Genomic DNA, 72,089 nt, shown 5'->3' on the forward strand with positions numbered 1-72,089 from the left:
ATCGGAGGTTCGCGACATCTCTACAGGGGACTTGTGTGAAATCAACTGACAGGGTCATGAGCCACTCTTATTGTTCCATGCTGCAAGTAACAAACCCGAGGGGTAGGTAGGTGTTGTGTGTGTGTTATGTTATACCCGCTCACTTACATCCTTTATGACGATGTGGCCATGGGACTGTAGGCAGTACTCTCCACCCTTAAAGAGGATCTGTACTAAGAAAACATGCCCCCGGGGGGTACTCATCTTGGGAGGAGGAAGCCTCTGGATCCTATCGAGGCTTCTCCCGTCCTCCGTCCCACGGTGGTCTCGTTGCAGGCCCAGGAACCGTGGCCCTGTAAATATTTACCTTCCCGGCTCCAGCGCAGGCGCAGTAGCGGCTCTGAAATAGGCAGAAATAGCCGATCCCAGTCGGGTCAGCTCTACTGTGTAGGCGCAAGTCTCCTACACCTGCGCGGTAGAATGGACCTGGCTGAGATTGGATATTTCCGAGCGGAGAGCTGCAACATCGCCCCTGATAGATTTGCAGAGTTCTGATTTGCTGTGATCACACCTTGCTTTACCACATGATCATGACTAGCAAATCAGAGCCTTACATATCACCTGACCAAACTGATCACATGCTTCTCCATGAGCTCTCCTAGACATGACCATCACTACTCCTGTCTTTATAATCTCTTATAATACTAATTGATTTAATAAACTAGATGTTTACTCGCTGCAGATCTGTGTGTTGTGGTATCTTAAAGCAGATCTGAACTCAGATCTTCCTCTCTGCTCTACAAGATAAGCAACAGCATAATAACCTTTAAAGAAAAAAACATTTCTTTGTTATAGCTTACAGAACTCCTGCAATAACTCTGAAGTATTTCTACTTCCTGCTTTCATGGAAGCAGACAAAGCGTTAACACCCTGGGCCATATGCAAGTCTCTTTTTTCTCCTAGGAGATAATTATTCATCTTCAATTTAAAATAACTTTCCAGCACTTTTAAACTAAAAAGGTACCAAAAAGTAAGTGAAAAAGTACTATGAAAATTATTTTGAGCATTTTTTTGCTTTCTGGTGGCTTAAAAGGCATTTTATTGACAAGTTTAAAAATATCACCTAGGAGAAAACTCAGGAGAAATAGTGAATTGCATATGGGCCCCTGTGTTTACCGAGGTGCGTCAAATTTCTGTGCTGGCAGCTGAGAGATCAAATTACACTTGTGATAACTTACAGATGAAGGGGAATTAGACAGGCTCTTCTCTCTAAAACACACATGGTGCATTTCTGTGTTGTGTCCTGTGTGTTCTGTGCAAGAGTTGAAATGCAGGGGGAAAAAAACAAACACAAGATAAAAAAACAGTCCAGATAAAATGTTTTCTGGAGCGATGACTTATTGACATTCATACCACTGATGCAGCGGAGACCTTGGTGCTAACTGGTCAGGCCTATTGACCAATCAACGCTGATGATTCTTCTTGATGGCATCGCTTATACAAATGCTGGTGGGTGATGAAAGTGGTGATCAATCAGGGAGTGACCTCAGTGGGAATAGGACCCCTACGCAGAAACATGGGATGTGTTTGACCTCTAAAACTATGCACATTCAGGGCCCGTTTCCACTAGTGCAGTGTGATTCCGTTGCGGAAAACGCAAAAACGAATTTGCATGCGGCTGCAAATTCGTACATGTTTGTATGCGAATTTTAACGCAAAATGCGTTAAAATTTGTGTGTGTTTGTAAGTATGCGAATGTAACCATGTCAGTGCCTGTGTACTTTTACATTGATTTTGAGCTAAAACGTACGCAAATTCGCATAGTGGAAACACAGGCAAATTTCCTATTAAATGCACTACAGGCGAATCGCACACTAGCCTTGCGGTGTGCGAATTCTGATGGCTCTGTTGTGCAGATTTTTACTGCACAGTCCACCACACAGAATTTCTGACAAGTGGAATCAGGCCCATTGATTTATACCAGTTATGCGAATCTGCATGCAGCATCATTTTACTCTTACATATAGAGTTCTTCCATCTTTTAGCCCTGAGGGATAAACTTGTGCCCAGCTGTGTGGATCCCCCCACACGACGATCCTTAAATGGATGGCAACAACCGGGTTTCTACCCCTGTGGCAATTGCCAAGGTTGTACTTTACAGCATAGATGCGAGATAATAAGGTCTATTACCTCCAATACAAAACAATCTGTATTTGATATAAAGACGTTCCTTACGTGTGCATCCACTTATGTTGTGTACCTATTATGGTGCGGCTGTGGCACTCAATATGTGGGTAGGACCACCAGGGATCTTAAGACCCGCATTAGGGAACACATTTACAAAATAAGAAAGGGCCATGAGGATCACAGCGTGTCCGCGCATTTTAAGAAGTATCACGCATGTGACCCAAGTGGCCTAAAAGTTTGTGTGCTGAATAAACTGTCACCTAATTGGAGAGGATGCAACAGGGTTAGGGAACTATCTAAGATGGAAACAAGCTGAATTTACAGGTTGGGCACATTAAAACTCCTTGGTCTAAATATAGAAATGTTCTCTAGGTTTAATTTCAAACGGAGAGTGGAAACGTCAGATTAATGGGCAGAGAGAGATTGTGGCTATGAAATATGTTTTAAACTTTAGATCCAGGGCATCATGTACTGTATGTATTGGTTCTGACACGTATTCGTTTTTCATTAGTTTTAACCTAGGGCAGATTACCGTATTGGGTTAGAAGGCGGTCTGAGTTTAATCAATTTAACATTATCTTATATTTAAGGCTTACCATTTTATTCATAGGTTATGGCTGACTTCTAAGCAGGGCAGTATGTGTATGCGCAGGCTGATTTACGCATAAGTCATTTACCCTGATGGGGGATTTATTGTGGATGATAAAAGTAATGCCCTGCATTTAGGATATGGTTGGTAATAGGTGGGGATATCTACATGTGACAAGTACTGGGGGTAGGGGGAGGTGAGGGATATGAGTATGTTTAACTAACCGATTAGAAACTAGGAATTAACCTATTGTCTAACATATAAAAATGTTACGTGAAATTGAATTAATGGGCAATGCATATGTGCAAAATGCACAAATCTGGCAGCAGCTCCACACAAAATGCACAAATCTGGCAGCAGCTTCTCACAAAATGCACAAATCTGGCAGCAGCTCCGCACAAAATGCACAAATCTGGCAGCAGCTCCGCACAAAATGCACAAATCTGGCAGCAGCTCCACACAAAGTGCACAAATCTGGCGGCAGCTCCTCACAAAATGCACAAATCTGGCGGTAGCTCCGCACAAAATGCACAAATCTGGCGCTCCGCACAAAATGCACAAATCTGGCGGCAGCTCCGCACAAAATGCACAAATCTGGCGGCAGCTCCTCACAAAATGCACAAATCTGGCGGCAGCTCCCCACAAAATGCATAAATCTGGCAGCAGTTCCACACAAAATGCACAAATCTGGCAGCAGCTACACACAAAATGCACAAACCTGGCAGCAGCTACACACAAAATGCACAAATCTGGCAGCAGCTACACACAAAATGCACAAATCTGGCAGCAGCTCCACATAGAATGCACAAATCTGGCAGCAGCTCCACATAGAAAGCACAAATCTGGCAGCAGCTTGACACAAAATGCACAAATCTGGCAGCAGCTCCGCACAAAATGCACAAATCTGGCAGCAGCTCCTCACAAAATGCACAAATCTCAACTGCCAACAAAATACTGCACGCATTGCACATTTGCGATGTATGCACATCTCAAGCACTGCAGGGATTTACCACAGTGCTTTGCTGAATACCGGCTATCAGCAAAGAACAGAAATGCTTCCCACCAAAAGCAGCCGAAGCGTGAACTGGCCCTTGAGAGAACTTGATTGGTGATTACAAATTGCGGCAACCTGAAGAGTAGAACTCAGGGGAATATATAAAAGGATTTAAATATACCCCTAAATTCTACGTATGGCCTCCTCTTCCCCTACAGCCATACCAATCCTCACCAAAAAGGTACAAAGCATAAGAGTGCAAACAAAACAAATAAAATGCCGACCGACAATTGCCATTCAAGAAAACACCAATAGCACTAGCAAAGACCCAGAACTGCGATTTACATGTTTATCGCAGTGCTGCTACTAATGACAAAAAGGAAATGATTCGATTTTTAGATTGAAAAGTGCTTAGTGGATAGGGGCCCTAATTAGTTGTTCTGCTCTAAGATATTTTTATATCCTTTTTTGGCACAGTGCTTTAGGTAAGGCAGTGCTGTCCAACTTCATGGGCATGGAGGGCCAAATTTTTTCCAGACTACATAGTGAAGGGCCGACTCCCCCCAAGCACCCCCCCCCCCCCCAAAAAAAAAAATCCATCCCTAGGGAAAAAAATCTGGCAGCAGCTCCCCAAAAACACAATTGTATTGGCATCAGCTCCGCACAAAATGCACAAAGCTGGCAGCAGCTCCTCACAAAATGCGCGCATCTTGCAGCAGCTCCACACAAAATGCACAAGTCTTGCAGCAGTTCCCCACAAAATGCACAAATCTGGCAGCAGCTCCGCACAAAATACACAAATCTGGCAGCAGCTCCGCACAAAGTGCACAGATCTGGCAGCAGCTCCTCACAAAATGCACAAATCTGGCAGCAGCTCCACACAAAATGCACAAATCTGGCAGCAGCTCCGCACAAAATGCACAAATCTGGCGGCAGCTCCGCACAAAATGCACAAATCTGGCGGCAGCTCCGCACAAAATGCACAAATCTGGCGGCAGCTCTGCAGAAAATGCACAAATCTGGCGGCAGCTCCGCACAAAATGCACAAATCTGGCAGCAGTTCCACACAAAATGCACAAATCTGGCAGCAGCTCCTCACAAAATGCACAAATCTGGCAGCAGCTACACACAAAATGCACAAACCTGGCAGCAGCTACACACAAAATGCACAAATCTGGCAGCAGCTACACACAAAATGCACAAATCTGGCAGCAGCTCCACATAGAATGCACAAATCTGGCAGCAGCTACACACAAAATGCACAAATCTGGCAGCAGCTCCGCACAAAATGCACAAATCTGGCAGCAGCTCCTCACAAAATGCACAAATCTGGCAGCAGCTCCTCACAAAATGCACAAATCTCAACTGCCAACAAAATACTGCACGCATTGCACATTTGCGATGTATGCACATCTCAAGCACTGCAGGGATTTACCACAGTGCTTTGCTAAATACCGGCTATCAGCAAAGAACAGAAACGCTTCCCACCAAAAGCAGCCGAAGCGTGAACTGGCCCTTGAGAGAACTTGATTGGTGATTACAAATTGCGGCAACCTGAAGAGTAGAACTCAGGGGAATATATAAAAGGATTTAAATATACCCCTAAATTCTACGTATGGCCTCCTCTTCCCCTACAGCCATACCAATCTTAACCAAAAAGGTACAAAGCATAAGAGTGCAAACAAAACAAAGAAAATGCCGACCGACAATTGCCATTCAAGAAAACACCAATAGCACTAGCAAAGACCCAGAACTGCGATTTACATGTTTATCGCAGTGCTGTTACTAATGACAAAAAGGAAATGATTCGATTTTTAGATCGAAAAGTGCTTAGTGGATAGGGGCCCAAATTAGTTGTTCTGCTCTTAGGGCCGATGCACACCAAAAACCGCTAGCAGATCCGCAAAATGCTAGCAGATTTTGAAACGCTTTTTCTTATTTTTCTATGGCGTTTTGCTAGCGTTTTGCGGATTGCTGCAGCGGATTTCAGTATAGTACATTTCATATATTGTTACAGTAAAGCTGTTACTGAACAGCTTCTGTAACAAAAATGCCGGCAAAACCGCTCTGAACAGGCGTTTTTCAGAGCGGTTTGCGTTTTTCCTATACTTAACATTGAGGCAGAAATGCATCCGAAATCCAAAAAATGCCTCACCTCAGCATTTTTCGTTTCTGCAAAATGCCTCCCGCTCTGGTGTGCACCACCCCATTGAGATACATTGACCAAGCGGATCCGCAGCCGCAAGCGGCTGCAGAAACGCTGAAAAAGCCGCTCGGTGTGCAACAGCTCTAAGATATTTTTATATCCTTTTTTGGCACAGTGCTTTAGGTAAGGCAGTGCTGTCCAACTTCATGGGCATGGAGGGCTAAATTTTTTCCAGACTACATAGTGAAGGGCCGACTCCCCCCAAGCACCCCCCCCCCCCCCCAAAAAAAAATCCATCCCTAGGAAAAAAAATCTGGCAGCAGCTCCCCAAAAACACAATTATATTGGCATCAGCTCCGCACACAATGCGCACATCTTGCAGCAGCTCCACACAAAATGCACAAGTCTTGCAACAGTTCCCCACAAAATGCACAAATCTGGCAGCAGCTCCGCACAAAATACACAAATCTGGAAGCAGCTCCACACAAAGTGCACAGATCTGGCAGCAGCTCCTCACAAAATGCACAAATCTGGCAGCAGCTCCACACAAAATGCACAAATCTGGCAGCAGCTCCGCACAAAATGCACAAATCTGGCAGCAGCTCCGCACAAAATACACAAATCTGGCAGCAGCTCCACACAAAATGCACAAATCTGGCAGCAGCTCCTCACAAAATGCACAAATCTGGCGGCAGCTCCTTACAAAATGCACAAATGAAAGCCTATGGGGGATTTTACTACTTTTGCACCCCTGTAACTCTGGTTTGCAGAGATGTAGGGACCCCATCTTTGGAATCCAAGTCTAACAATATGTCTTCTACCTGCATGAGACATTTCGTGAAATTCAGACGTTGCTAACGGCCATGGCTGCGATTTATGTACGTCACCATCACTACCATTGAAATTGCCCAAATAAACAGGTTTTTGTGACCCTAGGCTATGACCTCTTCGGCCTAGGGGCCCGAAACTCACCAGTCATGTTCCCCCTAAGGGTCCCTACAATGCTAGAAAATTTGCCACTGCTGAGCAATTGCCCTTTGAAAAGATGTGAGATTTTGGAAAGTGAAATAGGGAGCCTAATGGAAGCCTTAGCAGAATTCAGCACTTTTGCACCCCTATAATTCTGGTTGGTTATCATCACCCGCCGACTTTAGCAGGTAATAGCAAAGGCCCCTTACATCCTAGCAACACCAAATTTGCAGGATATGTTAAAAAGATAGCAGGAAACAATATTTAACGGACTTCCTAGGCCACAAATGTGAAAAAAGTTTAATACCTTTTCATAATCCAAATCCATGGAGGACGCCATCCGCCCCCTCCCGTTCATTCCCCCATGGCTCCCGCAGTAATACCGGCCCCGGTCGGGTCCCGACTCCTGACCCCTCCGAACAGGTCGGGTTCTCATTCCCTCCTCAATATGGCCGCCACAGATTGCCGCGGCTGCGCAGTCCGCACAGACGCGATTGCACCTGCGCAGCTCTAGGGCCTCCTCCTGCCGCGTCATCAATATGCGTGCATACATTGGACGCATCGGGAGTAGTGTTGGGTGAACAGTGTTCGCCACTGTTCAGGTTCTGCAGAACAACACCCTATTCGGGTGATGTTCGAGTTCGGCCGAACACCTGGCCAAACCGTTCGGCCACATGGCCGAACTAAGAGCGCATGGCCGAACGTTCCCCGAACGTTCGGCTAGCGCTGTGATTGGCCGAACGGGTCACGTGGTTCGGACCCGAATGCGCTCTGATTGGCCGAACGGTCACTGTGTCGCTGCTGGGAATAGTAGTACACCGCTTGCTCAGCCACACTATATAGCATTCTGTTTACTGCCACTCTGTGTACCTCGCTCAGCCACACTATATAGCATTCTGTTTACTGTTCTGTGTCTGCTGGGAATAGTAGTACACCGCTCGCTTAGCCACACTATATAGCATTCTGTTTACTGCCACTCTGTGTACCTCGCTCAGCCACACTATATAGCATTCTGTTTACTGTTCTGTGTCTGCTGGGAATAGTAGTACACCGCTCGCTCAGCCACACTATATAGCATTCTGTTTACTGACACTCTGTGTACCTCGCTCAGCCACACTATATAGCATTCTGTTTACTGTTCTGTGTCTGCTGGGAATAGTAGTACACCACTCGCTCAGCCACACTATATAGCATTCTGTTTACTGCCACTCTGTGTACCTCGCTCAGCCACACAATATAGCATTCTGTTTACTGTTCTGTGTCTGCTGGGAATAGTAGTACACCGCTCGCTCAGCCACACTATATAGCATTCTGTTTACTGCCACTCTGTGTACCTCGCTCAGCCACACAATATAGCATTCTGTTTACTGTTCTGTGTCTGCTGGGAATAGTAGTACACCGCTCGCTCAGCCACACTATATAGCATTCTGTTTACTGCCACTCTGTGTACCTCGCTCAGCCACACTATATAGCATTCTGTTTACTGTTCTGTGTCTGCTGGGAATAGTAGTACACCGCTCGCTCAGCCACACTATATAGCATTCTGTTTACTGCCACTCTGTGTACCTCGCTCAGCCACACTATATAGCATTCTGTTTACTGTTCTGTGTCTGCTGGGAATAGTAGTACACCGCTCGCTCAGTCACACTATATAGCATTCTGTTTACTGCCACTCTGTGTACCTCGCTCAGCCACACTATATAGCATTCTGTTTACTGTTCTGTGTCTGCTGAGAATAGTAGTACACCGCTCGCTCAGCCACACTATATAGCATTCTGTTTACTGCCACTTTGTGTCTGCTGGGAATAGTAGTACACCGCTCGCTCAGCCACACTATATAGCATTGTGTTTACTGCCACTCTGTGTCTGCTGGGAATAGTAGTACACCACTCGCTCAGCCACACTATATAGCATTGTGTTTACTGCCACTCTGTGTCTGCTGGGAACAGTAGTACACCGCTCACCCGCCACTGTATAGCATTGTGCTCTGTGTCGCTGCTGGGGATAGTGGTACACCGCTCACCCACCACTGCATTTCTGTACTGCCACTGTACTGCTGCCAGTCAGCGTGTACTTTAAGGATAAGTGAAATGAGGAAGAAATCTGGTGAAAGAGGGAGGGGCAAGGGAAGAGGTGTTTCCCCTGACGGTTCACGTACAGACCACAGGGGAGCACCCAAGAAAACCCACTCAATACCGCCCATGTTGTCCAGGACAACAACCCTTACAAATCCAAAAGAACAGGACCAGATAATTACTTGGATGACCTCTCAAGCGTCCAGCAGTGGGTTAAGCAGCACCAGCACATCACGCACGAGGTCCGAGTCCTCAGCCAGTTACAAGGAGCCAGTGGGCACAAAGCTGACACAACCGGCAGCGACACCACGCACACAACTGCCAGATAACCAGTCCGATGAATTACCTCAGGACACAATGGGGTATTCGCAGGAGCTATTCCCAGCCCAACAAACTTCCACCTTTCAAAGGTCAATGGAGGAACAGCCAGAAATGTTGTGCCCGGATTCACAACCATTAACTGTGGGAAATGCACCGCGCACTGAAATACAAGGCGAGTCCGAGGAGGACTCGGAAACCCAAATCCCAGAGCAAGTTGGGCAGGAGGGGTTGCAATTGCAGGAGGTCGGCCGACAAGATCTGGAAGACGACGTTGGAGTGAGTTGCGCAGAGGTTGTTCTGGGGAGCTCTACTCCACGTCGGCGGCCCCCCACAATGACATATGACGAGTTTGAGGAGATGGAAGAGGAGGGTATGGACAATGTGGACAGAGACCCAGATTTTGTTTGTGAACGAGAACATCGCCGTCGTAGCAGCAGCACAGATGAGTCTGTTGAAGAACCCACTGCTGCACGAGTTCGCCTTGTGCCACAAGGTAGGCGGCGCGCAATTTCAGGCACCACAAGCGTGGAAGTTCAAGTGAGAGGCAAAAGAGGCGCAAACAGAAATCGCCAGCAAGGCAGGTGCTCCAAAGTCTGGGCTTTCTTTGAAGACTGCACTGAGGATGGTACTATGGCGATTTGCAAGGTGTGCAAGACCCGCCTGAGCAGGGGGAAAAGTATTAACAACCTCTCCACCACCAGCATGAGCCGCCACATGCTATCCAAACATCCCACTCTGTGGGCAAACGCGGCAGGACAGGGTACCAGCAACACTGCCTCCCTTGGGGTCACCAGACTCACCACCAGACCCGCCTCAGCAGCAGCAGTAGCCCAGCCATTGCGTGGTTCACAACATTCACAAACATCAGACGCTGACACTGTCACTTTCCGGAGTAGTGCTCTTGAGGTCTCCCAGTGTTCATCAAACACAACAACCAACAGCCCTTCAGTGTGCAGCCCTACGATTCAGTTGTCTGTCTCAGAGATGTTTGATCGCAAGAGGAAATTGCCAGCAAATGACTCCCGGCCCGTGGCAGTAACAGCCAGCATAGCCAAGCTTCTGGCCTGCGAAATGCTGCCATATCGAGTGGTGGAGACAAACAGCTTCAAGGGCATGATGTCAGTGGCCATCCCACGTTACGTGGTTCCCAGCCACTACCACTTTGCGCGCTCTGCAGTGCCTGAGTTGCATGAGCACGTGGTCAGCAAAATAACCCGAAGCTTGAAGAATGCCATTGCCTGCAAGGTTCACCTCACCACTGACACCTGGACGAGTGCGTTCGGCCAGGGTCGATACATCCGGAAACCTCATCCGGAAACGCTAACCCAGCAGCAGTAGGATCGTGGAAGCAGTGCAGCACAGCTGTTGGCATGTGTCAGCAAGCGTTGCTGAAGCTGATCTGCCTTGGGGATAAGCAGCACACGGGAGGAAATTTGGAGGGGAATAAAGGAACAGACGGATTTGTGGCTGGCACCGCTGGACCTGAAACCGGGCATGGTTGTGTGTGGTAATGGGAGTAATCTCATTCGCGCTTTAAGGTTGGCTAAGCTGACACATATCCCTTGCCTGGCGCACGTGATGAACCTAGTAGTTCAGCGGTTCCTGAGGACATACCCAGGCGTGGCGGATCTTCTGTTGAAGGTGCGACGAGTGGCCAAACATTGTAGAAATTCCAGTACTGCTTCGGGGGCACTCGCCAAGATGCAGGAGCGCTTCAATCTCCCCCACCATCGCTTGCTGTGTGATGTCCCTACGCGCTGGAATTCTACGCTGCACATGCTAGCCCGCTTTTGCGAGCAGAAGAGTGCAGTGGTCCAGTACATGACGGCGCAGTACCGAGGCGCATCCGGACAGCTGCCAAGCTTCTGTGGATCCGATTGGGCCAACATGTTGGACCTCTGCCAAGTCCCCCAAAATTTTGAGCAATCCACGTAGCTTGTGAGCAGTGACAACTCTTCAGTCAGCATTACCATACCACTGCTGTGTTTACTGAAGAAGTCAATGTTGAAAATCAAGGAAACAGCTGTCATGATGCAACTGGGGAAATCTGAAGGAGAAAACGATCAGCGTGATGGTACCAACATCAGGCCATCCGCCTCAGGAAACGCTGGCCCCAGCAGCTATGACGAAGAAGAGGAGGAGGAACAGCTGGAGTTGGAGCAGGAATTTCATGCCACCACTGACGAGGGCCAGAGCGGTGCACGTTGGACTTCCACAATTCAGCGCGAATGGTCAGCAGAAGCAGACCAGGAATAAGGTGACGACTATGATGCATCACAACAACTATCACAACGCTCACAAGAGGATGATGAGGATTCTGGCAGGACTCTGGCACACATGGCTCAATTCATGCTAGACTGCATTGAAAGTGACCCACGCATTGTGCGCATTCTGGACAACACCAATTACTGGGTTTATACCCTTCTGGATCCACGGTACAAACACAATGTTCCAAAACTGCTTGAAGAAAGAGTCAGACAGGTCAAAATGGAAGAATACCAGCAGGCCCTTGTGGAGACTTTAGAGAGGAGATTGACATCCTCCCCCTCCTCTAGCCAGTTGTACGCGGACAGACTGACTTACGCAAACCCAGGACGACCAGGAGGGCAGCAAACAACACAAGCCGCAACTAGTGCCCAAAAGGGAATGGTTTCGGCAGTGTCCTTGGAGTGGGAAAATTTTATGACACCCATGCAGCAGCAGCCCACAGAACAGCAAGCGTGCAGATCCACCTCCAACACCGATCGCCTGGAGAAGATGGTCAAGGAGTACATGTCAGATGGCGTAGCTGTGTTGAACAATCCATCTGCACCCTTCAACTATTGGGTATCGAAGCTAGACACCTGGCACAAACTGGCAATGTACGCAATAGAGGTGCTGGCTTGCCCGGCAGCCAGCGTTATGTCGGAACGCTGTTTCAGTGCTGCCGGAGGCATCGTCACAGATCGGCATATCCGCCTCTCCACAGAAAATGCAGACCGTCTGACTCAAATTAAAATGAATCAATCCTGGATTGAAAACGACTACGCAACACTCCTGGACCCCAACCAAGTAACATGAACAATGACCATCTGTGATGGGTTAGCGTTTCCGGTCCCTGTTTATTGAACCTCTCATCTTTATTACACTTATAACTGCATGGCGGAAAAAAGCATTGCTATATCCGCACGCTATTTGTCCTCATGCAAGGCCTGGGATGTTGTGTCTCAAAAAGCGTGGCCTTCTCCTCCTGCGCCTCCTCCTGTTCCATCACGTGTGCTGCTGCTGCTGGGTTAGCGTTTCCGGTCCCTGTTTATTGAACCTCTCATCTTTATTACATTTATGACTGCATGGCGGCAAAAAGCATTGCTATATCCGCACGCTATTTGTCCTCATGCAAGGCCTGGGATGTTGTGTCTCAAAAAGCGTGGCCTTCTCCTCCTGCGCCTCCTCCTGTTCCATCACGTGTTCTGCTGCTTGTGCTGGGTTAGCGTTACCGGTCCCTTTTCCTGGAACCTCTTCTCTGTATTACATTTATGACTGCATGGCGACAAAAAGCATGTTACCTGTGCAAAGAAACATGACATTTTCCACATTTAAAAGACAGTTTTTCCTTTGAAACTTTACAATCAATTTTCTCAAAAACTATAAGCTGTTTTTCAAATATTTTTTTTCCTCTTGTACCCACTCCCAAGGTGCACATACCCTGCAAATTTGGGGTATTTAGCATGTAAGGAAGCTTTACAAAGCACGAAAGTTCGGGTCCCCATTGACTTCCATTATGTTCGGAGTTCGGCGCGAACACCCGAACATCGCGGCGATGTTCGGCGAACGTTCGTGAACCCGAACATCTAGGTGTTCGCCCAACACTAATCGGGAGGAGGACCTAGAGCTGTGCAGCCGCAATAGCATCTATGCGGATTGCGCAGCAGCGGCAATCTGTGGCGGCCATATTGAGGGGGGAATGAGAACCCGACCCGTTTGGAGGGGTCGGGACCCGACCGGGGCCGGTATTACTGCGGGTGCCATGGCGGAATGAATGGGGGGCGCAGATGGCGTCCTCCATGGATCTGGATTATGAAATGGTATTTAACTTTTTCATACTTGTGGCCTCGTAAGTCCTTTAAAAAAAATACATATATATGTATATATATATATATATATATTTTATTATTTTATTTTATTATTTTTATGTGCTGAGTGTGGGAAATCTGGAAAAAAAATGACGTGGGTTCCCCCCTCCCGAGCCTCTGTAACCCCTTGTCCCCATGCAGGCTGGGATAGCCAGAATGCGGAGCCCCGGCCGACTGGGGCTTCGCACCCTGACCTATACCAGCCCGCATGGTCCATGGTATGGGGGGCTCCGGGGGGGGGCTTGGCCGCCCCTCCCCCCCCCCCCGGAGCCCTTGTCCAATCCATGGACAAGGGGCTCTTCCCCACCTCCGGTGCCCCAGGAGGAGGTGGGGGCGACGACTCCCGGGGGGGGGGGGGTTCATGGTGGCATCTGGGAGTCCCCTTTAAGAAGGGGACCCCAGATGCCCACCCCCTCCCAGGAGAAATGAGTATAGAGGTACAAAGTACCCCTTACCCATTTCCACAAAGGGTTAAATGGAATAAAAATACAACCACGAAAAAAGTCCTTTAATTTTCTTAATTAACCAGAAATACTTACCTGTACCTTTAAAAAAAAATTCCCACGCCAATATCCACGGTAATTGATCCAACGAACTGTATCCTCCTATGTTGCGATCTTCTATTAAGTTGATTGAAGATCTCCGAAGACCCCACCCACATAGCAGAGAATGCGTCCTTTCGGATGCATAGCTGCTAGCTCCCGCTGTCTCTCCCCACCTGCCTGCCTGCACCTGTCAACCCCCACCTAGGCTGGCACTCAGTGCACCCATGGGTGCGCTGGGTGCCAGCCTAGGTGGGGGTTGACAGGTGCAGGCAGGTCGGGAGAGACAGCAGCGGGAGCCAGCAGCTTCACGTCCTTCCGAGGACGCATTCTCTGCTATACTAACGGCTCATGAATGAGCCGGATCTTTTTAATGAATCGGTTCTTTTTTTATGAATCGACTTTTTTTTTACTTTAAAATCGATTTTCTCAAAAACTATAAGGTCTTTTTGAAAAAAAAAAATTTCCTCTTGTTCCCACTGTTCTTCTTAACATTCCCAGTAATTTTGGTGTTGCTAGCTTTTAAAGGGGCTTTGCAATTAACCATTAAAGTCGGCGGGGGTATATCTTCCCATTGTCAGAAGGAGAATTTACATTGAAACTTTAAAATTGATTAAAAACTATAAGGTCTTTTTGAAAAAAAAAATTCCTCTTATTTCCACTGTTCTTCATAACATTTTCTGCAAGTTTGGGGTTTCTAGCTTTTAAAGCGGCTTTGCTATTAACTGCTAAAGTCGGCGGGCGCTTAATTTCCCCACGGTCAGAGGGAGTTACTTTAAAATTGATTTTCTCAAAAACTATAAGGTATTTTTGAAAAAATTTTCCCCCTCTTGTAGTCACTGAAAGATCTCAGGTGTTAGACACCTTGAAACATCTTTTCCATCACTTTTCTGGCCAGCATAAATGTTTCTAGTTTTCAAAGTTCGCCTCCCCATTGAAGTCTATTGCGGTTCGCGAACTTTTATGCGAACCGAACCTTCCGTGAAGGTTCGCGAACCGAAAATCGGAGGTTCGCGACATCTCTACAGGGGACTTGTGTGAAATCAACTGACAGGGTCATGAGCCACTCTTATTGTTCCATGCTGCAAGTAACAAACCGAGGGGTAGGTAGGTGTTGTGTGTGTGTTATGTTATACCCGCTCACTTACATCCTTTATGACGATGTGGCCATGGGACTGTAGGCAGTACTCTCCACCCTTAAAGAGGATCTGTACTAAGAAAACATGCCCCCGGGGGGTACTCACCTTGGGAGGGGGAAGCCTCTGGATCCTATTGAGGCTTCTCCTGTCCTCCGTCCCACGGTGGTCTCGTTGCAGGCCCAGGAACCGTGGCCCTGTAAATATTTACCTTCCCGGCTCCAGCGCAGGCGCAGTAGCGGCTCTGAAATAGGCGGAAATAGACGATCCCAGTCGGGTCAGCTCTACTGTGTAGGCGCAAGTCTCCTACACCTGCGCGGTAGAATGGACCTGTCTGAGATTGGATATTTCCGAGCGGAGAGCTGCAACATCGCCCCTGATAGATTTGCAGAGTTCTGATTTGCTGTGATCACACCTTGCTTTACCACATGATCATGACTAGCAAATCAGAGACTTACATATCACCTGACCAAACTGATCACATGCTTCTCCATGAGCTCTCCTAGACATGACCATCACTACTCCTGTCTTTATAATCTCTTATAATACTAATTGATTTAATAAACTAGATGTTTACTCGCTGCAGATCTGTGTGTTGTGGTATCTTAAAGCGGACCTGAACTCAGATCTTCCTCTCTGCTCTAAAAGACATGCAACAGCATAATAACCTTTAAAGAAAAAAACATTTCTTTGTTATAGCTTACAGAACTCCTGCAATAACTCTGAAGTATTTCTACTTCCTGCTTTCATGGGAACAGACAAAGTGTTAACACCCTGGGCCATATGCAAGTCTCTTTTTTCTCCTAGGAGATAATTATTCATCTTCAATTTAAAATAACTTTCCAGCACTTTTAAACTAAAAAGGTACCAAAAAGTAAGTGAAAAAGTACTATGAAAATTATTTTGAGCATTTTCTTGCTTTCTGGTGGCTTAAAAGGCATTTTATTGACAAGTTTAAAAATATCACCTAGGAGAAAACTCAGGAGAAATAGTGAATTGCATATGGGCCCCTGTGTTTACCGAGGTGCGTCAAATTTCTGTGCTGGCAGCTGAGAGATCAAATTACACTTGTGATAACTTACAGATGAAGGGGAATTAGACAGGCTCTTCTCTCTAAAACACACATGGTGCATTTCTGTGTTGTGTCCTGTGTGTTCTGTGCAAGAGTTGAAATGCAGGGGAAAAAAACAAACACAAAATAAAAAAACAGTCCAGATAAAATGTTTCCTGAGCGATGACTTATTGACATTCATACCACTGATGCAGCGGAGACCTCGGTGCTAACTGGTCAGGCCTATTGACCAATAAACGCTGATGATTCTTCTTGATGGCATCGCTTATACAAATGCTGGTGGGTGATGAAAGTGGTGATCAATCAGGGAGTGACCTCAGTGGGAATAGGACCCCTACGCAGAAACATGGGATGTGTTTGACCTCTAAAACTATGCACATTCAGGGCCCGTTTCCACTAGTGCGGTGTGATTCTGTTGCGGAAAACGCAAAAATGAATTTGCATGCGGATGCAAATTCGTACATGTTTGTATGCGAATTTTAACGCAAAATGCGTTAAAATTTGTGTGTGTTTGTAAGTATGCAAATGTAACCATGTCAGTGCCTGTGTACTTTTACATTGATTTTGAGCTACAACGTACGCAAATTCGCATAGTGGAAACACAGGCAAATTTCCTATTAAATGCACTACAGGCGAATCGCACACTAGCCTTGCGGTGTGCGAATTCTGATGGCTCTGTTGTGCAGATTTTTACTGCACAGTCCACCACACAGAATTTCTGACAAGTGGAATCAGGCCCATTGATTTATACCAGTTATGCGAATCTGCATGCAGCATCATTTTACTCTTACATATAGAGTTCTTCCATCTTTTAGCCCTGAGGGATAAACTTGTGCCCAGCTGTGTGGATCCCCCCACACGACGATCCTTAAATGGATGGTAACAACCGGGTTTCTACCCCTGTGGCAATTGCCAAGGTTGTACTTTACAGCATAGATGCGAGATAATAAGGTCTATTACCTCCAATACAAAACAATCTGTATTTGATATAAAGACGTTCCTTACGTGTGCATCCACTTATGTTGTGTACCTATTATGGTGCGGCTGTGGCACTCAATATGTGGGTAGGACCACCAGGGATCTTAAGACCCGCATTAGGGAACACATTTACAAAATAAGAAAGGGCCATGAGGATCACAGCGTGTCCGCGCATTTTAAGAAGTATCACGCATGTGACCCAAGTGGCCTAAAAGTTTGTGTGCTAGATAAACTGTCACCTAATTGGAGAGGATGCAACAGGGTTAGGGAACTATCTAAGATGGAAACAAGCTGAATTTACAGGTTGGGCACATTAAAACTCCTTGGTCTAAATATAGAAATAGATATCAATTGCTTCATAGCAAACGACTAGGATGGATAATGTGGGGTTCCTTGTTCTCTAGGTTTAATTTCAAACGGAGAGTGGAAACGTCAGATTAATGGGCAGAGAGAGATTGTGGCTATGAAATATGTTTTAAACTTTAGATCCAGGGCATCATGTACTGTATGTATTGGTTCTGACACGTATTCGTTTTTCATTAGTTTTAACCTAGGGCAGATTACCGTATTGGGTTAGAAGGCGGTCTGAGTTTTATCAATTTAACATTATCTTATATTTAAGGCTTACCATTTTATTCATAGGGTATGGCTGACTTCTAAGCAGGGCAGTATGTGTATGCGCAGGCTGATTTACGCATTTACCCTGTCATTTACCCTGATGGGGGATTTATTGTGGATGATAAAAGGAATGCCCTGCATTTAGGATATGGTTGGTAATAGGTGGGGATATCTACATGTGACAAGTACTGGGGGTAGGGGGAGGGATATGAGTATGTTCAGGGCCGGGACAAGGTCCACCATCAACGGAGGCTGAGCTGCCAAAGTGCGCCCCCCCCCCCCCCCCACACACACACACACCCTTTCATGGTGTGACAGTAATGACAAGCAGTGTGGCTTGTTGATTGTGTATGACAGGTAGTGTGTCAGTTTTGTGGCATTGTCTGCAAAGGTGGGGAGCGAATGTTCAGACGGAAACAGCTAAGTACACAAAATAAATACAGTTTAGGTGTCCCTAGACAGCCTGCAACTTTACTGAACATTTCTCCTGGGCATTCCCATAAATACAGACAGCTCAGGACATATTTATGGGACGAAGGCACTGCACATTAATGCCAATGAGAAGCCATTATGTACGAGTTTTCACTACAGCCAACCATGTTGTTATTGGTGACTTAACCTCCCTGCCGGTTATCCCGAGCTCAGCTCGGGGTAACCTGACGCGGAGGATTCCTCAGGCCCTGCTGGGCCGATTTGCATAATTTTTTTTTGTTACACGCAGCTAGCACTTTGCTAGCTGCGTGTAACTTACGATCGCCGCCGCTCCACGCCGATTCGCCGCAACCCGCCGCATCAGAGGGTGCTCCTCCGAGACCCGTGCGCTGCCTGGCCAATCAGTGCCAGGCAGTGTCGAGGGGTGGTTCGGGACTCCCTCTGACGTCACGACGTCGATGACGTCATCGCGCCCGTCGCCATGGCGATGGGGGAAGCCCTCCTGGAAATCCCGTTCAGAACGGGATTTCCGGATGGGTATATGCGCCGGCGGCGATCGGCGCATTCGGGGGGACGCCGCAGTTAGGGGGGAAGCATGTAGCTAGCGCTAGGCTAGCTACATGCTAAAAAAAAAAAAATTGCCAAAAAACACCCTCCCTGCCGTGCGCAGCAATTTTTTATAACGGCAGGGAGGTTAAAAGCTCCTATGCTGCATGTTAATTGTGAACAGACAAGAACCCAGAGGCCTCTTGCACACAACATGTGGTTCCAATTGTTTATCTGATCTGACTATTGATTCCATTTTTTAATCGGAATAAAAAAAAATAAAAAATCGGATCTATAAAAAAAAACACAGGAATTGCATGTAGTGTGCAAGAGGCCTTAAAGAGACTCTGAAGCAAGAATAAATCTCGCTTCAGAGCTCATAGTTAGCAGGGGCATGTGTACCCCTGCTAAACAGCCGCTAAACGGGGGTCCCTTCACCCCCAAACCCACCCCCGCAAACCTTGGTCCTGGAATTGGTCGTTCCTGGAGGCAGGGCTAACGGCTGCAGCCCCTGCATCCAGTCGTGTCTATCAGCGGCGCATCACCGCCTCTCCCTCGCCCCTCTCAGTGAAGGAAGACTGAGAGGGGCGGGGGAGAGGCGGAGATACGCACTGACAGACGCACGTGGGGCAGGGCTGCGGCGGTTAGCCGTGCCTCAACCAGGAAGAGATCCCCCCGCTGCACCAAGGGGATTTGAGGGTGAAGGGACCCCCGTTAAGCCGCGGGATAGCGGCGTTTTAGCAGGGGCACGCATGCCCCTGCTATCTATGAGGTCTGAAGCAAGATTTATTCTCGTTTCAGACTCTCTTTAAAGAGACCCTGAACTGAAAAAAAAAAAAAATAAGAGACTTTTCAACATACCTGGGGCTTCCTCAATCATTCCAGGTGCTTTAAACAGATCTTATAACAGCAGCTGCCTGCAATAATACATTCAGCATTCAGCAATGAACTATTTATTTATTTATTGTATTTATAAAGCCTAATCTACACGTAGCGATCCGGCGGCTCGATTAGCCACCGGATCGCCTCTTCCGCATCCCTGCGCGTACCCGCTCGCCCGCGCGTCGGATTCGATCCACCCTCGTCCCCGCCGGCGCCGCTTATCTTCCGCTTGATTCCCTGCCATTGCCCCTTCGTGGGGAACGAGCAGGAAATCGGCGGTGGCGAGATCAGACCTGTCGGATCTTATCAATCGAGCCGCCTCAGCGCCTCGATTGATAAGCCGGATCGATACGTGTAGACGTAGCTTAAAGCGCCAACATATTACATATAACTAACCCAAAATAATCCAGTTCTGCTGCAAGTTCAAAAACAGATAATAAGCACTAGTTTTGAAGCAAAACATACACAAAATTGTTATATCACATCATAGTTGTAGAACATAAAAACTAGTTTTGCAGACTGACTATGGCTGGACTATAACACTGGCAGCAAGTGGTAAACTGAACTGTACTTGTCAGGCAGACACAGCCAGCTCTCACTGCCCTTCCCCCGCGGCAGCGTGCAATCAATCCACAGCAATGTTTTGTAGAAAGTAACCAAGCAGCTCAGGGTTTCTAATGACAGATGCAGAGGAGGACAGAGACACATGCAGGGCAGCCTTCCTCTTTAGATGGTGTGTGAGAAAAAGGGAAGAGGAGACGACCCCGAGACTTAGATAGAATGCTGTAGTGGGAAAAGAAGAGACTGACAGTGTGCAGAAAGGCAGCCCTGCACTCCAGCAATACGAACAGCACAAAAACTTCAGCATAGTACAGATAGCAGCTACTCCATCACTACCTGTTTCACCCTGCTCTCTCCTTATGCTCTTCAGGTCTCCCGCTCTGCAGTCAGCTCCTCCCCTCAGTGTCAGAGTGGAAGAAAGGAGCGTAACAAAACACATCATGCAAGAATGAAGAAGACAACCCCGCACAGATTGGTATTATGGAACTGCTGATGTTCCAATAGTTCAGCTGGGGGGGGGGGCGGGACTCGCACAGACAGGCTGATCCACACTGGCTGCCTGGCTCTCTGCAAAACAGAGAGAGGTGCTGGCGACTGCATCGCGTCAGGTTAGTGACCATGGCAACCAGCCCCGCATCCACAGTCTGCTCCCTCCGGCAGCCAGCAATGGTGGAGTGGAGTGAGTGGGGCGGGCGAGCGTGCGTGCAGCAAAACAGGCACAACACCGACATGTTCCTTTCGCCCCCCCCCCCCCCCCCCAGACTGCAGTGACCTGCGCCCAGAGGCCCCAGCCTCGTGAGCCTCTGTGTCGGCACGGCTCTGAGTATGTTTAACTAACCGATTAGAAACTAGGAATTAACCTATTGTCTAACATATAAAAATGTTACGTGAAATTGAATTCATGGGCAATGCATATGTGCAAAATGCACAAATCTAGCAGCAGCTCCACACAAAATGCACAAATCTGGCAGCAGCTTCTCACACAATGCACAAATCTGGCAGCAGCTCCGCACAAAATGCACAAATCTGGCAGCAGCTCCACACAAAATGCACAAATCTGGCAGCAGCTCCACACAAAGTGCACAAATCTGGCAGCAGCTCCTCACAAAATGCACAAATCTGGCGGCAGCTCTGCACAAAATGCACAAATCTGGCGGCAGCTCCGCACAAAATGCACAAATCTGGCAGCAGCTCCGCACAAAATGCACAAATCTGGCGGCAGCTCCGCACAAAATGCAAAAATCTGGCGACAGCTCTGCAGAAAATGCACAACTCTGACGGCAGCTCCGCACAAAATAAATAAATCTGGCAGCAGTTCCACACAAAATGCACAAATCTGGCAGCAGCTCCTCACAACATGCACAAATCTGGCAGCAGCTACACACAAAATGCACAAATCTGGCAGCAGCTACACACAAAATACACAAATCTGGCAGCAGCTACACACAAAATGCACAAACCTGGCAGCAGCTACACTCAAAATGCACAAATCTGGCAGCAGCTACACACAAAATGCACAAATCTGGCAGCAGCTACACACAAAATGCACAAATCTGGCAGCAGCTCCTCACAAAATGCACAAATCTCAACTGCCAACAAAATACTGCACGCATTGCACATTTGTGATGTATGCACATCTCAAGCACTGCAGGGATTTACCACAGTGCTTTGCTGAATACCGGCTATCAGCAAAGAACAGAAACGCTTCCCACCAAAAGCAGCCGAAGCGTGAACTGGCCCTTGAGAGAACTTGATTGGTGATTACAAATTGCGGCAACCTGAAGAGTAGAACTCAGGGGAATATATAAAAGGATTTAAATATACCCCTAAATTCTACGTATGGCCTCCTCTTCCCCTACAGCCATACCAATCCTCACCAAAAAGTAGTGTTGGGCGAACAGTGTTCGCCACTGTTCGGGTTCTGCAGAACATCACCCTGTTCGGGTGATGTTCGAGTTCGGCCGAACACCTGATGGTGTTCGGCCAAACTGTTCGGCCACATGGCCGAACTAAGAGCGCATGGCCGAACGTTACCCGAACGTTCGGCTAGCGCTGTGATTGGCCGAACGGGTCACGTGTAGTGTTGGGCGAACATCTAGATGTTCGGGTTCGGGCCGAACATGGCCGCGATGTTCGGGTGTTCGAGCCGAACTCCGAACATAATGGAAGTCAATGGGGACCCGAACTTTCGTGCTTTGTAAAGCCTCCTTACATGCTACATACCCCAAATTTACAGGGTATGTGCACATTGGGAGTGGGTACAAGAGGGAAATTTTTTTTAGCAAAAAGAGCTTATAGTTTTTGAGAAAATCGATTTTAAAGTTTCAAAGGGAAAACTGTCTTTTAAATGCGGGAAATGTCTGTTTTCTTTGCACAGGTAACATGCTTTTTGTCGGCATGCAGTCATAAATGTAATACATATAAGAGGTTCCAGGAAAAGGGACCGGTAACGCTAACCCAGCAGCAGCACACGTGATGGAACAGGAGGAGGGTGGCGCAGGAGGAGAAGGCCATGCTTTGAGACACAACAACCCAGGCCTTGCATGAGGACAAGAAGCGTGCGGATAGCAATTTGCATTTTGTCGCCATGCAGTCATAAATGTAATACAGATGAGAGGTTCAATAAACAGGGACCGGAAACGCTAACCCATCACAGATGTTCATTGTTCATGTTACTTGGTTGGGGTCCGGGAGTGTTGCGTAGTCGTTTCCAATCCAGGATTGATTCATTTTAATTTGAGTCAGACGGTCTGCATTTTCTGTGGAGAGGCGGATACGGCGATCTGTGACGATGCCTCCGGCAGCACTGAAACAGCGTTCCGACATAACGCTGGCTGCCGGGCAAGCCAGCACCTCTATTGCGTACATTGCCAGTTTGTGCCAGGTGTCTAGCTTCGATACCCAATAGTTGAAGGGTGCAGATGGATTGTTCAACACAGCTATGCCATCTGACATGTAGTCCTTGACCATCTTCTCCAGGCGATCGGTGTTGGAGGTGGATCTGCACGCTTGCTGTTCTGTGTGCTGCTGCATGGGTGTCAGAAAATTTTCCCACTCCAAAGACACTGCCGATACCATTCCTTTTTGGGCACTAGCTGCGGCTTGTGTTGTTTGCTGCCCTCCTGGTCGTCCTGGGTTTGCGGAAGTCAGTCTGTCGGCGTACAACTGGCTAGAGGAGGGGGAGGATGTCAATCTCCTCTCTAAAGTCTCCACAAGGGCCTGCTGGTATTCTTCCATTTTGACCTGTCTGACTCTTTCTTCAAGCAGTTTTGGAACATTGTGTTTGTACCGTGGATCCAGAAGGGGTATAAACCCAGTAATTGGTGTTGTCCAGAATGCGCACAATACGTGGGTCGCGTTCAATGCAGTCCTAGGCTGAAGAGGTCATAGCCTAGGGTCACAAAAACCTGTTTATTTGGGCAATTTCAATGGTAGTGATGCTGATGTACATAAATCTCAGCCATGGCCGTTAGCAACGTCTGATTTTCACGAAATGTCTCATGCAGGTAGAAGACATATTGTTAGACTTGGATTCCAAAGATGGGGTCCCTACATCTCTGCAAACCAGAGTTACAGGGGTCCAAAATTGGTAAAAATCCCCCATAGGCTTTCATTGCCTCCCTATTTCACTTTCCAAAATCTCACACCTTTTCAAAGGGCAATTGCTCAGCAGTGGCAAATTTTCTAGCATTGTAGGGACCTTTAGGGGGAACATGACTGGTGAGTTTCGGGCCCCTAGGCCGAAGAGGTCATAGCCTAGGGTCACAAAAACCTGTTTATTTGGGCAATTTCAATGGTGGCGAGTCTGACGTACATAAATCGCAGCAATGGCCGTTAGCAACGTCTGAATCTCACGAAATGTCTCTTGCAGGTAGAAGACATATTGTTAGACGTGGGCTCCAAAGATGGGTTCCCTACATCTCTGCAAACCAGAGTTACAGGGCTCCAAATTTGGTAAAATCCCCCATAGGCTTTCATTGGGCCTCCTATTTACAGTTCCAAAATCTCACATCTTTTCAAAGGGCAATTGCTCAGCAGTGGCAAATTTTCTAGCATTGTAGGAACTGTTAGGGGGAACATGACTGGTGAGTTTTGGGCCCCTAGGCCAAAGAGGTCATAGCCTAGGGTCACAAAAACCTGTTTATTTGGGCAATTTCAATGGTGGCGAGTCTGACGTACATAAATCGCAGCAATGGCCGTTAGCAACGTCTGAATCTCACGAAATGTCTCATGCAGGTAGAAGACATATTGTTAGACTTGGATTCCAAAGATGGGGTCTCTACATCTCTGCAAACCAGAGTTACAGGGCTCCAAAATTGGTAAAATCCCCTATAGGCTTTCATTGGGCCTACTATTTACCGTTCCAAAATCTCACACCATTTAAAAGGGCAATGGTTCAGCAGTGGCAAAACTCACCAGTCATGATCCCCCTAAGAGTCCCTACAATGCTAGAAAATTTGGTACTGCTGAGCCATTGCCCTTTGAAAAGACGTGAGATTTTGGAAAGTGAAATAGGGAGGCAATGAAAGCCTATGGGGGATTTTACCAATTTTGGACCCCTGTAACTCTGGTTTGCAGAGATGTAGGGACCCCATCTTTGGAATCCAAGTCTAACAATATGTCTTCTACCTGCATGAGACATTTCGTGAAATTTAGACATTGCTAACGGCCATGGCTGAGATTTATGTACGTCACCATCACTACCATTGAAATAGCCCAAATAAATAGGTTTTTGTGACCCTAGGCTATGATCTCTTCGGCCTAGGGGCCCGAAACTCACCAGTCATGTTCCCCCTAAGGGTCCCTACAATGCTAGAAAATTTGCCACTGCTGAGCAATTGCCCTTTGAAAAGATGTGAGATTTTGGAACTGTAAATAGGAGGCCCAATGAAAGCCTATGGGGGATTTTACCAAATTTGGAGCCCTGTAACTCTGGTTTGCAGGGATGTAGGGAACCCATCTTTGGAGCCCAAGTCTAACAATATGTCTTCTACCTGCAAGAGACATTTCGTAAGATTCAGACGTTGCTAACGGCCATTGCTGCGATTTATGTACGTCAGACTCGCCACCATTGAAATTGCCCAAATAAACAGGTTTTTGTGACCCTAGGCTATGACCTCTTCGGCCTAGGGGCCCGAAACTCACCAGTCATGTTCCCCCTAAAGGTCCCTACAATGCTAGAAAATTTGCCACTGCTGAGCAATTGCCCTTTGAAAAGATGTGAGATTTTGGAAAGTGAAATAGGGAGGCAATGAAAGCCTATGGGGGATTTTTACCAATTTTGGACCCCTGTAACTCTGGTTTGCAGAGATGTAGGGACCCCATCTTTGGAATCCAAGTCTAACAATATGTCTTCTACCTGCATGAGACATTTCGTGAAATTCAGACGTTGCTAACGGCCATGGCTGAGATTTATGTACGTCAGCATCACTACCATTGAAATTGCCCAAATAAACAGGTTTTTGTGACCCTAGGCTATGACCTCTTCAGCCTAGGACTGCATTGAACGCGACCCACGCATTGTGCGCATTCTGGACAACACCAATTACTGGGTTTATACCCTTCTGGATCCACGGTACAAACACAATGTTCCAAAACTGCTTGAAGAAAGAGTCAGACAGGTCAAAATGGAAGAATACCAGCAGGCCCTTGTGGAGACTTTAGAGAGGAGATTGACATCCTCCCCCTCCTCTAGCCAGTTGTACGCCGACAGACTGACTTCCGCAAACCCAGGACGACCAGGAGGGCAGCAAACAACACAAGCCGCAGCTAGTGCCCAAAAGGGAATGGTATCGGCAGTGTCCTTGGAGTGGGAAAATTTTCTGACACCCATGCAGCAGCAGCCCACAGAACAGCAAGCGTGCAGATCCACCTCCAACACCGATCGCCTGGAGAAGATGGTCAAGGACTACATGTCAGATGGCATAGCTGTGTTGAACAATCCATCTGCACCCTTCAACTATTGGGTATCGAAGCTAGACACCTGGCACAAACTGGCAATGTACGCAATAGAGGTGCTGGCTTGCCCGGCAGCCAGCGTTATGTCGGAACGCTGTTTCAGTGCTGCCGGAGGCATCGTCACAGATCGGCGTATCCGGCCTCTCCACAGAAAATGCAGACCGTCTGACTCAAATTAAAATGAATCAATCCTGGATTGGAAACGACTACGCAACACTCCCGGACCCCAACCAAGTAACATGAACAATGAACATCTGTGATGGGTTAGCGTTTCCGGTCCCTGTTTATTGAACCTCTCATCTGTATTACATTTATGACTGCATGGCGACAAAGTGCAAATTGCTATCCGCACGCTTCTTGTCCTCATGCAAGGCCTGGGTTGTTGTGTCTCAAAGAGTGGCCTTCTCCTCCTGCGCCACCCTCCTCCTGTTCCATCACGTGTGCTGCTGCTGGGTTAGCATTACCGGTCCCTTTTCCTGGAACCTCTTATATGTATTACATTTATGACTGCATGCCGACAAAAAGCATGTTACCTGTGCAAAGAAAACAGACATTTCCCGCATTTAAAAGACAGTTTTCCCTTTGAAACTTTAAAATCGATTTTCTCAAAAACTATAAGCTCTTTTTGCTAAAAAAAATTTCCTCTTGTACCCACTCCCAATGTACACATACCATGTAAATTTGGGGTATGTAGCATGTAAGGAGGCTTTACAAAGCACGAAAGTTCGGGTCCCCATTGACTTCCATTATGTTCGGAGTTCGGCGCGAACACCCGAACATCGCGGCGATGTTCGGCGAACGTTCTCGAACCCGAACATCTAGGTGTTCGCCCAACACTACCAAAAAGGTACAAAGCATAAGAGTGCAAACAAAACAAAGAAAATGCCGACCGACAATTGCCATTCAAGAAAACACCAATAGCACTAGCAAAGACCCAGAACTGCGATTTACATGTTTATCGCAGTGCTGTTACTAATGACAAAAAGGAAATGATTTGATTTTTAGATCAAAAAGTGCTTAGTGGATAGGGGCCCTAATTAGTTGTTCTGCTCTAAGATATTTTTATATCCTTTTTTGGCACAGTGCTTTAGGTAAGGCAGTGCTGTCCAACTTCATGGGCATGGAGGGCCAAATTTTTTCCAGACTACATAGTGAAGGGCTGACTCCCCCCAAGCACCCCCCCCCCCCCCCCAAAAAAAATCCATCCCTAGGAAAAAAAATCTGACAGCAGCTCCCCAAAAACACAATTATATAGGCATCAGCTCCGCACAAAATGCACAAAGCTGGCAGCAGCTCCTCACAAAATGCGCACATCTTGCAGCAGCTCCACACAAAATGCACAAATCTGGCAGCAGCTCCGCACAAAATACACAAATCTGGCAGCAGCTCCGCACAAAGTGCACAGATCTGGCAGCAGCTCCTCACAAAATGCACAAATCTGGCAGCAGCTCCACACAAAATGCACAAATCTGGCAGCAGCTCCGCACAAAATGTACAAATCTGGCAGCAGCTCCGCACAAAATGCACAGATCTGGCAGCAGCTCCACACAAAATGCACAAATCTGGCAGCAGCTCCACACAAAATGCACAAATCTGGCAGCAGCTCCTCACAAAATGCACAAATCTGGCAGCAGCTCCTTACAAAATGCACAAATCTGGCAGCAGCTCCTTTCAAAATGCAAAAATCTGGCAGCAGCTCCTCACAAAATGCACAAATCTGGCGGCAGCTCCTCACAAAATGCACAAATCTGGCGGCAGCTCCGCAAAAAATGCACAAACCTGGCAGCAGCTACACACAAAATGCACAAATCTGGCAGCAGCTCCACACAACATGCACAAATCTGGCAGCAGCTCCTCACAAAATGCACAAACCTGGCAGCAGTTCCTTACAAAATGCAAAAATCTGGCAGCAGCTCCTTTCAAAATGCAAAAATCTGGCAGCAGCTCCTCACAAAATGCACAAATCTGGCGGCAGCTCCTCACAAAATGCACAAATCTGGCGGCAGCTCCGCAAAAAATGCACAAACCTGGCAGCAGCTACACACAAAATGCACAAATCTGACAGCAGCTACACACAAAATGCACAAATCTGAAAGCAGCTACACACAAAATGCACAAATCTGGCAGCAGCTCCGCACAAAATGCACAAATCTGGCAGCAGCTCCTCACAAAATGCACAAATCTGGCAGCAGCTCCTCACAAAATGCACAAATCTCAACTGCCAACAAAATACTGCATGCATTGCACATTTGCGATGTATGTACATCTCAAGAACTGCAGGGATTTACCACAGTGCTTTGCTGAATACCGGCTATCAGCAAAGAACAGAAACGCTTCCCACCAAAAGCAGCCGAAGCGTGAACTGGCCCTTGAGAGAACTTGATTGGTGATAACAAATTGCGGCAACCTGAAGAGTAGAACTCAGGGGAATATATAAAAGGATTTAAATATACCCCTAAATTCTACGTATGGCCTCCTCTTCCCCTACAGCCATACCAATCCTCACCAAAAAGGTACAAAGCATAAGAGTGCAAACAAAACAAAGAAAATGCCGACCGACAATTGCCATTCAAGAAAACACCAATAGCACTAGCAAAGACCCAGAACTGCGATTTACATTTTTATCGCAGTGCTGTTACTAATGACAAAAAGGAAATGATTCGATTTTTAGATCGAAAAGTGCTTAGTGGATAGGGGCCCTAATTAGTTGTTCTGCTCTAAGATATTTTTATATCCTTTTTTGGCACAGTGCTTTAGGTAAGGCAGTGCTGTCCAACTTCATGGGCATGGAGGGCCAAATTTTTTCCAGACTACATAGTGAAGGGCCGACTCCCCCCAAGCACCCCCCCCCCCCCCCCAAAAAAAATTCCATCCCTAGGAAAAAAAATCTGGCAGCAGCTCCCCAAAAACACAATTATATTGGCATCAGCTCCGCACAAAATGCACAGATCTGGCAGCAGCTCCTCACAAAATGCGCACATCTTGCAGCAGCTCCACACAAAATGCACAAGTCTTGCAGCAGTTCCCCACGAAATGCACAAATCTGGCAGCAGCTCCGCACAAAATACATAAATCTGGCAGCAGCTCCGCACAAAGTGCACAGATCTGGCAGCAGCTCCTCATAAAATGCACAAATCTGGCAGCAGCTCCGCACAAAATACACAAATCTGGCAGCAGCTCCTCACAAAATGCACACATCTGGCAGCAGCTCCTTTCAAAATGCACAAATCTGGCAGCAGCTCCTCACAAAATGCACAAATCTGGCGGCAGCTCCTTTCAAAATGCACAAATCTGGCAGCAGCTCCGCACAAAATGCAAAAATCTGGCAGCAGCTCCACAGAAAATGCACAAATCTGGCGGCAGCTCCGCACAAAATGCACAAATCTGGCGGCAGCTCTGCACAAAATGCACAAATCTGGCGGCAGCTCCGCACAAAATGCACAAATCTGGTGGCAGCACCGCACAAAATGCATAAATCTGGCAGCAGTTCCGCACAAAATGCACAAATCTGGCAGCAGCTCCGCACAAAATGCACAAATCTGGCAGCAGCTCCGCACAAAATACACAAATCTGGCAGCAGCTCCGCACAAAATGCACAAATCTGGCAGCAGCTCCGCACAAAATGCACAAATCTGGCAGCAGCTCCTTTCAAAATGCACAAATCTCAACTGCCAACAAAATACTGCACGCATTGCACCTTTGCGATGTATGCACATTTCAAGCACTGCAGAGATTTACCACAGTGCTTTGCTGCATACCGGCTATCAGCAAAGAACAGAAACACTTCCACCAAAAGCACCCCAAGCGTGAACTGGCCCTTGAGAGAACTTGATTGGTGATAACAAATTGCGGCCACCTGAAGAGTAGAACTCAGGGGAATATATAAAATGATTTAAATATACCCCTAAATTCTACGTATGACCTCCTCCTCCCCTACAGCCATACCAATCCTCAACAAAAAGGTACAAAGCATAAGAGTGCAAACAAAACAAAGAAAATGCCGACCGACAATTGCCATTCAAGAAAACACCAATAGCACTAGCAAAGACCCAGAACTGCGATTTACATGTTCATCGCAGTGCTGTTACTAATGACAAAAAGGAAACGATTTGATTTTTAGATCGAAAAGTGCTTAGAGCAGAACAACTAATTAGGGCCCCTATCCACTAAGATATTTTTATATCCTTTTTTGGCACATTGCTTTAGGTAAGGCAGTGCTGTCCAACTTCACGGGCATGGAGGGCCAAATTTTTCCAGACTACATAGTGAAGGGCCGACTCCCCCCAAGCACCCCCCCCCCAAAATCCATCCCCAGGAAAAAAAATCTGGCAGCAGCTCCCCAACAACACAATTATATTGCCATCTGCTCCCTACAAAATGCACAAATCTGGCAGCAGCTCCGCACAAAATGCAAAAATCTGGCGGCAGCTCCTCACAAAATGCACACATCTTGCAGCAGCTCCACACAAAATGCACAAGTCTTGCAGCAGTTCCCCACAAAATGCACAAATCTGGCAGCAGCACCGCACAAAATACAAAAATCTGGCAGCAGCTCCTCACAAAATGCACAAATGTGGCAGCAGCTCCGCACAAAGTGCACAGATCTGGCAGCAGCTCCTCACAAAATGCACAAATCTGGCAGCAGCTCCACACATAATGCACAAATCTGGCAGTAGCTCCGCACAAAATGCACAAATCTGGCGCAGCTCCGCACAAAATGCACAAATCTGGCAGCAGCTCCGCAAAAAATGCACAAATCTGGCAGCAGCTCTGCACAAAATGCACAAATCTGGCAGCAGCTCCGCACAAAATGCACAAATCTGGAAGCAGCTCTGCACAAAATGCACAAATCTGGCAGCAGCTCCGCATAAAATGCACAAATCTGGCAGCAGCTCCACACAGAATGCTCAAATCTGGCAGCAGCTCCGCACAAAATGCACAAATCTGGCAGTAGCTCCGCATAAAATGCACAAATCTGGCAGCAGCTCCACACAAAATGCACAAATCTGGCAGCAGGTCCTCACAAAATGCACAAATCTCAACTGCCAACAAAATACTGCACGCATTGCACATTTGCAATGTATGCACATCGCAAGCACTACAGGGATTTACCACAGTGCTTTGCTGAATACCGGCTATCAGCAAAGAACAGAAACGCTTCCCACCAAAAGCACCCCAAGCGTGAACTGGCCCTTAAGAGAACTTGATTGGTGAATACAAATTGCGGCAACCTGAAGAGTAGAACTCAGGGGAATATATAAAATGATTTAAATATACCTCTAAATTCTACGTATGGCCTCCTCCTCCCCTACAGCCATACCAATCCTCACCAAAAAAATCTATTAACCCTTCGCACTCTCGCATGCAAATGTTCAAACAAATGCATTCACAGATTTACTCATCCAGGCAAAACTGTTATCCCTACAGCTAAGTTAAAAGCCGGGGTCTTAGTTCACAGAAGAATGCATTCTCATGATTAGTCACCTATACTGCGCAGAAGTACCCTGGCAGCAGCTCCGCACAAAATGCAGAAATCTGGCAGCAGCTCCTCACAAAATGCACAAATCTGGCAGCAGCTCCTCACAAAATGCACAAATCTGGCAACAGCTCTTCACAAAATGCACAAATCTGGCAGCAGCTCCTCACAAGTTGCACAAATCTCAACTGCCAACAAAATACTGCACGCATTGCACCTGTGCCTACATCGCAAGCACTGCAGGGATTTACCACAGTGCTTTGCTGAATACCGGCTATCAGCAAAGAACAGAAACGCTTCCCACCAAAAGCAGCCGAAGCGTGAACTGGCCCTTGAGAGAACTTGATTGGTGATTAAAAATTGCGGCAACTTGAAGAGTAGAACTCAGGGGCATATTTAAAATGATTTAAATATACCCCCAAATTCTACTTATGGCCGCCTCCTCCCCTACAGCCATACCAATCCTCACCAAAAAGGTAAAAAGCATAAGAGTGCAAACAAAACAAAGAAAATGCCGGCCGACAATTGCCATTCCAGAAATACCAATAGCACTAGCAAAGACCCAGAACTGCGATTTACATGTTCATCGCAGTGCTGTTACTAATGACAAAGAGGAAACGATTCGATTTTTAGATCGAAAAGTGCTGTATAAGGGCCTTAATTAGTTGTTCTCCTGTAAGATATTTTTATATTATTTTTTGGCACAGTACTTTAGGTAAGGTAATTCAAAATTATATTATCAGCCCGTCTTGGTCATGCCACAGGATGCTGGACCAAAATGTAACGCAAAATTATATTATCAGCCCGTCGCACTCCTACCAAATGGCGCCAGACCAAAAGGTAACTCAACATTTTATTATAAGCCCGCCACGCTCTTTCCACAGGGCGCCAGACTAAAAGCAAATGTAACTAAAAATTACATTTTCAGGCTGTCACGCTCCCACCACGGGGCGCCGGACCAAAAGGTAACTCAAAATTATATTATCATACCGTCGCGCACCTACTAAAGGGCGCCGGACCAAAAGATAACTCAACATTTTATTATCAGCTCATTGCGCTCTTTGCACTGGGCGCCGGACCAAAATCTAATGTAACTAATGTAACTAAAAATTACATTTTCAGCCCGTCGCGCTCTTTCAACAGGGCGCCGGACCAAAAGCAAATGTAACTAATGTAACTAAAAATTACATTTTCAGGCCGTCACGCTCCTACCACAGGGCGCCGGACCAAAAGGTAACTCAAAATTATATTATCAGCCCATCGCGCACCTACTAAAGGGCGCTGGACCAAAAGATAACAAAATTTTATTATCAGCCCGTCGCCCTCTTTCCACAGGGCGCCGGACGAAAAGCTAATGTTACTAAAAATTACATTTTCAGGCCGTCGCACTCCTACCACAGGGCGCCAGACCAAACGGTAGCTCCAACTTATATTATCAGCCCGTCGCGCTCTTTCCACAGGGCGCCAGGCCAAAAGTAAATGTTATTAATGTAACTAAAAATTACATTTTCAGGCCGTCACGCTCCTACCACAGGGCGCTGGACCAAAAGGTAACTCAAAATTATATTATCAGCCCATCGCGCACCTACTTAAGGGCGCCGGACCAAAAGATAACTCAAAATTTTATTATCAGCCCGTCGCGCTCTTTCCACAGGGCGCGCGGACCAAAAGCAAATGTTATTAATGTAATTAAAATTACATTTTCAGGCCGTCACGCTCCTACCACAGGGCGCTGGACCAAAAGGTAACTCAAAATTAAAAATTACATTATCATTATCGAATGGATTTTTAGATTAAAAAGTGCTGCATAAGGGCCCTAATTAGTTGTTCTCTTCTAAGATATTTTTATATTCTTTTTTGACACAGTACTTTAGGTAAGTTAATTCAAAATTATATTATCAGCCCATCTTGGTCATGCCACAGGACGCCGGACCAAAAGGTAACTCAAAATTATATTATCAGGCTGTCGCGCTCTTTCCACAGGGCGCCGGACCAACAGCTAATGTAACTAATGTAACTAAAAATTATATTTTCAGGTCGTCACGCTCCTACCACAAGGCGCCGAACCAAAAGGTAACTCAAAGTGATATTATCAGCCCGTAGCGCACCTACTAAAGGGTGCTGAACCAAAAGATAACTCAAAATTTTATTATCAGCCAGTCGCGCTCTTTCCACAGGGCGGCGGACCAACAGCTAATGAAACTAATGTAACTAAAAATTAAATTTTCAGCGCGTTTTGCTTCTACCACAGGGCGACAGACAAAACGGTAACTACAACTTTTATTATCAGCCCGTTGCGCTCTTTCCACAGGGTGCCGGACCAAAAGGTAACTCAAAATTATATTATCAGCCCATTTGAGAATGGCATCTCAACTGCCAACAAAATTCTGCACGCATTGCACAAATTGCTGCAACCTAAAGAGTAGAACTCAGGGGCATATTTAAAATGATTTAAATATACCCCAAATTCTACTTATGGCCTCCTCCTCCCCTACAGCCATACCAAGCCTCACCAAAAAGGTGAAAAGAGTGCAAAAAAAAACAAAGAACATGCTGGCCGACAATTGCCATTCCAGAAATACCAATAGCACTAGCAAAGAGAACTGTGATATACATGTTCATCGCAGTGCTGTTACTAATGACAAATCGATTTTTAGATCGAAAAGTGCTGTATAAGGGCCCTAATTAGTTGTTCTCCTTTAAGATATTTTTATATTCTTTTTTGGCACAGTACTTTAGGTAAGGTAATTCAAAATTATATTATCAGCCCGTCTTGTTCATGCCACAGGACGCCAGACCAAAAGGTAACTCAAAATTTTATTATCAACCCGTCGCGCTCTTTGCACAGGGCGCCGGACCAAAAGTAATTATTATTAATGTAACTAAAAATTACATTTTCAGGCCGTCACGCTCCTACCACAGAGTGCCGGACCAAAAGGTAACTCAAAATTATATTATCAGCCCATCGCGCACCTACTAAAGGGCGCTGGACCAAAAGATAACAACATTTTATTATCAGCCCGTCTCGCTCTTTCCACAGGGCGCCGGACCAAAAGCTAATGTAACTAAAAATTACCTTTTCAGGCCGTCGCGCTCCTACCACAGGGCGCCAGACCAAATGGTAACTCCAACTTATATTATCAGCCCGTCGCGCTCTTTCCACAGGGCGCCGGACCAAAAGCAAATGTAACTAATGTAACTAAAAATTATATTTTCAGGCCGTCACGCTCCTACCACAGGGCGCAAAATGATATCAGCCCGTCGCGCTCTTTCTACAGGGCGCCGGACCAAAACCAAATGTATTAATGTAACTAAAAATCTAATTTTCAGCCTGTCGTGCTCCTACCACAGGGTGCCAGACCAAACGGTAACTCCAACTTTTATCATCAGCCCGTCGGGCTCTTTCCACAGGGCTCCCAACCAAAAGGTAACTCAAAATTATATTGTCAGCCCGTTTGAGAATGGCATCTCAACTGCCAACAAAATACTGCACGCATTGCACAAATTGCTGCAACCTAAAGAGTAGAACTCAGGGGCATATTTAAAATGATTTAAATATACCCCCAAATTCTACTTATGGCCTCCTCCTCCCCTACAGCCATACCAAGCCTCACCAAAAAGGTAAAAAGCATAAGAGTGCAAACAAAACAAAGAAAATGCTGGCCGACCATTGCCATTCCAGAAATACCAATAGCACTAGCAAAAACCCAGAACTGCGATTTACATGTTCATCGCAGTGCTGTTAGTAATGACAAAAAGGAAACGAATCAATTTTTAGATCGAAAAGTGCTGTATAAGGGCCCTAATTAGTTGTTCTCTTCTAAGATATTTTTATATTAATTTGTGGCACAGTACTTTAGGTAAGGTAATTCAAAATTATATTATCAGCACGTCTTGGTCATGCCACAGGATGCCGGACCAAAAGTTATTGGAAAATTATATTATCAGCCTATCGCGCTCCTACCAATGGGCGCTGGACCAAAAGGTAACTCAAAATTTTATTATCAGCCCGTCGCGCTCCTTCCACAGGGCGCCGGACCAAAAGCAAATGTAACTAATGCAATTAAAAATTACATTTTCAGGCCATCACGCTACTACCACAGGGCGCTGGACCAAAAGGTAACTCAAAATTATATTATCACCCGTCACGCACCTACTAAAGGACGCCGGACCAAAAGATAACTCAAAATTTTATTATCAGCCAGTCGCGCTCTTTCCACATGGCGCAGGCCCAAAAGGTAACTCAAAATTATAATATCAGCCCGTTTGAGAAGAGAATCTCAACTGCCAACAAAATACTGCACGCATTGCACAAATTGCTGCAACCTAAAGAGTAGAACTCAGGGGCATATTTAAAACTATTTAAATATGCCCCCAAATTCTACTTATGGCCTTCTCCTCCCCTTCAGCCATACCAAGCCTCACCAAAAAGGTAAAAAGCATAAGAGTGCAAACAAAACAAAGAAAATGCCGGCCGACAATTGCCATTCCAGAAATACCAATAACACTAGCAAAGACCCAGAACTGTAAAACACATGTTCATCGCAGTGCTGTTACTAATGACAAAAAGGAAACAAATCGATTTTTAGATCGAAAAGTGCTGTATAAAAGGGCCCTAATTAGTTGTTCTCTTCTAAGATAATTTTATATTATTTTGTGGCACATTACTTTAGGTAAGGTAATTCAAAATTATATTGTCAGCCCGTCTTGGTCATGCCACAGGACGCCAGACCAAAAGTAAACGCAAAATTATATTATCAGCCCATCGCACTCCTACCAATGGTCACCGGACCAAAAGGTAACTCAAAATTTTATTATCAGCCCGTCGCGCTCTTTCCACAGGGCGCCGGACCAAAAGCAAATGTAACTAATGTAATTAAATATTACATTTTCAGGCCGTCACGCTCCTACCACAGGGCGCTGGACCAAAAGGTAACTCAAAATTATATTATCAGCCCGTCGCGCACCTACTAAAGGGCGCCGGACCAAAAGATAACTCAAAATTTTATTATCAGCCCGTCGAGCTCTCTCCACAGGGCGCCGGACCAAAAGCAAATGTAACTAATGTCATTAAAAATTACATTTTCAGGCCGTCACGCTCCTACCACAGGACGCCGGACGAAAAGGTAACGCAAAATTATATCATCAGCCCGTCGCGCACCTACTAAAGGGCGCCGGACCAAAAGATAACTCAAAATTTTATTATCAGCCCGTCGCGCTCTTTCCACAAGGCGCCGGACCAAAAGCAAATGTTATTAAAGTAACTAAAAATCACATTTTCAGCCGGCCGTGCTCCTACCACAGGGCGCCAGACCAAACGGTAACTCCAACATTTATTATCAGCCCGTCACGCTCTTTCCACAGGGCACCGGACCAAAAGCAAATGTAACTAATGTAATAAAAAATTACATTTTCAGGCCGTCACGCTCCTACCACAGGGCGCTGGACCAAAAGGTAACTCAAAATTATATTATCAGCTCGTTTGAGAATGGCATCTCAACTGCCAACAAAATACTGCACGCATTGCACAAATTGCTGCAACCTAAAGAGTAGAACTCAGGGGCATATTTTAAATGATTTAAATATACCCCCAAATTCTATTTATGGCATCCTCCACCCCTACAGCCATACCAAGCCTCACCAAAAAGGTAAAAATCATAAGAGTGCAAAGAAAACAAAGAAAATGCCGGCCGACAATTGCTATTCCAGAAATACCAATAGCACTAGCAAAGATCCAGAATTGCGATTTACATGTTCACCGCAGTGCTGTTACTAATGAGAAAAAGGAAACGATTCGATTTTTAGATCGAAAAGTGCTGTATAAGGGCCCTAATTAGTTGTTCTCTTCTAAGATATTTTTATATTCTTTTTTTGGCACAGTACTTTAGGTAAGGTAATTCAAAATTATATTATCAGCCCGTCTTGGTCATGCCACAGGACGCCAGACCAAAAGTTAACGCAAAATTATATTATCAGCCCATCGCGCTCCTACCAATGGTCACCGGACCAAAAGGTAACTCAAAATTGTATTATCAGCCCGTCGCGCTTTTTCCACAGGGCACCGGACCAAAAGCAAATGTAACTAATATAATTCAAAATTACATTTTCAGGCCGTCACGCTCCTACCACAGGGCGCTGGACCAAAAGGTAACTAAAAATTATATTATCAGCCCGTCGCGCACCTACTAAAGGGTGCCGGACCAAAAGATAACTCAAAATTTTATTATCAGCCCGTCGCGCTCTTTCCACAGGGCGCCGGACCAAAAGCAAATGTTATTAATGTAACTAAAAATCACATTTTCAGCCGGTCGTGCTCCTAACACAGGGTGCCAGACCAAACGGTAACTCAAACTTTTATTATCAGCCCGTCGCGCTTTTTCCACAGGGCGCCGGACCAAAAGGTAACTCAAAATTATATTATCAGCTCGTTTGAGAATGGCATCTCAACTGCCAAAAAAATACTGCATGCATTGCACAAATTGCTGCAACCTAAAGAGGAGAACTCAGGGGCATATTTAAAATGATTTAAATATACCCCCAAATTCTACTTATGGCCTCCTCCACCCCTACAGCCATACCAAGCCTCACCAAAAAGGTAAAAAGCATAAGAGTGCAAACAAAACAAAGAAAATGCTGGCCGACAATTGCCATTCCAGAAATACCAATAGCACTAGCAAAGACCCAGAACTGTGATTTACATGTTCATCGCAGTGCTGTTACTAATGACAAAAAGGAAACAAATTTGATTTTTAGATCGAAAAGTGCTGTATAAGGGCCCTAATTAGTTGTTCTCTTCTAAGATATTTTTATATTATTTTGTGGCACATTACTTTAGGTAAGGTAATTCAAAATTATATTATCAGCCTGTCTTGGTCATGCCACAGGACGCCAGACCAAAAGTTAACGCAAAATTATATTATCAGCCCATCGCGCTCCTACTAGTGTTGGGCGAACAGTGTTCACCACTGTTCGGGTTCTGCAGAACATCACCCTGTTCGGGTGATGTTCGAGTTCGGCCGAACACCTGATGGTGTTCGGCCGAACTAAGAGCGCATTGCCGAACGTTCCCCGAACGTTCGGCTAGCGCTGTGATTGGCCGAACGGGTCACGTGGTTCGGACCCAAACGCGCTCTGATTGGCCGAACTGTCACGTGGTTCGGGTAAATAAATACCCGAACCACGTCATATTTCCGCCATTTGTCTGTGGGTTTAGCTTTGGGTAGGCAGGCAGGGTAGTTCGCGCTCCAGCCACGCTAGCCAGGGTCCCCCCAGTCATTGTGTCGCTGCTGGAAATAGTAGTACACCGCTCGCTCAGCATTCTGTTTACTGCCACTCTGTGTACCTCGTTCAGCCACACTATATAGCATTCTGTTTACTGTTCTGTGTCTGCTGGGAATAGTAGTGCACCGCTCGCTCAGCCACACTATATAGCATTCTGTTTACTGCCACTCTGTGTACCTCGCTCAGCCACACTATATAGCATTCTGTTTACTGCCACTCTGTGTCTGCTGGGAATAGTAGTACACCGCTCACCCGCCACTGTATAGCATTGTGCTCTGTGTCGCTGCTGGGAATAGTGGTACACCGCTCACCCGCCACTGTATAGCATTGTGCTCTGTGTCGCTGCTGGGAATAGTGGTACACCGCTCACCCGCCACTGTATAGCATTGTGCTCTGTGTCGCTGCTGGGAATAGTGGTACACCGCTCACCCGCCCCTGTATAGCATTGTGCTCTGTGTCGCTGCTGGGAATAGTGGTACTGTATAGCATTTCTGTACTGCCACTGTACTGCTGCCAGTCAGCGTGTACTGTAAGGATAAGTGAAATGAGGAAGAAATCCGGTGAAAGAGGGAGGGGCAAGGGAAGAGGTGTTTCCCCTGACGGTTCACGTACAGGCCACAGGGGAGCACCCAAGAAAACCCACTCAATACCGCCCATGTTGTCCAGGACAACAACCCTCACAAATCCAAAAGAACAGGACCAGATAATTACTTGGATGACCTCTCAAGCGTCCAGCAGTGGGTTAAGCAGCACCAGCACATCACGCACGATGTCCGAGTCCTCAGCCAGTTACAAGGAGCCAGTGGGCACAAAGCTGACACAACCGGCAGCGACACCACGCACACAACTTCCAGATAACCAGTCCGATAAATTACCTCAGGACACAATGGGGTATTCGCAGGAGCTATTCCCAGCCCAACAAACTTCCACCTTTCAAAGGTCAATGGAGGAACAGCCAGAAATGTTGTGCCCGGATTCACAACCATTAACTGTGGGAAATGCACCGCGCACTGAAATACAAGGCGAGTCTGAGGAGGACTCGGAAACCCAAATCCCAGAGCAAGTTGGGCAGGAGGGGTTGCAATTGCAGGAGGTCGGCCGACAAGATCTGGAAGACGACGTTGGAGTGAGCTGCGCAGAGGTTGTTCTGGAGAGCTCTACTCCACGGCGGCGGCCCCCCACAATGACATATGACGAGTTTGAGGAGATGGAAGAGGAGGGTATGGACAATGTGGACAGAGACCCAGATTTTGTTTGTGAACGAGAACATCGCCGTCGTAGCAGCAGCACAGATGAGTCTGTTGAAGAACCCACTGCTGCACGAGTTCGCCTTGTGCCACAAGGTAGGCGGCGTGCAATTTCAGGCACCACAAGCGTGGAAGTTCAAGTGAGAGGCAAAAGAGGAGCAAACAGAAATCGTCAGCAAGGCAGGTGCTCCAAAGTCTGGGCTTTCTTTGAAGACTGCACTGAGGATGTTACCATGGCGATTTGCAAGGTGTGCAAGACCCGCCTGAGCAGGGGGAAAAGTATTAACAACCTCTCCACCACCAGCATGAGCCGCCACATGCTATCCAAACATCCCACTCTGTGGGCAAACGCGGCAGGACAGGGTACCAGCAACACTGCCTCCCTTGGGTTCACCAGACTCACCACCAGACCCGCCTCAGCAGCAGCAGTAGCCCAGCCATTGCGTGGTTCACAACATTCACAAACATCAGACGACGCTGACACTGTCACTTTCCGGAGTAGTGCTCTTGAGGTCTCCCAGTGTTCATCAAACACAACAACCAACAGCCCTTCCGTGTGCAGCGCTACGGTTCAGTTGTCTGTGTCGGAGATGTTTGAGCGCAAGAGGAAATTGCCAGCAAATGACCCCCGGGCCGTGGCAGTAACAGCCAGCATAGCCAAGCTTCTGGCCTGCGAAATGCTGCCATATCGAGTGGTGGAGACAAACAGCTTCAAGGGCATGATGTCAGTGGCCATCCCACGTTACGTGGTTCCCAGCCGCTACCACTTTGCGCGCTCTGCAGTGCCTGAGTTGCATGAGCACGTGGTCAGCAAAATAACCCGAAGCTTGAAGAATGCCGTTGCCTGCAAGGTTCACCTCACCACTGACACCTGGACTAGTGCGTTCGGCCAGGGTCGATACATCTCCCTTACCGCGCACTGGGTGAACCTTGTGGAGCCTGGCAGCGATTCCACACCTGCTACGGCGCGGGTGTTGCCCACGCGGCAAACAGCTACACCGCCGTCCCTCCCACTGGATAACAACAGCAGCACCTACCTCTCTGACTCCTTCTCCTCCAACGCATCTCAAAGCTGTACCTCATCCGGAAACGCTAACCCAGCAGCAGTAGGATCGTGGAAGCAGTGCAGCACAGCTGTTGGCATGTGTCAGCAAGCGTTGCTGAAGCTGATCTGCCTTGGGGATAAGCAGCACACAGGGGAGGAAATTTGGAAGGGAATAAAGGAACAGACGGATTTGTGGCTGGCACCGCTGGACCTGAAACCGGGCATGGTTGTGTGTGATAATGGGAGTAATCTCATTCGCGCTTTAAGGTTGGCTAAGCTGACACACATCCCTTGCCTGGCGCACGTGATGAACCTAGTAGTTCAGCTGTTCCTGAGGACATACCCAGGCGTGGCCGATCTTCTGTTGAAGGTGCGATGAGTGGCCAAACATTGTAGAAATTCCAGTACTGCTTCGGGGGCACTCGCCAAGATGCAGGAGCGCTTCAATCTCCCCCACCATCGCTTGCTGTGTGATGTCCCTACGCGCTGGAATTCTACGCTGCACATGCGAGCCCGCTTTTGCGAGCAGAAGAGAGCAGTGGTCCAGTACATGACGGCGCAGTACCGAGGCGCATCCGGACAGCTGCCAAGCTTCTGTGGATCCGATTGGGCCAACATGTTGGACCTCTGCCAAGTCCTCCATAATTTTGAGCAATCCACGTTGCTTGTGAGCAGTGACAACTCTTCAGTCAGCATTACCATTCCACTGCTGTGTTTACTGAAGAGGTCAATGTTGAAAATCAAGGAAACAGCTGTCATGATGCAACTGGGGGAATCTGAAGGAGAAAACGATCAGCGTGATGGTACCAACATCAGGCCATCCGCCTCAGGGAACGCTGGCCCCAGCAGCTATGACGAAGAAGAGGAGGAGGAACAGCTGGAGTTGGAGCAGGAATTTCATGCTACCACTGACGAGGGCCAGAGCGGTGCACGTTGGACTTCCACAATTCAGCGCGAATGGTCAGCAGAAGCAGACCAGGAGGAAGGTGACGACTATGATGCATCACAACAACTATCACAATGCTCACAAGAGGATGATGAGGATTCTGGTAGGACTCTGGCACACATGGCTCAATTCATGCTAGACTGCATTGAACGTGACCCACGCATTGTGCGCATTCTGGACAACACCAATTACTGGGTTTATACCCTTCTGGATCCACGGTACAAACACAATGTTCCAAAACTGCTTGAAGAAAGAGTCAGACAGGTCAAAATGGAAGAATACCAGCAGGTCCTTGTGGAGACTTTAGAGAGGAGATTGACATCCTCCCCCTCCTCTAGCCAGTTGTACGCCGACAGACTGACTTCCGCAAACCCAGGACGACCAGGAGGGCAGCAAACAACGCAAGCCGCAGCTAGTGCCCAAAAGGGAATGGTATCGGCAGTGTCCTTGGAGTGGGAAAATTTTCTGACACCCATGCAGCAGCAGCCCACTGAACAGCAAGCGTGCAGATCCACCTCCAACACCGATCGCCTGGAGAAGATGGTCAAGGACTACATGTCAGATGACGTAGCTGTGTCGAACAATCCATCTGCACCCTTCAACTATTGGGCATCGAAGCTAGACACCTGGCACGAACTGGCAATGTACGCAATAGAGGTGCTGGCTTGCCCGGCAGCCAGCGTTATGTCGGAACGCTGTTTCAGTGCTGCCGGAGGCATAGTCACAGATCGGCGTATCCGCCTCTCCACAGAAAATGCAGACCGTCTGACTCAAATTAAAATGAATCAATCCTGGATTGAAAATGACTACGCAACACTCTAGGACCCCAACCAAGTAACATGACCAATGAACATCTGGGATGGTGTAGCGTTTCCGGTCCCTGTTTATTGAACCTCTCACCTGTATTACATTTATGACTGCATGGCGGCAAAAAGCATTGCTGCCATATCCGCACGCTTTTTGTCCTCATGCAAGGCCTGGGTTGTTGTGTCTCAAAAAGCATGGCCTTCTCTTCCTGCGCCTCCTCCTGTTCCATCACGTCTGCTGCTGCTGGGTTAGCGCTGCCGCGTGGTCCCTGTTTATTGAACCACTTATCTTTATTACATTTATGACTGCATGGCGGTACAAAGCATGCTATCCGCACGCTTCTTGTCCTCATGCAAGGCCTGGGTTGTTGTGTCTCACAAAGCGTCGCCTTCTCCTCCTGCGCCTCCTCCTGTTCCATCACGTGTGCTGCTGCTGGGTTAGTGTTGCCGCGTGGTCCCTGTTTATTGAACCACTTATCTTTATTACATTTATGACTGCATGGCGGTACAAAGCATGCTATCCGCACGCTTCTTGTCCTCATGCAAGGCCTGGGTTGTTGTGTCTCACAAAGCGTGGCCTTCTCCTCCTGCGCCTCCTCCTGTTCCATCACGTGTGCTGCTGCTGCTGGGTTAGCGTTGCCGCGAGGTCCCTGTTTATTGAACCACTTATCTTTATTACATTTATGACTGCATGGTGGTACAAAGCATGCTATCCGCACGCTTTTTGTCCTCATGCAAGGCCTGGGTTGTTGTGTCTCAAAAAGCATGGCCTTCTCCTCCTGCGCCTGCTCCTGTTCCATCACGTGTGCTGCTGCTGCTGCTGGGTTAGCGTTGCCGGTCCCTGTTTATGGAACCTCTTATCTTTATTACATTTATGACTGCATGGCGGTACAAAGCATGCTATCCGCACGCTTCTTGTCCTCATGCAAGGCCTGGGTTGTTGTGTCTCACAAAGCGTGGCCTTCTCCTCCTGCGCCTCCTCCTGTTCCATCACGTCTGCTGCTGCTGGGTTAGCGTTGCCGCGTGGTCCCTGTTTATTGAACCACTTATCTTTATTACATTTATGACTGCATGGCGGTACCTCATGCAAGGCCTGGGTTGTTGTGTCTCACAAAGCGTGGCCTTCTCCTCCTGCGCCTCCTCCTGTTCCATCACGTCTGCTGCTGCTGGGTTAGCGTTGCAGCGTGGTCCCTGTTTATTGAACCACTTATCTTTATTACATTTATGACTGCATGGCGGTACAAAGCATGCTATCCGCACGCTTCTTGTCCTCATGCAAGGCCTGGTATGTTGTGTCTCACAAAGCGTGGCCTTCTCCTCCTGTGCCTCCTCCTGTTCCATCACGTGTGCTGCTGCTGGTGCTGGGTTAGCGTTACCGGTCCCTTTTCCTGGAACCTCTTCTCTGTATTACATTTATGACTGCATGGCGAAAAAAAGCATGTTACCTGTGCAAAGAAACATGACATTTTCCACATTTAAAAGACAGTTTTTCCTTTGAAACTTTACAATCAATTTTCTCAAAAACTATAAGCTCTTTTTCAAATATTTTTTTTTCCTCTTGTACCCACTCCCAAGGTGCACATACCCTGCTGGTATGTAGCATGTAAGGAAGCTTTACAAAGCACGAAAGTTCGAGTCCCCATTGACTTCCATTATGTTCGGAGTTCGGCGCGAACACCCGAACATCGCGGCGATGTTCGGCGAACGTTCGCGAACCCGAACATCTAGGTGTTCGCCCAACACTAGCTCCTACCAATGGTCACCGGACCAAAAGGTAACTCAAAATTTTATTATCAGCCCGTCGCGCTCTTTCCACAGGGCGCCGGACCAAAAGCAAATGTAACTAATGTAACCAAAAATTACATTTTCAGGCCGTCACGCTCCTACCACAGGGCGCTGGACCAAAAGGTAACTCAAAATTATATTATCAGCCCGTCGCGCACCTACTAAAGGGCGCCGGACCAAAAGATAACTCAAAATTTTATTATCAGCCCGTCGCGCTCTTTCCACAGGGTGCCGGACCAAAAGTAAATGTAACTAATGTTATTAAAAACTACATTTTCAGGCCATCACTCTCCTACCACAGGGCGCTGGACCAAAAGGTAATTCAAAATTATATTATCAGCCCGTCTTTGTCATGCCATAGGAAGCCGGACCAAAAGGTAACGCAAAATTATATTATCAGCCCGTCGCGCACCTACTAAAGCGCGCCGGACCAAAAGATAACTCAAAATTTTATTATCAACCCGTCGCACTCTTTCCACAGGGCGCCGGACCAAAAGCAAATGTTATTAATGTAACTAAAAATCACATTTTCAGCCGGTCGTGCTCCTACCACATGGTGCCAGACCAAACGGTAACTCCAACTTTTATTATCAGCCCGTCGCGCTCTTTCCACAGGGCGCCGGACCAAAAGGTAACTCAAAATTATATAATCAGCTCGTTTGAGAATGGCATCTCAACTGCCAACAAAATACTGCACGCATTGCACAAATTGCTGCAACCTAAAGAGTAGAACGCAGGGGCATATTTTAAATGATTTAAATATACCCCCAAATTCTACTTATGGCCTCCTCCTCCCCTAAAGCCATACCAAGCCTCACCAAAAAGGTAAAGAGCATAAGAGTGCAAACAAAACAAAGAAAATGCTGGCTGACAATTGCCATTACAGAAATACCAATAGCACTAGCAAAGACCCAGAACTGTGATTTACATGTTCATCGCAGTGCTGTTACTAATGACAAAGAGGAAACAAATCGATTTTTAGATCGAAAAGTGCTGTATAAGGGCCCTAATTAGTTGTTCTCTTCTAAGATATTTTTATATTTTGTGGCACATTACTTTAGGTAAGGTAATTCAAAATTATATTATCAGCCCATCTTGGTCATGCCACAGGACGCCAGACCAAAAGTTAACGAAAAATAATATTATCAGCCCACCACGCTCCTACCAATGGTCGCCGGACCAAAAGGGAACTCAAAATTTTATTATCAGCCCGTCACGCTCTTTCCACAGGGCGCCGGACCAAAAGCAAATGTAACTAATGTAACCAAAAATTACATTTTCAGGCCGCCACGCTCCTACCACAGGGCGCTGGACCAAAAGGTAAATCAAAATTATATTATCAGCCCGTCGCGCACCTACTAAAAGGCGCTGGACCAAAAGATAACTCAAAATTTTATTATAAGCCCGTCGCGCTCTTTCCACAGGGCGCCGGACCAAAAGCAAATGTTATTAATGTAAATAAAAAATCACATTTTCAGCCTGTCGTGTTCCTACCACAGGGCGCCAGACCAAACGGTAACTCCAACTTTTATTATCAGCCCGTCGCGCTCTTTCCACAGGGCGCTGGACCAAAAGATAACCCAAAATTATATTATCAGCTCGTTTGAGAATGGCATCTCAACTGCCAACAAAATACTGCACGCATTGCACAAATTGCTGCAACCTAAAGAGTAGAACTCAGGGGCATATTTTAAATGATTTAAATATACCCCCAAATTCTACTTATGGCCTCCTCCTCCCCTACAGCCATACCAATCCTCACCAAAAAGGTAAAAAGCATAAGAGTGCAAACAAAAGAAAGAAAATGCTGGCCGACAATTGCCATTCCAGAAATACCAATAGCACTAGCAAAGACCCAGAACTGTGATTTACATGTTCATCGCAGTGCTGTTACTAATGACAAAAAGGAAACGAATCGATTTTTAGATCGAAAAGTGCTGTATAAGGGCCCTAATTAGTTGTTCTCTTCTAAGATATTTTTATATTATTTTGTGGCACATTACTTTAGGTAAGGTAATTCAAAATTATATTATCAGCCCATCTTGGTCATGCCACAGGACGCCGGACCAAAAGGTAACGCAAAATTATATTATTAGCCCATCGCGCACCTACTAAAGGGCGCCGGACCAAAAGATAACTCAAAATTTTATCATCAGCCCGTCACACTCTTTCCACAGCGCGCCGGACCAAAAGCAAATGTAACTAATGTAATTAAAATTACATTTTAAGGCCGTCATGCTCCTACCACAGGGCGCTGGACCAAAAGGTAACTCAAAATGATATTATCAGCCTGTCGCGCACCTACTAAAGGGCGCCGGATCAAAAGGTAACTTTAAATTATATTATCAGCCTGTTTGAGAATGGCATCTCAACTGCCCACAAAATACTGCACGCATTGCACAAATTGCTGCAACCTAAAGAGTAGAACTCAGGGGCATATTTAAAATGATTTAAAGATACCCCCAAATTCTACTTATGGCCTCCTCCTCCCCTACAGCCATACCAAGCCTCACCAAAAAGGTAAAAAGCATAATACTGCAAACAAAAGAAAGAAAATGCTGGCCGACAATTGCCATTCTAGAAATACCAATAGCACTAGCAAAGACCCAGAGCTGTGATTTACATGTTCATCGCAGTGCTGTTACTAATGACAAAAAGGAAACAAATCGATTTTTAGATCGAAAAGTGCTGTATAAGGGCCCTAATTAGTTGTTCTCTTCTAAGATATTTTTATATTATTTTGTGGCACATTACTTTAGGTAAGGTAATTCAAAATTATATTATCAGCCCATCTTGGTCATGCCACAGGACGCCGGACCAAAAGGTAATGCAAAATTATATTATCAGCCCACCACACTCCTACCAATGGTCGCCGGACCAAAAGGTAACTCAAAATTTTATTATCAGCCCGTCACGCTCTTTCCACAGGGCGCCGGACCAAAAGCAAATGTAACTAATGTAACCAAAAATTACATTTTCAGGCCGCCACGCTCCTACCACAGGGCGCTGGACCAAACGGTAAATCAAAATTATATTAGCAGCCCGTCGCGCACCTACTAAAAGGCGCTGGACCAATAGGTAACTCAAAATTTTATTATCAGCCCGTCGCGATCTTTCCACAGGGCACCGGACCAAAAGCAAATGTTATTAATGTAAATAAAAAATCACATTTTCAGCCTGTCGTGTTCCTACCACAGGGCGCCAGACCAAATGGTAACTCCAACTTTTATTATCAGCCCGTCGCGCTCTTTCCACAGGGCGCCGGACCAAAAGCTAATGTAACTAAAAATTTAATTTTCAGCGCGTTTTGCTTCTACCCCAGGGCGCCAGACAAAACGGTAACTCCAACTTTTATTATCAGCCCGTTGCGCTCTTTCAACAGGGTGCCGGACCAAAAGGTAACTCTAAATTTTATTATCAGCTCGTTTGAGAATGGCATCTCAACAGTCAACAAAATACTGCACGCATTGCCCAAATTGCTGCAACCTGAAGAACTCAGGGGCATATTTAAAATGATTTAAATATACCCCCAAATTCTATTTATGGCCTCCTCCTCCCCTACAGCCATACCAAGCCTCACCGAAAAGGTAAAAATATAAGAGTGCAAACAATACAAAGAAAATACCGGCCGACAATTGCCATTCCAGAAATACCAATAGCACTAGCAAAGACCCAGAACTGCGATTTACATGTTCATCGCAGTGCTGTTACTAATGACAAAGAGGAAACAATTCGATTTTTAGATCGAAAAGTGCTGTATAAGGGCCCTAATTAGTGGTTCTCTTCTAAGATATTTTTATATTCTTTTTTGGCACAGTACTTTAGGTAAGGTAATTCAAAATTATATTATCAGCCCGTCTTGGTCATGCCACAGGACGCCAGACCAAAAGTTAACAAAAAATTATATTATCAGCCCATCACGCTCCTACCAATGGTCGCCGGACCAAAAGGTAACTCAAAATTTTATTATCAGCCCGTCGCGCTCTTTCCACAGGGCGCCGGACCAAAAGCAAATGTAACTAATGTAACCAAAAATTACATTTTAAGGCCGCCACGCTCCTACCACAGGGCGCTGGACCAAAAGGTAAATCAAAATTATATTATCAGCCCATCGCGCACCTACTAAAAGGCGCTGGACCAAAAGATAACTCAAAATTTTATTATCAGCCCGTCGCGCTCTTTCCACAGGGCGCCGGACCAAAAGCAAATGTTATTAATGTAAATAAAAATCACATTTTCAGCCTGTTGTGCTCCTACCACAGGGCGCCAGACCAAACGGTAACTCCAACGTTTATTATCAGCCCGTTGCGCTCTTTCCACAGGGCGCCGGACCAAAAGGTAACTCAAAATTATATTATCAGCTCGTTTGAGAATGGCATCTCAACTGCCAACAAAATACTGCACGCATTGCACAAATTGCTGCAACCTAAAGAGTAGAACTCAGGGGCATATTTAAAATGATTTAAAGATACCCCCAAATTTGACTTATGGCCTCCTCCTCCCCTACAGCCATACCAAGCCTCACCAAAAAGGTAAAAAGCATAAGACTGCAAACAAAACAAAGAAAATACTGGCCGACAAATTGCCATTCCAGAAATACCAATAGCACTAGCAAAGACCCAGAACTGTGATTTCCATGTTCATCGCAGTGCTGTTACTAATGACAAACAGTAAATGAATCGATTTTTAGATCGAAAAGTGCTGTATAAGGGCCCTAATTAGTTGTTCTCTTCTAAGATATTTTTATATTATTTTGTGGCACATTACTTTAGGTAAGGTAATTCAAAATTATATTATTAGCCCATCTTGGTCATGCCACAGGACGCCGGACCAAAAGGTACTTCAAAATGATATTATCAGCCCGTCGCGCACCTACTAAAGGGCGCTGGACCAAAAGATAATTCAAAATTTTATTATCAGCCCGTCGCGCTCTTTCCACAGGGCGCCGGAACAAAAGCAAATGTTAATAATGTAACTAAAAATCACATTTTCAGCCTGTCGTGCTCCTACCACAGGGCGCCAGACCAAACAGTAACTCCAACTTATATTATCAGCCCGTCGCGCTCTTTCCACAGGGCACCGGACCAAAAGGTAACTCAAAATTATATTATCAGCTCGCTTGACAATGGCATCTCAACTGCCAACAAAATACTGCACGCATTGCACAAATTGCTGCAACCTAAAGAGTAGAACTCAGGGGCATATTTAAAATGATTTACATATACCCCCAAATTCTACTTATGGCCTCCTCCTCCCCTACAGCCATACCAAGCCTCATCAAAAAGGTAAAGAGCATAAGAGTGCAAACAAAACAAAGAAAATGCTGGCTGACAATTGCCATTCCAGAAATACCAATAGCACTAGCAAAGACCCAGAACTGTGATTTACATGTTCATCGCAGTGCTGTTACTAATGACAAAAAGGAAACAAATCGATTTTTAGATCGAAAAGTGCTGTATAAGGGCCCTAATTAGTTGTTCTCTTCTAAGATATTTTTATATTATTTTGTGGCACATTACTTTAGGTAAGGTAATTCAAAATTATATTATCAGCCCATCTTGGTCATGCCACAGGACGCCGGACCAAAAGGTAATGCAAAATTATATTATCAGCCCATCACGCTCCTACCAATGGTCGCCGGACCAAAAGGTAACTCAAAATTTTATTATCAGCCCGTCGCGCTCTTTCCACAGGGCGCCGGACCAAAAGCAAATGTTATTAATGTAAATAAAAATCACATTTTCAGCCTGTTGTGCTCCTTCCCCAGGGCGCCAGACCAAACGGTAACTCCAACTATTATTATCAGCCCGTCGCGCTCTTTCCACAGGGCGCCGGACCAAAAGGTAACTCAAAATTATATTATCAGCTCGTTTGAGAATGGCATCTCAACTAGAAACAAAATACTGCACGCATTGCACAAATTGCTGCAACCTAAAGAGTAGAACTCAGGGGCATATTTAAAATGATTTAAATATACCCCCAAATTCTACTTATGGCCTCCTCCTCCCCTACAGCCATACCAAGCCTCACCAAAAAGGTAAAGAGCATAAGAGTGCAAACACAACAAAGAAAATGCTGGCTGACAATTGCCATTCCAGAAATACCAATAGAACTAGCAAAGACCCAGAACTGTGATTTACATGTTCATCACAGTGCTGTTACTAATGACAAAAAGGAAACGATTCGATTTTTAGATCGAAAAGTGCTGTATAAGGGCCCTAATTAGTTGTTCTCTTCTAAGATATTTTTATATTCTTTTTTGGCACATGCTTAAAAACAAGAAGAGAATCGAGAGCCCAATATGGTGCAGTATTGTCAGGTAAAATGAAGAGTTCAATACAATTTTATGTATATATATACTCACAAACACGGGTTACCAATAGGCAACCACTTTAAATGCAGGTGGGGAGCATTAGGACCTGACCCCACTCAGGTTAAGAAGTCGCTCTCTGTAGATAGTAGATGGGGATGCACCCCTCCACCCAGGGTGGACTAGAAGATCAGCAAAAACTCGGTATACAGAGGCGCCAGAGTAGAGTAAAACGTTTTAAAAACCGCTTAAAAGGAGAGGGGGATGTTAAGGTGGACTCACCTCCCTCTTACAAAAAAAGAAAACTCACTTGAGTCTCAATAAAATAGAATTGTCAAGTAATTTATTCAACTCCACAAATGCAACGCGTTTCGCGGGCGTGACCCCGCTTCCTCAGGCAAAAATGGGAGCACAACTCAGTGGGTCAAGCAATAAGTTTGAGCGCCTCTGGCGCACCTACTAAAGGGCGGCGGACCAAAAGATAACTCAAAATTGTATTATCAGCCCGTCGCGCTCTTTCCACAGGGCGCAGGACCAAAAGCAAATGTAACTAATGTAATTAAAAATTACATTTTCAGGCCGTCACGCTCCTACCACAGGGCGCTCGACCAAAAGGTAACTCAAAATTATATTATCAGCCCGTCGCGCACCTACTAAAGGGCGCCGGACCAAAAGGTAACTTTAAATTATATTATCAGCCAGTTTGAGAATGGCATCTCAACTGCCAACAAAATACTGCACGCATTGCACAAATTGCTGCAACCTAAAGAGTAGAACTCAGGGGCATATTTAAAATGATTTAAATATACCCCCAAATTCGTCTTATGGCCTCCTCCTCCCCTACAGCCATACCAAGCCTCACCAAAAAGGTAAAAAGCATAAGACTGCAAACAAAACAAAGAAAATGCTGGCTGACAATTGCCATTCCAGAAATACCAATAGCACTAGCAAAGACCAAGAACTGTGATTTACATGTTCATCGCAGTGCTGTTACTAATGACAAAAAGGAAACAAATCGATTTTTAGATCGAAAAGTGCTGTATAAGGGCCCTAATTAGTTGTTCTCTTCTAAGATATTTTTATATTATTTTGTGGCACATTACTTTAGGTAAGGTAATTCAAAATTATATTATTAGCCCATCTTGGTCATGCCACAGGACGCCGGACCAAAAGGGAACTCAAAATTTTATTATCAGCCCGTAGCGCTCTTTCCACAGGGCGCCGGACCAAAAGCTAATGTAAGTAATGTAACTAAAAATTAAATTTTCAGCGCGTTTTGCTTCTACCACAGGGCGCCAGACCAAACGGTAACTCCAACTTTTATTATCAGCCCGTCACGCTCTTTCCACAGGGCACCGGACCAAAAGGAAATGTAACTAATGTAATAAAAAATTACATTTCTAGGCCGTCACGCTCCTACCACAGGGCGCTGGACCAAAAGGTAACTCAAAATGATATTATCAGCCCGTCGCGCACCTACTAAAGGGCGCCGGACCAAAAGGTAACTTTAAATTATATTATCAGCTCGTTTGAGAATGGCATCTCAACTGCCAACAAAATACTGCACGCATTGCACAAATTGCTGCAATCTAAAGAGTAGAACTCAAGGGCATATTTAAAATGATTTAAATATACCCCCAAATTCGACTTATGGCCTCCTCCTCCCCTACAGCCATACCAAGCCTCACCAAAAAGGTAAAAAGCATAAGACTGCAAACAAAACAAAGAAAATGCTGGCCGACAATTGCCATTCCAGAAATACCAATAGCACTAGCAAAGACCCAGAACTGTGATTTACATGTTCATCGCAGTGCTGTTACTAATGTTAAAAAGGAAACAAATCGATTTTTAGATCGAAAAGTGCTGTATAAGGGCCCTAATTAGTTGTTCTCTTCTAAGATATTTTTATATTATTTTGTGGCACATTACTTTAGGTAAGGTAATTCAAAATTATATTATTAGCCCATCTTGGTCATGCCACAGGACGCCGGACCAAAAGGTAACGCAAAATTATATTATCAGCCCGTCGCGCACCTACTAAAGGGCGCCGGACCAAAAGATAACTCAAAATTGTATTATCAGCCCGTCGCGCTCTTTCCACAGGGCGCCGGACCAAAAGCTAATGTAACTAATGTAACTAAAAATTAAATTTTCAGCGCATTTTGCTTCTAATACAGGGCGCCACACCAAACGGTAACTCCAACTTTTATTATCAGCCCGTCGCTCTTTCCACAGGGCGCCGGACCAAAAGCAAATGTAACTAATGTAATAAAAAATTACATTTCTAGGCCGTCACGCTCCTACCACAGGGCGCCAGACCAAACGGTAACTCCAACTTTTATTATCAGCCCGTCGCGCTCTTTCCACAGGGCACCGGACCAAAAGGTAACTCAAAATTATATTATCAGCTCGCTTGAGAATGGCATCTCAACTAGAAACAAAATACTGCACGCATTGCACAAATTGCTGCAACCTAAAGAGTAGAACTCAGGGGCATATTTAAAATGATTTAAATATACCCCCAAATTCTACTTATGGCCTCCTCCTCCCCTACAGCCATACCAAGCCTCACCAAAAAGGTAAAGAGCATAAGAGTGCAAACAAAACAAAGAAAATGCTGGCTGACAATTGCCATTCCAGAAATACCAATAGCACTAGCAAAGACCCAGAACTGTGATTTACATGTTCATCGCAGTGCTGTTACTAATGACAAAAAGGAAACAAATCGATTTTTAGATCGAAAAGTGCTGTATAAGGGCCCTAATTAGTTGTTCTCTTCTAAGATATTTTTATATTTTGTGGCACATTACTTTAGGTAAGGTAATTCAAAATTATATTATCAGCCCATCTTGGTCATGCCACAGGACGCCGGACCAAAAGGTAACGCAAAATTATATTATCAGCCCGTCGCGCACCTACTAAAGGGCGCCGGACCAAAAGATAATTTAAAATTTTATTATCAGCCCGTCGCGCTCTTTCCACAGCGCGCCGGACCAAAAGCAAATGTAACTAATGTAATTAAAAATTACATTTTCAGGCCGTCACGCTCCTACCACAGGGCGCTGGACCAAAAGGTAACTCAAAATGATATTATCAGCCCGTCGCGCACCTACTAAAGGGCGGCGGACCAAAAGATAACTCAAAATTGATTTAAATATGATTTAAATATACCCCCAAATTCGACTTATGGCCTCCTTCTCCCCTACAGCCATACCAAGCCTCACCAAAAAGGTAAAAAGCATAAGACTGCAAACAAAACAAAGAAAATGCTGGCCGACAATTGCCATTCCAGAAATACCAATAGCACTAGCAAAGACCCAGAACTGTGATTTACATGTTCATCGCAGTGCTGTTACTAATATTAAAAAGGAAACAAATCGATTTTTAGATCGAAAAGTGCTGTATAAGGGCCCTAATTAGTTGTTGTCTTCTAAGATATTTTTATATTATTTTGTGGCACATTACTTCAGGTAAGGTAATTCAAAATTATATTATTAGCCCATCTTGGTCATGCCACAGGACGCCGGACCAAAAGGTAATGCAAAATTATATTATCAGCCCGTCGCGCACCTACTAAAGGGCGCCGGACCAAAAGATAACTCAAAATTTTATTATCAGCCCGTCGCGCTCTTTCCACAGCGCGCCGGACCAAAAGCAAATGTAACTAATGTATTTAAAAATTACATTTTCAGCCCGTCACGCTCCTACCACAGGGCACTGGACCAAAAGGTAACTCAAAATGATATTATCAGCCCGTCGCGCACCTACTAAAGGGCGCCGGACCAAAAGGTAACTTTAAATTATATTATCAGCCCGTTTGAGAATGGCATCTCAACTGCCAACAAAATACTGCACGCATTGCACAAATTGCTGCAACCTAAAGAGTAGAACTCAGGGGCATATTTAAAATGATTTAAATACACCCCCAAATTCGACTTATGGCCTCCTCCTCCCCTACAGCCATACCAAGCCTCACCAAAAAGGTAAAAAGCATAAGATTGCAAACAAAACAAAGAAAATGCTGGCTGACAATTGCCATTTCAGAAATACCAATAGCACTAGCAAAGACCCAGAACTGTGATTTACATGTTCATCGCAGTGCTGTTACTAATGACAAAAAGGAAACAAATCGATTTTTAGATCGAAAAGTGCTGTATAAGGGCCCTAATTAGTTGTTCTCTTCTAAGATATTTTTATATTTTGTGGCACATTACTTTAGGTAAGGTAATTCAAAATTATATTATCAGCCCATCTTGGTCATGCCACAGGACGCCGGACCAAAAGGTAACGCAAAATTATATTATCAGCCCGTCGCGCACCTACTAAAGGGCGCCGGACCAAAAGATAATTTAAAATTTTATTATCAGCCCATCGCGCTCTTTCCACAGCGCGCCGGACCAAAAGCAAATGTAACTAATGTAATTAAAAATTACATTTTCAGGCCGTCATGCTCCTACCACAGGGCGCTGGACCAAAAGGTAACTCAAAATGATATTATCAGCCCGTCGCGCACCTACTAAAGGGCGCCGGACCAAAAGGTAACTTTAAATTATATTATCAGCCCGTTTGAGAATGGCATCTCAACTGCCAAGAAAATACTGCACGCATTGCACAAATTGCTGCAACCTAAAGAGTAGAACTCAGGGGCATATTTAAAATGATTTAAATATACCCCCAAATTCGACTTATGGCCTCCTCCTCCCCTACAGCCATACCAAGCCTCACCAAAAAGGAAAAAAGCATAAGACTGCAAACAAAACAAAGAAAATGCTGCCCGACAATTGCCGTTCCAGAAATACCAATAGCACTAGCAAAGACCCAGAACTGCGATTTACATGTTCATCACAGTGCTGTTACTAATGACAAAAAGGAAACGATTCGATTTTTAGATCGAAAAATGCTGTATCAGGGCCCTAATTAGTTGTTCTCTTCTAAGATATTTTTATATTATTTTGTGGCACATTACTTTAGGTAAGGTAATTCAAAATTATATTATTAGCCCATCTTGGTCATGCCAAAGGACGCCAGACCAAAAGGTAACGCAAAATTATATTATCAGCCCGTCGCGCACCTACTAAAGGGCGCCGGACCAAAAGATAACTCAAAATTGTATTATCAGCCCGTCGCGCTCTTTCCACAGGGCGCCGGACCAAAAGCAAATGTAACTAATGTAATAAAAAATTACATTTCTAGGCCGTCACGCTCCTACCACAGGGCGCCAGACCAAACGGTAACTCCAACTTTTATTATCAGCCCGTCGCGCTCTTTCCACAGGGCCCCGGACCAAAAGGTAACTCAAAATTATATTATCAGCTCGCTTGAGAATGGCATCTCAACTAGAAACAAAATACTGCACGCATTGCACAAATTGCTGCAACCTAAAGAGTAGAACTCAGGGGCATATTTAAAATGATTTAAATATACCCCCAAATTCTACTTATGGCCTCCTCCTCCCCTACAGCCATACCAAGCCTCACCAAAAAGGTAAAGAGCATAAGAGTGCAAACAAAACAAAGAAAATGCTGGCTGACAATTGCCATTACAGAAATACCAATAGCACTAGCAAAGACCCAGAACTGTGATTTACATGTTCATCGCAGTGCTGTTACTAATGACAAAAAGGAAACAAATTGATTTTTAGATCGAAAAGTGCTGTATAAGGGCCCTAATTAGTTGTTCTCTTCTAAGATATTTTTATATTTTGTGGCACATTACTTTAGGTAAGGTAATTCAAAATTATATTATCAGCCCATCTTGGTCATGCCACAGGACGCCGGACCAAAAGGTAATTTAAAATTTTATTATCAGCCCGTCGCGCTCTTTCCACAGCGCGCCGGACCAAAAGCAAATGTAACTAATGTAATTAAAAATTACATTTTCAGGCCGTCACGCTCCTACCACAGGGCGCTGGACCAAAAGGTAACTCAAAATGATATTATCAGCCCGTCGCGCACCTATTAAAGGGCGGCGGACCAAAAGATAACTCAAAATTGTATTATCAGCCCGTCGCGCTCTTTCCACAGGGCGCAGGACCAAAAGCAAATGTAACTAATGTAATTAAAAATTACATTTTCAGGCCGTCACGCTCCTACCACAGGGCGCTGGACCAAAAGGTAACTCAAAATGATATTATCAGCCCGTCGCGCACCTACTAAAGGGCGCCGGACCAAAAGGTAACTTTAAATTATATTATCAGCCCGTTTGAGAATGGCATCTCAACTGCCAACAAAATACTGCACGCATTGCACAAATTGCTGCAACCTAAAGAGTAGAACTCAGGGGCATATTTAAAATGATTTAAATATACCCCCAAATTCGACTTATGGCCTCCTCCTCCCCTACAGCCATACCAAGCCTCACCAAAAAGGTAAAGAGCATAAGAGTGCAAACAAAACAAAGAAAATGCTGGCTGACAATTGCCATTCCAGAAATACCAATAGCACTAGCAAAGACCCAGAACTGCGATTTACATGTTCATCGCAGTGCTGTTACTAATGACAAAAAGGAAACGATTCGATTTTTAGATCGAAAAATGCTGTATAAGGGCCTTAATTAGTTGTTCTCTTCTAAGATATTTTTATATTATTTTGTGGCACATTACTTTAGGTAAGGTAATTCAAAATTATATTATTATCCCATCTTGGTCATGCCACAGGACGCCGGACCAAAAGGTAACGCAAAATTATATTATCAGCCCGTCGCGCACCTACTAAAGGGCGCCGGACCAAAAGATAACTCAAAATTGTATTATCAGCCCGTCGCGCTCTTTCCACAGGGCGCCGGAACAAAAGCTAATGTAACTAATGTAACTAAAAATTAAATTTTCAGCGCATTTTGCTTCTAATACAGGGCGCCACACCAAACGGTAACTCCAACTTTTATTATCAGCCCGTCGCGCTCTTTCCACAGGGCGCCGGACCAAAAGCAAATGTAACTAATGTAATAAAAAATTACATTTCTAGGCCGTCACGCTCCTACCACAGGGCGCTGGATCCAAAAGGTAACTCAAAATTATATTATCAGCTCGTATGAGAATGGCATCTCAACTGCCAACAAAATACTGCACGCATTGCACAAATTGCTGCAACCTAAAGAGTAGAACTCAGGGGCATATTTAAAATGATTTAAATATACCCCCAAATTCTACTTATGGCCTCCTCCTCCCCTACAGCCATACCAAGCCTCACCAAAAAGGTAAAGAGCATAAGAGTGCAAACAAAACAAAGAAAATGCTGGCTGACAATTGCCATTCCAGAAATACCAATAGCACGAGCAAAGACCCAGAACTGTGATTTACATGTTCATCGCAGTGCTGTTACTAATGACAAAAAGGAAACAAATCGATTTTTAGATCGAAAAGTGCTGTATAAGGGCTGGGTTCAGTTGAAGAGCCCTGTAATGGACCCCCCTTTATGATGTGGGGACGAAATACCCCGGCCCCCCTTTATGATGTGGGGGCCACGGCTACCTGGAACTACCGGAGAAGACTTGGCAGGTCTACCCCAGGAAAAGCCTATCTCCTGTGAACTAATAGTCTCAAATTGTTACTGGTTAATATATTCCTTTTTTTTTTTTTTTTTTTTTTTTTACAGAATGTTATGATTAATAGTTTGTTAGAATTTTTTTTGCTTCTATGTCCCAGATGGGCTTTACCTCAGCTCAACATTCTAGAACTAAGCGGTTGGCCCTGGAGTTATATGCTCCCCCCTAGCTCGATGTCCTGGTCGTGGCTCTCTTTTATTATGGGCCGCGTACCGGATATCTTCTTTGCCCTACTGGGCATTTTGCTGGCACTAGGCCAGCTCTACCCTAATCTTCTTGTCCTTTTATTTCAAACTTGTTTGTCTTATGCCTTAGTTAAAGGAATACTGTAGGGGGGTCGGGGGAAAATGAGCTGAACTTACCCGGGGCTTCTAATGGTCCCCCGCAGACATCCTGTACCCGCGCAGCCACTCACCGATGCTCCGGCCCGGCCTCCGGTTCACTTCTTGAATTTCAGACTTTAAAGTCTGAAAACCACTGCGCCTGCGTTGCCATGTCCTCAATCCCGCTGATGTCACCAGGAGCGTACTGCGCAGTCCCAGTATGGTCTGTGTCTGCACAGTACACTCCTGGTGACATCAGCGGGATTGAGGACATGGCAACGCAGGCGCAGTGGTTTTCAGACTTTAAGGTCTGAAATTCCAGAAGTGAACCGGAGGCGGGGCCGGAGCATCGGTGAGCGGCTGCGCGGGCACAGGATGTCTGCGGGGGAGCATTAGAAGCCCCGGGGAAGTTCAACTCATTTTCCCCCAACCCCCCTACAGTATCCCTTTAAGGTAACACCAATTCCTGCCCTGATGACCCTGTTATATTCAAAGAAGACTTCCACCCTAGACTATGGCTAATAACCCAATTATAGTGCTGTCACACAATCCTAGAGGCCTAAATTCCCCCATGAAACATAATAAGGCCTTTAAAGAATACCATAAACACGCCCCCGATATTCTTTGCCTCCAGGAGACGCACTTTACCCAAAATTCCCACCCCAAATTCTTTCACAGAAACTACCATAGATTTTACTTATCTAATTTTTCGACTAAGCGTAGAGGGGTGGCAGTCTTTTTATCTGATAATTTTCCATTTGAAATAACCACAAAGAACATTGACACAGAGGGAACCTATGTTATATTGACTGGTGATTTTCAGGGAAAAGTGTTATGCATTGTAAGCATCTATGCTCCCCCCGAGAAAGCTGCAGCTGCAGATGTTTCTGACATCTTACTCACAATGAAATACGACTCCATGATCTGGACCGGAGACTTTAATATAACCCCCAACGACAACCTAGACCGCACAACACAGACAAGGCCCTCTGAAGCTAAAAAGCACAAACTCCTATTTGATAACTTATTTAGACAGCTGTCTCTGGTGGACTCGTGGCGGGAGCACAACGGCAATAAACGAGGATATACTTACCTCTCAGCACCCCACAACTCGTACTCGAGAATTGATTTGATTCTTCTTTCGGCCTCGTGTGCTCCCCTTATGGCCTACTCGAGACACCTTCTCACCTCCTGGTCAGACCATGACCCTGTCCTCACAGCTCTAACCTCACCCATTCCCCGATCTCAACCTTCGCCATGGAGACTCAACGACTCCTTACTACTCAACACGGAAATCCACGACAAAATAGACACTTGTATCAATAATTATTTCACTGACAACACCACACCTGATATTTCACCAGGCATCTGCTGGTTGGCACATAAGACGGTAGTGAGAGGAGAAATCATTAAATTATCTTCAGCCTACAAAAAGTCCAAAAACATTATTCAAGCCAATATAGAATACAAAATTCAAACTTTATCCATAATAAATCAATCTAACCCCACCAGATTCCTCCTAAAACAAATAAGGGACTTACAATTACAACTAAATATAATCTTAAACACAGAAGCAGAAAAAGCCCTTAGATGGTGTAAAGCCATATCGTATGAGCAGTTAAACAAGCCGAACCGATGGCTGGCTAAAAGATTAAGAAATCAACAGACTCTTAATAAAGTATTAAGAATTAGGGATTCCAAAGGCTCAGTAACATCTAACCCAGACAGAATTTACAACACTTTTCTAGACTTCTACAAGAAATTATATGCGGACCAATCCCCCCCAATTAGCCATACACCACAAACTGACTTCTTAGAAAACAATATGCACTCCACGGTACCCCCGGCAATATCCACAACCCTGAACAGCGAAATTTCCTCAGAGGAAATACACGAGGCCATCAAAAAACTTAAAAGGCCAAAAGCACCGGGTCCAGACGGCCTTACGGCATCATACTATAAAAAGTTTGAACATCAGCTAACCCCACATATGCTTAAATTCTTTAATACAATACTCAAAGGGACGGTTCCCCCCCCAGAATTCCTATCTTCTTCACTCATTGTCATTCCAAAAGCAAACAGGGACCCCCTATTAGTCAAAAACTATCGCCCCATCTCCCTTCTAGGGATAGACTATAAGATCCTCACTTCCATTCTAGCCACTAGACTGAACTTGGCTCTCCCTCTTCTGATCAATAAGGATCAAGTGGGATTCATCCCTTTCCGCCAGGCATCAGACAATATTAGGAAGATAATTGATATACAATACCACTGCAAACGAATGAACACCAATCTAGCATTGTTAGCATTAGACATGGAAAAGGCCTTCGATTTAGTGAAATGGCCTTACATGAAGGCGGTTATGAGAAAATTCGGTTTCTCGGGCAGATTCCTTAATGCAATTAACGCCCTATACTCCACACCTACAATGTCACTCAAAATGCCTTCCCCCAATAAAAGCTCATTCCCCATTCACCGAGGAACCAGACAGGGGTGCCCCTTATCCCCTGGAATCTTCGCACTCATGATGGAACCACTGGCCAATGCCATCAGACAGTCTTGCGAAATACAGGGAGTTCGTATTGGCAACAAAGAACATAAAATTAGTCTCTTTGCGGATGATATTTTCCTGACACTACTATCCCCCCATACTTCCATACCCAATACTTTAGATATTATCAGACACTTCTCAACATTCTCGGGGTTCAAACTTAACCTTGACAAATCAGACCTTATGCTCACTAGATCCCCATACACTGTAACATCTAACCTTGCCTCAAAACTGGGCATTCAACCTCAACCCAAATCCATTAAATACCTTGGAATAAATCTAACCCGCGACCCTGCTCAATTATACGACAAAAATTATCCGTCCCTATACAGAAAACTCCAGTCGGACCTACAGAACTGGAACGATCTCTCTATTTCACTTTCAGGTAGAATTACCTCAATAAAAATGACGCTTCTCCCCCGCCTCCTATACCTATTTAGAGTCCTTCCAATCCCCATTAAGAAATTCGCGATCCACAATCTCCAGAAACAGATGCAAAAATTTATCTGGAAACAGCGCAAACCACGCATCAAATACGCTACGCTAACGAGACCTAAAGACAAGGGTGGACTTGGAGCACCCGACCTATGGCTATATTATGTTGCTGCCCATATCACACAACTAGCTGTGGTTAATGCGGGAACGGCAGCACCACTGTGGGTAGACCTCGAAACACAACTAGTACTACCACTATCCATGCCTGCCATTATGTGGGCAACCAAAATCCCCTATCAAGCAATCAATAAGGTATCCCCCACCTCTGCCCATTCCTTTAAACTTTGGCAGAAATATAGATATACCTACGGCCTGCAAGCCCCAGTATCGTGTATGACACACATACTCAGAAACCCAGATTTTCCCCAGGACCACATCACGAGTTCGTTTAAATGGTGGTACACTAACGGCCTGGTCTTTCTAGGCAAATTCCTGAGAGCATTTAAGATAATGTCTATATCAGCTTTCCGTGAGAATTTTGCAGTCCCACCGACTGAGCATTTTAGAACCAATCTAATTTTTCACTTCCTAAAATCGTTAGATAGAGATAATGAAACATTAATATATACCCCCTTTGAAGTTAGGTGTAGAGGTCGCTCATTAGACAAAGGATTCATCTCCGAAATTTATACAATTTTGCTATACCACGATATGGCTCCTAAATTAAAGTGTCAGACTGACTGGGAAAAAGATTGTTCTACAGATTTATCAGATATAAAATGGTCACATTGCCTCACTCAGTTAACCAAGAACAGTCTTTTTTATTCGTCAATAGAGACTTCCATCAAACTATTACATAGGGTGTACTACACCCCTGCTAGGTTACACTTATTCTCGGCTTCGCAACCTGACACATGCTTCAGAGGATGCCTAGCGAAGGCCGATATATGGCATATATGGTGGGACTGCCCGAAAGCTAAAGCATATTGGAAGAGAATATGGGACAAGCTAGAACTAATTACAGGCAAATCCATACCATTTGATCCCACGATAGCACTTTTAGGCAACAAACCCCCAGGTTTACCATACGCCACTCACAAATTCATTCAATTTATCATGGCTCAGGCCAAAAGACACTTAGCCTCGAAATGGAGGTCCTCATCCCTACAAGTAGATGCTGTTTTCCAGTCCCTTAACGAAACGATGCAATCAGAGCATATTCTTGCTAAGTTGTATGATAGGATGGAAAACTTTTTTAAGATCTGGGACAAATGGATTACGTGGCAAGAAAATCAAGGTCTCTCCTATACTCTACATTCATTCTAGGCCTCAGGATGTGGACATCACATGTTTGAATTGTATTAAGGTCATCAGGATAATTAGTATCTGGACAAGAAAAGTTAATATGTTCATTTAGCACTAAATGTTTCCCCCTCTCCCCCCGCCCTATTACCCCTAATCTTTTCCCTTCTGCTCCCCACTGTTGGCTCAGCTTGGGGTCGGCTGGAATGATGTGGTATCCCCACCCCCGGCCCTGACTGTTCTGACACTCACCCTTCCCCCTTTTTCCCTTACCCCTTCCCATATATACCAAGGAAGATTCACATGCTTTTTCAAGAAAATACCTGTTATTAGATGCTATTCATATACACATTGCATACAGTTTATTTGACTGCTAACATGTTATTTCCCCCATGTGGGGTACTTTATGTTGATTGAAGTTACAATTTTTCTGTAATGTGCATTTTCCTTTCAATAAACACCCTTGAAACGAAAATTATATTATCAGCTCGTTTGAGAATGGCATCTCAACTGCCAACAAAATACTGCACGCATTGCACAAATTGCTGCAACCTAAAGAGTAGAACTCAGGGGCATATTTAAAATGATTTAAATATACCCTCAAATTCAACTTATGGCCTCCTCCTCCCCTACAGACATACCAAGCCTCACTAAAAAGGTAAAAAGCATAAGACTGCAAACAAAACAAAGAAAATACTGGCCGACAATTGCCATTCCAGAAATACCAATAGCACTAGCAAAGACCCAGAACTGTGATTTACATGTTCATCGCAGTGCTGTTACTAATGACAAACAGTAAACGAATCGATTTTTAGATCGAAAAGTGCTGTATAAGGGCCCTAATTAGTTGTTCTCTTCTAAGATATTTTTATATTATTTTGTGGCACATTACTTTAGGTAAGGTAATTCAAAATTATATTATTAGCCCATCTTGGTCATGCCACAGGACGCCGGACCATAGGTAACTCAAAATGATATTATCAGCCCGTCGCGCACCTACTAAAGGGCGCTGGACCAAAAGATAATTCAAAATTGTATTATCAGCCCGTCGCGCTCTTTCCACAGGGCGCCGGACCAAAAGCAAATGTTAATAATGTAACTAAAAATCACATTTTCAGCCTGTCGTGCTCCTACCACAGGGCGCCAGACCAAACAGTAACTCCAACTTATATTATCAGCCCATCGCGCTCTTTCCACAGGGCGCCAGACCAAACGGTAACTCAAAATTATTTTATCAGCTCGTTTGAGAATGGCATCTCAACTGCCAACAAAATACTGCACGCATTGCACAAATTGCTGCAACCTAAAGGAGTAGAACTCAGGGGCATATTTAAAATGATTTAAATATACCCCCAAATTCTACTTATGGCCTCCTCCTCCCCTACAGCCATACCAAGCCTCACCAAAAAGGTAAAGAGCATAAGAGTGCAAACAAAACAAAGAAAATGCTGGCTGACAATTGCCATTCCAGAAATACCAATAGCACTAGCAAAGACCCAGAACTGTGATTTACATGTTCATCGCAGTGCTGTTACTAATGACAAAAAGGAAACAAATCGATTTTTAGATCGAAAAGTGCTGTATAAGGGCCCTAATTAGTTGTTCTCTTCTAAGATATTTTTATATTATTTTGTGGCACATTACTTTAGGTAAGGTAATTCAAAATCATATTATCAGCCCATCTTGGTCATGCCACAGGACGCCGGACCAAAAGGTAACTCAAAATTATATTATCAGCCCGTCGCGCACCTACTAAAGGGCGCCGGACCAAAAGATAACTCAAAATTTTATTATCAGCCCGTCGCACTCTTTCCACAGGGCGCAGGACCAAAAGCAAATGTAACTAATGTAATTAAAAATTACATTTTCAGGCCGTCACGCTCCTACCACAGGGCGCTCGACCAAAAGGTAACTCAAAATTATATTATCAGCCCGTTGCGCACCTACTAAAGGGCGCCGGACCCAAAGATAACTTAAAATTTTAATATCAGCCCGTCGCGCTCTTTCCACAGGGCGCCGGACCAAAAGCTAATGTAACTAATGTAACAAAAAATTACATTTCTAGGCCGTCACGCTCCTACCACAGGGCGCTGGACCAAAAGGTAACTCAAAATTATATTATCAGCTCGTTTGAGAATGGCATCTCAACTGCCAACAAAATACTGCACGCATTGCAAGAATTGCTGCAACCTAAAGAGTAGAACTCAGGGGCATATTTAAAATGATTTAAATATACCCCCAAATTCGACTTATGGCCTCCTCCTCCCCTACAGCCATACCAAGCCTCACCAAAAAGGTAAAAAGCATAAGACTGCAAACAAAACAAAGAAAATGCTGGCCGACAATTGCCATTCCAGAAATACCAATAGCACTAGCAAAGACCCAGAACTGTGATTTACATGTTCATCGCAGTGCTGTTACTAATGACAAAAAGGAAACAAATCGATTTTTAGATCGAAAATGCTGTATAAGGGCCCTAATTAGTTGTTCTCTTCTAAGATATTTTTATATTATTTTGTGGCACATTACTTTAGGTAAGGTAATTCAAAATTATATTATTAGCCCAACTTGGTCATGCCACAGGACGCCGGACCAAAAGGTAACTCAAAATGATATTATCAGCCCGTCGCGCACCTACTAAAGGGCGCCGGACCAAAAGATAACTCAAAATTTTATTATCAGCCCGTCGCGCTCTTTCCACAGGGTGCCGGACCAAAAGCAAATGTTAATAATGTAACTAAAAATCACATTTGCAGCCTGTCGTGCTCCTACCACAGGGCGCCAGACCAAACGGTAACTCCAACTTTTATTATCAGCCCGTCGCGCTCTTTCCACAGGGCACCGGACCAAAAGGTAACTCAAAATTATATTATCAGCTCGCTTGAGAATGGCATCTCAACTAGAAACAAAATACTGCACGCATTGCACAAATTGCTGCAACCTAAAGAGTAGAACTCAGGGGCATATTTAAAATGATTTAAATATACCCCCGAATTCTACTTATGGCCTCCTCCTCCCCTACAGCCATACCAAGCCTCACCAAAAAGGTAAAGAGCATAAGAGTGCAAACAAAACAAAGAAAATGCTGGCCGACAATTGCCAATCCAGAAATGCCAATAGCACTAGCAAAGACCCAGAACTGTGATTTACATGTTCATCGCAGTGCTGCTACTAATGACAAAAAGGAAACAAATTGATTTTTAGATCGAAAAGTGCTGTATAAGGGCCCTAATTAGTTGTTCTCTTCTAAGATATTTTTATATTATTTTGTGGCACATTACTTTAGGTAAGGTAATTCAAAATTATATTATTAGCCCATCTTGGTCATGCCACAGGACGCCGGACCAAAAGAAAACGCAAAATTATATTATCAGCCCGTCGCGCACCTACTAAAGGGCGTCGGCCCAAAAGATAACTCAAAATTGTATTATCAGCCCATTGCGCTCTTTCCACAGGGCGCAGGACCAAAAGCAAATGTAACTAATGTAATTAAAAATTACATTTTCAGGCCGTCACGCTCCTACCACAGGGCGCTCGACCAAAAGGTAACTCAAAATTATATTATCAGCCCGTCGCGCACCTACTAAAGGGCGCCGGACCAAAAGATAACTTAAAATGTTATTATCAGCCCGTCGCGCTCTTTCCACAGGGCGCCGGACCAAAAGCTAATGTAACTAATGTAACTAAAAATTAAATTTTCTGCGCGTTTTGCTTCTACAACAGGGCGCCAGGCCAAACGGTAACTCCAACTTTTATTATCAGCCCGTCGCGCTCTTTCCACAGGGCGCCGGACCAAAAGCAAATGTAACTAATGTAATAAAAAATTACATTTCTAGGCCGTCACGCTCCTACCACAGGGCGCTGGACCAAAAGGTAACTCAAAATTATATTATCAGCCCGTCCCGCACCTACTAAAGGGCGCCGGACCAAAAGATAACTCAAAATTTTATTATCAGCCCGTCGCGCTCTTTCCACAGGGCGCCGGACCAAAAGCAAATGTTAATAATGTAACTAAAAATCACATTTTCAGTCTGTCGTGCTCCTACCACAGGGCCCCAGACCAAACGGTAACTCCAACTTTTATTATCAGCCCGCCTATCCACAGCGCGCCGGACCAAAAGCAAATGTAACTAATGTAATAAAATATTACATTTCTAGGCCGTCACGCTCCTACCACAGGGCGCTGGACCAAAAGGTAACTCAAAATTATATAATCAGCCCGTCGCGCACCTACTAAAGGGCGCCGGACCAAAAGCAAATGTTAATAATGTAACTAAAAATCACATTTTCAGCCTGTCATGCTCCTACCACAGGGCGCCAGACCAAACGGTAAGTCCAACTTTTAGTATCAGCCCGTCGCGCTCTGTCCACAGGGCACCGGACCAAAAGGTAACTCAAAATTATATTATCAGCTCGCTTGAGAATGGCATCTCAACTGCCAACAAAATACTGCACGCATTGCACAAATTGCTGCAACCTAAAGAGTAGAACTCAGGCGCATATTTAAAATGATTTAAATATACCCCCAAATCCTACTTATGGCCTCCTCCTCCCCTACAGCCATACCAAGCCTCACCAAAAAGGAAAAAAGCATAAGACTGCAAACAAAACAAAGAAAATGCTGGCTGACAATTGCCATTACAGAAATACCAATAGCACTAGCAAAGACCCAGAACTGTGATTTACATGTTCATCGCAGTGCTGTTACTAATGACAAAAAGGAATCAAATCGATTTTTAGATCGAAAATGCTGTATAAGGGCCCTAATTAGTTGTTCTCTTCTAAGATATTTTTATATTATTTTGTGGCACATTACTTTAGGTAAGGTAATTCAAAATTATATTATTAGCCCAACTTGGTCATGCCACAGGACGCCGGACCAAAAGGTAACTCAAAATGATATTATCAGCCCGTCGCGCACCTACTAAAGGGCGCCGGATCAAAAGATAACTCAAAATTTTATTATCAGCCCGTCGCGCTCTTTCCACAGGGCGCCGGACCAAAAGCAAATGTTAATAATGTAACTAAAAATCACATTTGCAGCCTGTCGTGCTCCTACCACAGGGCGCCAGACCAAACGGTAACTCCAACTTTTATTATCAGCCCGTCGCGCTCTTTCCACAGGGCACCGGACCAAAAGGTAACTCAAAATTATATTATCAGCTCGCTTGAGAATGGCATCTCAACTAGAAACAAAATACTGCACGCATTGCACAAATTGCTGCAACCTAAAGAGTAGAACTCAGGGGCATATTTAAAATGATTTAAATATACCCCCAAATTCTACTCATGGCCTCCTCCTCCCCTACAGCCATACCAAGCCTCACCAAAAAGGTAAAGAGCATAAGAGTGCAAACAAAACAAAGAAAATGCTGGCCGACAATTGCCAATCCAGAAATGCCAATAGCACTAGCAAAGACCCAGAACTGTGATTTACATGTTCATCGCAGTGCTGTTACTAATGACAAAAAGGAAACAAATTGATTTTTAGATCGAAAAGTGCTGTATAAGGGCCCTAATTAGTTGTTCTCTTCTAAGATATTTTTATATTATTTTGTGGCACATTACTTTAGGTAAGGTAATTCAAAATTATATTATTAGCCCATCTTGGTCATGCCACAGGACGCCGGACCAAAAGGTAACGCAAAATTATATTATCAGCCCGTCGCGCACCTACTAAAGGGCGTCGGCCCAAAAGATAACTCAAAATTGTATTATCAGCCCATTGCGCTCTTTCCACAGGGCGCAGGACCAAAAGCAAATGTAACTAATGTAATTAAAAATTACATTTTCAGGCCGTCACGCTCCTACCACAGGGCGCTCGACCAAAAGGTTACTCAAAATTATATTATCAGCCCGTCGCGCACCTACTAAAGGGCGCCGGACCAAAAGATAACTTAAAATGTTATTATCAGCCCGTCGCGCTCTTTCCACAGGGCGCCGGACCAAAAGCAAATGTAACTAATGTAATAAAAAATTACATTTCTAGGCCGTCACGCTCCTACCACAGCGCGCTGGACCAAAAGGTAACTCAAAATTATATTATCAGCCCGTCGCGCACCTACTAAAGGGCGCCGGACCAAAAGGTAACTCAAAATTTTATTATCAGCCCGTCGCGCTCTTTCCACAGGGCGCCGGACCAAAAGCAAATGTTAATAATGTAACTAAAAATCACATTTTCAGCCTGTCGTGCTCCTACCACAGGGCCCCAGACCAAACGGTAACTCCAACTTTTATTATCAGCCCGCCTATCCACAGCGCGCCGGACCAAAAGCAAATGTAACTAATGTAATAAAAAATTACATTTCTAGGCCGTCACGCTCCTACCACAGGGCGCTGGACCAAAAGGTAACTCAAAATTATATTATCAGCCCGTCGCGCACCTACTAAAGGGCGCCGGACTAAAAGATAACTCAAAATTTTATTATCAGCCCGTCGCGCTCTTTCCACAGGGCGCCGGACCAAAAGCAAATGTTAATAATGTAACTAAAAATCACATTTTCAGTCTGTCGTGCTCCTACCACAGGGCCCCAGACCAAACGGTAACTCCAACTTTTATTATCAGCCCGCCTATCCACAGCGCGCCGGACCAAAAGCAAATGTAACTAATGTAATAAAAAATTACATTTCTAGGCCGTCACGCTCCTACCACAGGGCGCTGGACCAAAAGGTAACTCAAAATTATATTATCAGCCCGTCGCGCACCTACTAAAGGGCGCCGGACCAAAAGCAAATGTTAATAATGTAACTAAAAATCACATTTTCAGCCTGTCATGCTCCTACCACAGGGCGCCAGACCAAACGGTAAGTCCAACTTTTAGTATCAGCCCGTCGCGCTCTGTCCACAGGGCACCGGACCAAAAGGTAACTCAAAATTATATTATCAGCTCGCTTGAGAATGGCATCTCAACTGCCAACAAAATACTGCACGCATTGCACAAATTGCTGCAACCTAAAGAGTAGAACTCAGGCGCATATTTAAAATGATTTAAATATACCCCCAAATCCTACTTATGGCCTCCTCCTCCCCTACAGCCATACCAAGAATCACCAAAAAGGAAAAAAGCATAAGACTGCAAACAAAACAAAGAAAATACTGGCCGACAATTGCCATTCCAGAAATACCAATAGCACTAGCAAAGACCAAGAACTGTGATTTACATGTTCATCGCAGTGCTGTTACTAATGACAAAAAGGAAACAAATAGATTTTTAGATCGAAAAGTGCTGTATAAGGGCGCTAATTAGTTGTTCTCTTCTAAGATATTTTTATATTATTTTGTGGCACATTACTTTAGGTAAGGTAATTCAAAATTATATTATCAGCCCGTCGCGCACCTACCAAAGGGCGCCGGACCAAAAGATAACTCAAAATTGTATTATCAGCCCGTCGCGCTCTTTCCACTGGGCGCCGGACCAAAAGCAAATGTAACTAATGTAATAAAAAATTACATTTCTAGGCCGTCACGCTCCTACCACAGGGTGCTGGACCAAAAGGTAACTCAAAATTGTATTATCAGCCCGTCGCGCTCTTTCCACAGGGCGCCGGACCAAAAGCTAATTTAACTAATGTAACTAAAAATTAAATTTTCAGCGCGTTTTGCTTCTAATACAGGGCGCCAGACCAAACGGTAACTCCAACTTTTATTATCAGCCCGTCGCGCTCTTTCCACAGGGCGCCGGACCAAAAGCAAATGTAACTAATGTAATTTAAAATTACATTTTCAGGCCGTCATGCTCCTACCACAGGGCGCTCGACCAAAAGGTAACTCAAAATTATATTATCAGCCCGTCGCGCACCTACTAAAGGGCGCCGGACCAAAAGATAACTTAAAATTTTAATATCAGCCCGTCGCGCTCTTTCCACAGGGCGCCGGACTAAAAGCTAATGCAACTAATGTAACAAAAAATTAAATTTTCAGAGCGTTTTGCTTCTACAACAGGGCGCCAGACCAAACGGTAACTCCAACTTTTATTATCAGCCCGTCGCGCTCTTTCCACAGGGCGCCGGACCAAAAGCAAATGTAACTAATGTAAAAAAAAATTACATTTCTAGGCCGTCACGCTCCTACCACAGGGCGCTGGACCAAAAGGTAACTCAAAATTATATTATCAGCTCGTTTGAGAATGGCATCTCAACTGCCAACAAAATACTTTACGCATTGCACAAATTGCTGCAACCTAAAGAGTAGAACTCAGGGGCATATTTAAAATGATTTAAATATACCCCCAAATTCGACTTATGGCCTCCTCCTCCCCTACAGCCATACCAAGCCTCACCAAAAAGGTAAAAAGCATAAGACTGCAAACAAAACAAAGAAAATGCTGGCCGACAATTGCCATTCCAGAAATACCAATAGCACTAGCAAAGACCCAGAACTGTGATTTACATGTTCATCGCAGTGCCATTACTAATGACAAAAAGGAAACAAATCGATTTTTAGATCGAAAATGCTGTATAAGGGCCCTAATTAGTTGTTCTCTTCTAAGATATTTTTATATTATTTTGTGGCACATTACTTTAGGTAAGGTAATTCAAAATTATATTATTAGCCCATCTTGGTCATGCCACAGGACGCCGGACCAAAAGGTAACTCAAAATGATATTATCAGCCCGTCGCGCACCTACTAAAGGGCGCCGGACCAAAAGATAACTCAAAATTTTATTATCAGCCCGTCGCGCTCTTTCCACAGGGCGCCGGACCAAAAGCAAATGTTAATAATGTAACTAAAAATCACATTTTCAGCCTGTCGTGCTCCTACCACAGGGTGCAAGACCAAACGGTAACTCCAACTTTTATTATCAGCCCGTCGCGCTCTTTCCACAGGGCACCGGACCAAAAGCAAATGTAACTAATGTATTTAAAAATTACATTTTCAGGCCGTTACGCTCCTACCACAGGGCGCTTGACCAAAAGGTAACTCAAAATTATATTATCAGCCT

Source organism: Hyperolius riggenbachi, chromosome 10, assembly GCF_040937935.1.
Source record: "Hyperolius riggenbachi isolate aHypRig1 chromosome 10, aHypRig1.pri, whole genome shotgun sequence".
Classification (NCBI taxonomy): Eukaryota; Metazoa; Chordata; class Amphibia; order Anura; family Hyperoliidae; genus Hyperolius; species Hyperolius riggenbachi.